Genomic DNA, 61,210 nt, shown 5'->3' with positions numbered 1-61,210 from the left:
CAATTGTAGTTTGTACTCCACTACAAACAATTATCTGAAAACTTCAGTTAGTTACTTTGTAGATTTAGATTATTATTACAAAACATATAGGCTATTACCCACTTCAGCCCTATACATTTCGGCCATTTGAAAATAGCCGATCTACAATCTCGCTAGGCATTGTGAGCTTGTAGATCTGCTATTTTCAAAAGATTTGTATACATTTTGAACTTGTGAAATGGGACATTCTGCATAACAAGTACTTTCTACTTTTGGTATACCAATACTTTTGTACTTTAGTTACTCAAGTACATTTTTAATTCCGGACTTTTGCTTGTAACAGAGTATTTCTACATTGCAATATTGATACTTTTGTGAACCAAGTAGTATACTTGGAGATGTAATTCACAAACTGGATTGACATTTTGATTCAGTATATTGACCAGTATATTCAGCATGTGGATGCTGAATGAAAGAAAAGCAATCTATTCTGTGCGGGCAGCACTGTGACATTTTTAGAGTGCATGCCATCACACAGATCTGCACAGTGGACATTTTGTAAAGTTCAAGCTCTCATATATAGCCAAGTGAACTACACACAAGTGGGTGTTCTCAGGTTTTATTCATATTCACTATGTTTGACAGGTCTAGCACTTTCCATAGAGTGTTGATAGGGAACATGAGTTAACCTTTCACTTCCCCAACACTGACAAGTCAAAAGACAATAAGTAGAAAAGCTGTACCTGTGTGATTTTTCTTTGACAAACACCATATAAAAGTAACAGATTTATTTTAAAATATTTTTGTAACATGATTCTTTAAAAATAAAAATAAAACCCTCACAAAGTGCAATTCTATAGAGAAAAAATATGAGGCTTAGTATATAAATTGCACAGAATTACACCAGTCAAAGAATAAAAAAGAGAAATGTTTGTGAAATGCAAACAGATCTCTGTGAGAGCAGCATTTAGCCCTTGCTTCATTAATAAGTGTATGAACAACTCCATGTAAAATGATCAAAGATCATTCATTATTGCTTTGAGAGTTAAGGTTTCAAATTAAACAGCACACATTCAAACACATTGGGATCTGTAGGACTTAATATGTCATGCTATAGTAAGTATAACGTTTGAAGGACATTAAAGGGTTAAAACGTAATATTGCTGCATAGTATAAAGGGGATCACACCTCTGGCAGGTACAGCTAACTGGCACTTGGAATAATTGTTAATTGACAGCCAGTTATGTAGTTTCTGCATGTTATCATAGTGTTTGACACTCAGCGTATTTATGAAAATTCAAAGTCTGTTTGTGCGGTGTCCACTTAGGATGGAAAAAAAATTAGGTGTCAGTAAAGATAGCAGTTTTTTCGTTTTAAGCAAAAACAACCGTTAAAAAATACAGATGTGGTCTTAAGTGCCAACTGAGTGCTGTGAGAAACAATGCAAAGCCTCTCCATCCTGAGAATACTGCATCAGGTGCAAAGAACGTGCATCAATCTTGCCGTTCGGTTCTACCCTGAAGCTTGAACTAGCTTTAATTATCTGTGCCTAGCTATTATTTTGTTGAATTGTCTCCCTGTTGAGGAAGTAAGAATAATTGGAATTTTGGCATTTGATTTCCTTTTCCTTGATCGACTTGAAAAGAACACAATTAGTCATTTATGTTTCTTCCCTGGGTCCTTGCACGCTGTTGAAGGTCCAGCATCCTGTGTGTCCGTTCTTCAAAAATACTTGACGGCTGATGAGAAAATAGGTTTTTTTCTCTTCCACTCCCTATAGAAAAGATGTACTTTTTGTTTGTTTGCAATTGTTTTTCTGACACAGATTTATACAGTAGCATTACAACATGTAATGCTGTTGCTTGCTGTGATCCCCTGCTGTATTCTCTAAAAGTTTCAAAGTCAAAGTGAGCAGGTAATACACGATCAGAAACTAAATGTCCCATGATTAAACAAATGCCAAGCAAAGGGTGATTAAATGATTAGGGTACATTACTTGGTGAGTAGCTGAACTTGAAGGTGCCCCTATAGTAGTTCTCATTTTAAAATGTCCATTGAAGTCCATTCATTTCCATTAACATTTCGCTGATGCAACAGTAAAAGAACATACCGTGAAACATAAAATCTTAGTATTAAATAATGTAGTAGGGAACCTTCACAATTGAGGTTTTGAAAGAATCAACTTAAGTAAAGATAAACTACGGCTAGAAATGGGGATTTAGAAACAAAAGAGCAAATGAAATAACTGAAAATGACAAAAGATAATATGGACATTGTCCTTTAACCCCATATGGAACTTCTATCCCCATAACCTCTGCCATGTGTGCTTCTCTTGCACTCCAGCATCAAGGAAAGTCACTTCCATCGTAGATGACAGGCTTCTCGATTGTCAAGTGGTATAGGACCTTCTTAGAGATGAACCTGTAATGATAAGGTTGCAGATGAGAGAGCTGCAGTTGTGTAAATGAGAAGGGATGCCGACACACACACACACACACACACACACACACACACACACACACACACACACACACACACACACACACACACACACACACACACACACACACACACACACACACACACACACACACAACATTAAGTGTGTTCGATATTAATCAATATCCAATTTCATGATGCATGAAATTGTTCTCTCTCTGTGAGTTGCAAGTGATATCTTTCAGTATAGTCAACTCGTGGGTAACTGATGAAGTCAAAATTGGAATGGACAAGTGTGTTTAATTGATTAACCCCTAGCAATCCAAGAGGTGCACGGACATACAAGCAGGCTATTTCCGCGGGTGCTGGATCAAATAGGTAACACTATAGAAAAGGAGAAGGTCCGCACACGGTAGAGAGTACACTTGACGAAGGCCGCAGAGGTCGAAACGTTGTGTTTTTACCGCTTAATAAATACAACATTTTGGGAGCATTAAGACAGTGTGCAGACCTTCTCCTTTTTTCTAATTGATTAACCCCCCCTTCCCCGCACATACACCCTACCACTGCAGCACTCCGCGCGCACACACACACACACACACGTTTATATAACTATTTTTGGAGGGATATCAATAGCAGTTTAACTCTGAAGACACTAATAATGGTGTGCCTTCCCCACAAGTATCAACGACCATGGATTTACGGTTTTACTATCCTTGCAGAGACTTTTGGTCTCTCACACATACACAGCTAACCACTGAAAACAGGTAGAATTGATGAGGGCCATAGAAGCTTTAGGCCATAGGCTCTTTGACTCTTTTGGAGTGAAAACGAGCCTCTCAGCAGAAGGGGAGACGTCAAGAGTCTCCTACCGTGAGAAGGAGTTGTCAAAGATAAGCGTGTAGAGCCCAGGTTTTCTGACTTTCAGCTGTCCCTGAATGGTCTCTTTATGGGAGTTACATCGGGTCAGGGAGATCAAAACCTGAGAAGAGAAGATGAACTTGGTCTGTTTAATCTATTAATTGATCAACTGAAATTTTTTAGAATACATTGTAATTGAATAATCCGTTTAATGATGTGCTGTATCATGTAACAAGACTAAAACCTCCAGATGGAGGGCGGTAGACTGATGCAATCAGGCCAGTCCAAATACCAAGACAAATACCCAGCGAAGTGTTTTGTCAAAGTGTTTTTTGGCCGTGAAGATTTTCATGGGGGCGGGTGCCAAACAAAACACCAAATAAAACAGAACACTCCAGCTGGTCAAGTGCATTACATACATATAATAATAATCATAGAAGAAGTGGCACATTTAGAAACCAGAAAAGCTAAATCAATTTATGAAAGAAATATGGAGATTTCTGCCCAACATGAACAACATATGGAATATGGAGAGAGAATGGAAGACATGTAATGAAGGTCAGGAGGTGGAATCAAACCTGAATCGTCCCAGGGACATTATATGTGCTTTAGCGCATTGTTTCCCAAACACTGGGTCGGTACCCATTTGTGGGTCGTGGACACATTTTTATGGGTCACGACTCACAAGTAAATATCCCTTTGTTTTTTGTTTCCAACATTTTGTGAAAAATTCCTGGGGAGACGTAAAACTTCTCTTTTGGGTCTCGAGCTAAAACGTTTGGGAACCACTGCTTTAGCGCACATGGCCACTTCATGGATTGTCACCGACTGCTAATTAGATCTGTGCTCCATAGGGGGCGCTCCTGTTCCATACACACATGAATACATGCACTGCACGTGGACTGCTTGCCTGTGGGGGGCCATATACTGTATGCATGAAAAATGCTTCCTTGTCACATTTATCATTGTTTAGTTTAGAGTCTAAACTTTAGACATGATTCAAACGTCTTTAAATCTGGGACCAGTGTTAATTTTGACAACAAATTCTTATTTAGTTTTAGCCATAGTCTTTTGAATAAAATTCTATTTAGTTTTAGTCATATTTTAGTCATCTGAAATGTTTTACTTTTAGTCTAGTTTTAGTTGACTAAAATAATAAATAAATATCATAAGATTTTCATAAGAAATCTACAGTTGATTTTGTCGACAAAAATGTATTTTTTGGCAGCTCACATAGTTATGAGCTTGTAGATCGGCTATTTCCGCGCGCAGCCAAGCATAAAATGACTTGTCTTAGTCCTACTGGATCTCCACTAGTCCCTCCCAAACCTTTTAGTCTAGTTTCTATTTGTTGACAAAATTGTCAATATATTTAGTCATAGTTTGTCGTCGTCATTTTTTTTATTTAGTTTTCGTCAGTGAAAAAAGGTAATCGATGAATAGTTTTCGTCATAGTTTTAGTCAACGAAATTAACACAGTCTGGGACCCATCATGCTCCAGTGCAGTCTGGGCATATGCAAACTGAATTTACTCTAGAAGGAGCCACATTAACAATGTTGCCAAAGAATCAATCAATTCAATCCCGGAATCCATCTGCGTAATGTTCATGTATTCATTTATTTTGGTTCCTGTTTATCGCTAGGGCCACATCCTCTTCCCTGAAATCACCGGTTCCTCATCTGTTATTCTGGTAAACTACAGGTGTGGCTAAATCATGTGAAATATGTTCACCTGAATTATACTTGCAGATTTGAATATAGCAGGGGGTCCATGCTTCACATGGAAAACAGCGGGTGTCTATCCTTCTTCTTAACCGTAACCTCTCCGGTGAAATGGTCTATTTCTCCAAATTAAATGAACACTCAGGATGTAACTGTGCCTATTTCTGGTTGGTAGCGATATTTAATGGCAAAAGGCATGCACAATGAGTGCTAGTTATCTTGGATTAAACTGTGATTGTCTCTGATGTAAAAGATTAGCTCTGATTGAGAAAACCAACCACAGACATGACTCAGCTGTTACAGCACTTCTAATTGGTGGACCTAACTACTGTACTGGCTCTAGGGGACTTTTATTACCCAATACTACACAGATGTACAAAGCACTACATAGCCAGGACTCAAGTAGAGATGAAAATATATATAGTAGTAACTGTAGCACAGTACAGTACAATAACTATAGAACTATAATTACAATTACAAATAACTACAATTGTGGACATGAAATGTGCTATACAAATAAACTTGCCTAAAAGTGATCATTAGAGGCCTTGAGCCTAATTTATTTCTTCTCACATTTGCGTCAAAGTTACAGTAAACTATGGCCAGTAGCTATCACAAAACATACAGTATACACACCTGTATCCCTTCTTTTCACCTATTTTGATAGATGCTAAAGTAGTTGTATACTATGCAGATAGGTCCACATTTGTTTGTTTGTTATTTAGAACGTTTTTGCTTGACCACAAATGCTAAGAATGCCATTTAGATAAGCACGTTATTTAGACAGATGCTAGGTTTGATGTTTACCCTTTATCCTATTTTCTTTGAGGCACTAAATTGTTTTCTTTGCACTCTACTTAAGTGACCATTTACCCTGTCGTTTGTTGACTAGGGTTCATGCCATTACTCTGATCTCACTCTGGAATACCGTAGGTAAATTGACAATTTGACATACCTTGGACTGCTCCACTGGGGAGTCAGAGGTTTCCCGGTAAACTACACTAAAGGAGATGCTCTTGGGTTCTGAGGAGAACATCCAGCTAATGGTTGGCCCACTGTCACTCACAACAATGGCTATGACACTGTAGCAGCTGGACTTGACGAAGAGCTCCCTGGAGCCATCGCCAAACTGAGAAATGTCATCAATGCTGAGAGGCACAGCCAGCCTTTAAGGAGGAGATATCAGTTAAAGATGGCTTTGGTGCATCCAGCATAAATCACTTTAAATATGAACCACTTGTGCCCTATATAATTCGTTGTACGACAGATACAAAAAATTGCAAAGCACCGTGAGCGTGTAGATTTCTATTTTCGATGTTTTAAATAAATACTTTTTTTAAATGTATGCAATTTGCCCAATATAGGGATGCCAGTGTTAATGTAGTTAGACACTTAGGTGACACTCACTGAGAGGGAATTACAAAAAGTGCCATGGAGGAATGTGCTTCATTCAGTACAGCACACCAGCATGACAAGCGACCATTATTAGTAAGGAGCACGGAGTGCTTAAACAATATCCCTGAGACCCTAGAAGTTAACGCTAGGGCAAAATAAGGACAAAATGGCAGACAATATGGAGGTGACTCAAGATAGAATCAGTTACATACTACTAATGAATCCCTTTGTCCCTAGGACATACCGTACAGTTAACAGACTTACGTGACTTCTCCGGACTTGAGAAGGTTGATCTCCGAATCTTGCGAGGTCACCACATGCTCGTCCGGGTCATCTGGGGTCAAATCTCCTGTGCCTCTGATGATTGATGGGTCAAAAAAGACATGTTGCGATATATTAAGGAGGACTGTCGTTTACGTCTGTGGTCTTTCTATGTTCATCTCTATGCTATACCCCTAAACGGCAAAAAAAGCAGACGGTGTCCCTTCTCGCACATGTTGGTAGTATCCTCAGGGATCATGGCAACACAACTTACGGTAAATGGATTAATACTTTGTCGTAATCGTAAAAATTGCCGATACAGTAGTACAGTAGATCTGTTATTTTCATGTGGGTCCTCATTGTCACTCTTACTGTTTGCATATGCCCAAACTGCACTGGAGCATGATGGGTCCCAGATTTAAAGACGTTTGAATCAGTCCAGACTCTAAACTAAACAATGATAAATGTGACAAGGAAGCAATTTTCATGCATACAGTATATGTAAACAACGTTGATACTGCATGATGTCATCTCAGGGCCGGCGCGCCCTTTAGGCAGAGTAGGCAGTTGCCTAGGGCGCCACTGGGGGGGAGCGCCCAATTATTTTTTATTTATTTATTTTTTTTAAATTTTTGCAGGCTCTAGGTGGCGCTGTGGCAGAAAACGGTGGCGCGGCGGCAATAAAAATATTGCCTAAGGCGCCAAATTGCCTAACACCGGCCCATTCCTCAAAACAGTTTTGTTTATTTTTCCTTGCAGGAGCAGAAAATGCAGAGCGAAGTGCCACATTATCAGCTTGCCAGATGTTGCCTGGGTGATTGCGCTGAAAAGTGGACGAATTGTTCTGTTCATTCAGGTTCCCCAGTACCCAACATTGGTCAGGTTATTGTGTGGGGGAAATAGGCCTCTTTCCCACTCTGCCTCCTCCCTCGGTCCATATATTGGACGTCGGAGATCTCCATATGGAGACATCAGACACACCCTTGCTATGGTATTAGTCAGCAATTATGTCAGTATTGTGAGATCAGGCATGGCCATATTTGGGCATAATCCGGGCACTTAGTACTGTGACATATCGTCACAGTACTAAGTGCTAACTAAAATGTTGATTTGCACTGACATCGGGGACTTCCATATGGGCATAAAACTGTTGCCTAACAATGATGATTTGATGGCAGCGATCTCCTTATATGGGCATGTAATCTCTCAAGACATAAGAAACATTTCTTTTTTCTTTTTTTGCTGATGGGTTCCCAGATTGATGTGACGTGCCAACTTGTGGTGAATGTCCAGTCCATATATGGGCATATCTCCATGCTAGCCACAGACACCATCCGCCTGCCAACCTGATATAGTATCGGACTATAAATGACTGTTTATTTTTTTCTGATACCACTCAAAACATATCTTAAACACCTCAAAATCACACTTACCACACTTCATGAACATGCTTTTCTGATATTGGTGTTCTCACTTTGATTTTACTTTGATAACCCCCCCGAAGCAAATATTGGAGTTAAAAATGCTCGCTTAAAAGAAATATATATATTCAAATTGCAGAAATGGTCAAGTAGCCAAAGACATCTAAAAATGACACCGTTCTTAATGGATTAATTATGCATTTGGACTCATCACCACCAGCGCAACACAACAAGGACACGTGGTAACATCATAAAGTATGTCAAATTTGGCAAAATGCATACTGCCTAACAAGCTAAAATGATGACGCTGTTTTCCAATGAAGATCCTTATAAATGTCACCATTGATTTGCTGAGCGTCACGCTGTGCCTCTCACTCATTTAATCATGACTACATTTGCAGTCAAACATGCAGCAGCGTAGGGCAAACAAATTAAACATCAGAGAGTGAGAGACAGTGTGTGTGTGTGAGTGCGTGAGTGCGTAGTGCGTACATGAGTGCATGAAGTCATCACGAACTTCATAAGTTCGTAAGTTGGTGATTGAAGTGTGTGTGTGTGTGTGTGTGTGTGTGTGTGTGTGTGTGTGTGTGTGTGTGGGGGGGTAGTCACGATAATCAAAACGTGTTTTTGTTGATGTTGTGTGAAGAAATAACAGGAGGATGCTATACAAGAGTATTTCAATTGTACATCTTTCAAACTTCAGGTGGTTCCTCACAGGTACACAATTATGTATGGTTGCGACAGTGAGCATCTACAATGTCACACACTCACATATCTAACGCTCCTGGAGGCCTCCTGTCCATCTCTCCTTCCAGGGAACCCCCTGTGGTTTGGGACATGGTGTCGCTGTCATAGACGCCATTCACTTCCTCCTCTGTGATTATGTCAAAGACTCCATCATCAGATCTGCTGCTGGGGTCCGACACTATGTGGGGAGTACCGGTATGCATGTTAACTGACCAACGCAATAAGAACAAAACATTTGACTGTAATTAGTGTTCGAATACAAATGAAAGCTTTAACCTTAAGAGGAGCTCAGGTTGTTTGTCTTAAAAAAAGCCTCAAGCTCAACAGCTTCCTAAAGTTGCCATTATCAAAATACTGCCATTGGGGGGAAAAGCCCCCCCCCCCCCCCCCCCCCCCAGGATTCGCTTCTTCTAACTGAACGGTATCAGTAAAGCGACAGGTGGCATGCAGAAACAAAAAATGTCACCAGCTTCCACTTCTGTCTATTGAGTGAGCTTCTGCAGCAGCAACAGCAGCATTTCCTCTCCTTGTTCCGTAACATATTGAGGCTAGTCTTTTCAGTTCTGCTGATAAGTTACCAGTTAACACAAAAGACCTCTTTACTGTAACTGCCTTTGAAAGAACGTCAGAGCCTCCGTGAGAAAATGCCTGCTATTACTTTGTGCTTACCGGGTAATTTGCAGTGATTTTCTCCCCCCTTCAATTTATTGCTGCACATGTATGGGTGTTTGTGCATATCGCAATCGTACCAATGTGAGCGTGTGTGGCAGCCATGTTGGAAAGCACAAAAGCGATTGTAGAGCATGTTTATAAATGTGTTTTTCACTCCACCATGTGTCTTCTGACCTGTTACCCTTGGAGTAGGTTTATACGGCGCTGGTTCAGGAGGTGAGCGTGGCTCAGCTCCGGGTGGAGGTGGCTGGGTGTCTCCAGGACTCAGTTCGGCCGCTGTGAACCTCTCCACCACGGCACTGTGCTGGGTGTAACACTCCCTACAGCAGCGCTCCTTCTTCCCACTGTGCTTGGTCATCGCAAAGTTGTTACTGCAGTAGTAACAGAAAATACGTCCACATAGCCTGGAACAGGAAAACACATTGAACATTCACGTGTATTAGAATCAGGGGTGTAGTGCTGCGGGTAGTGCAACAGAATGATGCTCCTACCCTTTTTGAGTGAGGAAATAGAATATTTGCAGCAAAATCCGTTTTAAATTCTTGTTTAAACTTTTTTACGCTCTTGAAGATCCAATCATCACTAATGCATATGCCATGAAAAAGACAACAAAAACAAATGAAATGGTCAAAGTTGTCATACGTTATTGACATTTAATGTGTAGTCTGATTCACGGTGCCTGGAACAGTGAATTTTCCTCCAGTATAGCTACTGTAACATTAACCAGTAAAGATGAAAAGGCAGCAAACTACTCTTTCATTATTTTTGGAACAGCTAGAAACGTTTATGATGATGTAATGTAACCATGAAATGTTTTCATATTTGTTAAGCTGTACGATCACAATAATGCTTTCACATGCATGAAGGTGCGCTGTCAGAATAATGTTTTCCTATTCATATCATTTTGAGAGACTCATGAAACTATACATAAAGTCATTCTAACATCGTGTGGTCAGTCATACTGTAGTTGACTAATGTATGTAGGGACAGTGGTTCCATAACATTCAAAAGTAGTCACAACTGAGCGCTTGCATGTTGTTTCTCTGCTTACTATTTCACTATTTCACTATTTGTTTGCTCAAATCAGGCTTTATTTTATACAATCATGGTATTAATCATGGTATTTACTTCTCAGTGGACAAATCAGGTCCTTTGCAGATTCTAGTGGAAACTGGAAAGGCAATGGCATGAGCTCCCGTCTAGTATAAATTCAAACATTTTTCAAAAGAATTTCAAAAATAAAAAAATTGAACTTTTAAGAAATAGAGAAAATAGCCGATCTTCAAGCTCACAACGCGTTGCGATTGTAGATCTGCTATTTTCACTAGTTTGGGTCCCGGGGAGACATTTCAAATTCCTCTTTTGGGTCTTGAGCTAAAAGGTTTGGGAACCACTGCTCCACTGCAATGGTTCTAAGGACCCCCAGGGGTCCTTGAGGGGGTTCCAGGGGGTCCCCAGTAAAATGTGTTAATATAGCATCAAAAGCATTTTTACCACTTTAACCCAACAGCATACTGTGCATCGGCTATTAGAAAATAGCCGCTATTTAAAAGAAAACCTTGAAAAGGATTTGGAAAATTTGGGGGAAATATTTGAACCATTTTAACAACTGAAATCTTGTATAGGCCTCCCTGTCACAAAATATTTTCAGATGGGGGTCCGTGGCCAAACATTAATTTGGGGGTCCTTGACATGAAAATGTTTGAAAACCAATGCTGTAGTGACCATGGGGCCACCGTGGACCCACCTGCAGTGGTGTCTGCGGAGCCACCAGGTGAACTGGCCCTGGCAGCCCAGGCAGTGGGTGGCCTCCTTGTCCACCAACCACCAGCGCTCCTCATTACGCAGCTTCTGCTCAAACTCCAGCGCATCTGACTTCTGCCACAGAGCGTCCTTGTCCCTGCCATCGAGGACACAAGCAGAAAGCACACACACACACACGCACACACACGCACACGCACACGCAGTCACGCACACGCACGCACGCACACACACACACACACACACACACACACACACACACACACACACACACACACACACACACACACACACACACACACACACACACACACACACACACACACACACACACACACACACACACACACACACACACACACACACACTTATAAGAATTCTAACATTGTCTTGGGAGGATGGTTATGTCTGGAAAATGTAAGTTCTTCATGTCAACACATCATTTAAAAAAACATATTTTTTAAATAGCTGAAGTTAGATTTTTTTTATTAGATAGATTTTTGTTAAATACCCAAGTGGAAGAGCAGAACTTTTGCACAACTACAAATTGACAGGTGCGTCAGAGAGGACTGTGCGCCGACTATTGTAGAAAAAGGACTCCTGTACACAATTTTCTTCACTTGCAAAAAAAAAAGAATATTGAGTACACAGACCTTCATCAGTTTATCTTGATGAAGATCCTAGTAATGAAACGCTGTCCCTTGCCCCAGTAAATATATTTTTTATTTGCAGTTGAAGAAGATAGTGTGCGCGATTCCTTTCTTCCGTGAATATTTTTTTTAAAGCAAATTATCCACACCGAGATAATTCTGCAGCATCTGATGTTTAAAACTCAAAGCAATGTGAAGGCAGATGGAGGCAGTTTTCAAATTAAATTTAGCATCATTTGAGAATTATATTAAATGGTATGTCTCACACTTGCAGATTCTTCAGGAACAAACAAATGTTAATGCATTTCTTCATAAAGATCCCCCACCACAACCCATTGTTCTTCTCATTGTTTTGCTTTCATTAAGACAGAAAAGAGAAGCAAGGCATGAAGCTGAACAGATCGTGGCGGTTTATGTGTTCACACCTTATTCAGTTGAGCTAACCTGGACACAACACAAACACAACCGCATAGTCTATCTATATTCTAATTCTACACTCTACTTGTTCTGAAGTGCCTTCAGGTTGTCAACGGGAAGCGACTGCACAAAAGATAATGAAGGAGGAGAAAATAATGAGAGTAAACAAGCGAGGGAGAAATTAGATTGCTACACCCCATGGGGAGCTGACACAGTCAACATGCTGGTGTTTTATCCCCTGCTGAGGACAAGGGGACTGACACAGGGGTGATGTTGGTTTTCTGATAAAAAACTAGTTAAGACTGTGTAAAGCATGTCTTTCTCTGCCTTTAGGATTTCTCAACCACACCCATGCGCCTCATGCATTCTCCTTACTTTTCACATGCTTTCTCCTCCATCAAAGTATTTATTTGATCGTGTCCTATATTACTTATATTACCCCCCTACACTGAGAATATCTTTCTTCACCCACCTCCATTTTTTTTAATACTCCTCAGCAGTGTGGTACTACTGTAGTACTACATATCGTTGCTGTTGGGCAGCAACCTTGTATCTCCATTAATTTTTTTGTAAATGAATGCCCTGGTTTGTTGTCACACAAAAGTAGCGAAAATAGGTGAGATCTACAATTTTGGAAACAGTTTAAAAAGGAAAGTGGTTAAGTATTGAATGTCAATGGGTTTTATAAATATGAAACCAATGAATAGTATTAACAAGAGCTTGTATCTAAATAATAACTACATTGGATCCATTGGATATGTTTATTTTTTCCATTTCTTGAAAAGTAACTGTTATGGAAGGTTTCCACCCGACTGCAACGACATCCAGACTAGAGTAATGTTTCTGGGAAGACTCATTCATAAAACACACACCCCACCGCCTGTCAAACACATGGCAAATAACATAGCACAGAAACCTACACACAAATTAATTAATAGCAATATGTTTCTCATCCATCCATCGAATCTGTGATTTACTTTCCCTGTGTTCAGGTGAGAGGGGACACATTTCATACTTTATGAGCTCAATGAGTCGCTCTTCCAGGTTGCTCTTGGTTCTGCAGAGGTCATCGATCTCAGCGGACGTTTTGAGATGGTCGTTCTGTTTGTCTGCCTCTGCTTTCTCAGCCTTCTGTTTCAGTTCCTCTCTGACCTTTTGCACGGCCGCAAGCGCGTCTTCAGCACTGACGGAAGGAGGTGAAGGGAACATGTAAGTAAGTAAAGCTATGCAAGTTCAAAAGAATGGGATTGAACAAAAGAGTGATCATTTAAGAAGAAAAATATAATGACAAAATATAATCAAGACATTACTAATACCCTTATCCAAGAATAGAGTACAACCCCACTGTAATTTTAATTAGAATACTTATCGGCCATCTTGCACTTTGAACTGCCATTTTATTTATTTTGTCTTTACTTCTCCTTAATTCACCTTTTCATGACTTATGTATAGCACCTCAGCATGTTCTTATCTACAGTATGTGCGTCATATTTCAGTCTGAGGAAAGGAAACACACAGGAGGTGAATGGCGGAGCGCACCTGCTGACGGAGCCTTTCAGTTGCTGGATCTCTAGCTCATTCTCACGAGCTGAAGCCTCTGTCTTGGTGATGTGAGCATCTTTCTCAACAATCAACTGTGAGTACCGCTCATTGGAAACCTTAATCAGAAATGATCAGAACACACAGAAGATTCAATACACTGAGCTTTATCACAGAATAAACAAAAATCAAGCAAAACATTCATTATTATTTATTAACCATGAAATATTGAACTCATTGAACTTTCAACACCTCCCTCAGTCCTTGTACTGTTTATAGAAGACAATTATGAGTTATACGAGTATTTAAAGTGAATTAAGACTAGAGCAGAAGGCCACAAAAGTACCGTAATTTTGTTCCCACATATGTTTTATACTTTCTGAAATATATAACTTTAATTATAATGGAAGTCAAAGGGGCTGTGTTCACGCTAGAACCTTGCAATACATCTTAGATACGTCATAGATGACTGACAACATAGATGACTGATGTCATAAGCTAGTCACATTAAGTCTGAGATCCACATTGGAGCCAAGATTCACAAAATGGCCTATTTTTTTGGGGCGGTGCAACCGCCCCTATATGTGAGGTTTGGACATCGACATTCGCTGCACTGTGATTGGCCACCATTGTACCCCCCTACACCCCTAACCCCTACTCATTCAATGCAAATCACTGGCCACCATTGTACCCCCCTAACCCTGCACCGTGATTGGCCACCATTGTACACCCCTAACCCCTACACATTCAATGCTAGCTGTAATATGATTGGCTGACTTTATTGGCTGACTCTATTCAGGACTGTGATTGGCTAGTGAAACACATGACACATGTGCATAGCCCTATAAATAGGACCATGCACTTAAAAAAAACAGATTTATGTTTTTTTTTAAGTGAATCACCCATTGTGGACCAACCATTGTTTATTTATTGTTTATTGTTAATAAATAGCACCACCCACTTCAGAAATATTACTTTTCTTTAAGTGAACTTCCATCACTGTGATGACCACTGTGACCACACCGCCCACTTCACACTGGGTGTGATTTTTTGGGCGGTGAAACCGCCCCTATATGTGAGGTTTGGACATCGACACCCATTGCACCCCCCCAACCCTGCGCTGTGATTGGCCACCAGTGTACCCCCCTAACCCTGCACCGTGATTGGCCAATCACAGTCTATTCAGGACTGTGATTGGCTAGTGAAACATGACACATGTGCATAGCCCTATAAATAGGACTATGCACTTAAAAAAAAACACATTTATGGTTTTTTTTAAGTTAGGGGTGTACAATGGTTGGTCCACAATATTACTTTTCTTTAAGTGAACTTCCATCACTGTGACCACACCGCCCACTTCACACTGGGTGTGATTTTTTAATTATTATTTAATAAATAATGTAATATCATCATCAGTACTGGGCTATTCATTATTTGTCCAGGTTAGTAGATATGTCACCCTACTAGCTCAATGGGTTATTGCCTAACATCCGTGCTGTGTGTCTTCGACACTTGCCCTGTGTGCACAAACACTCTGCTACAGTGTGTCCCGGGTTGAACTAGGCTTGCTTACGAATGTCATTAGAATTACTCTGGCATTTCTCTCATCTCCAACATCTGAGGAGTACTGAGCACTGAGCAGTAATTGGAATGCTAGAGTGATATCACTTTTGTTTGTGTCTGTTTCTACCATACCCTTATCTCATCATTACGTTGCCCTCTTTCATGCAGTGATAATACAACACTGATATGTATGTATACACATTGTACACATACATAAAAGGAACCCAACCTTTCCTTTTGATTATATACCATTTCCTTCAGACTTAAAAGGTGACAAAAACCTCACAGGAAGGTATGTTATTATTCTCAGAGCATAATGTATATTTTTAGAGCAGTGTATCTGCTCTTCTAAAGGCAAAGGTGTTCTTTCACAAGGAATCTAATTAGTTCATAGGATCTGTGGCCAGCACTGTGCAGCTATGAAAATACAGACCTCCAGCTCTGACACTTTGGCCTCCAGGCTAGATACACTCTCCTGATCGATCTGCAGCTTGGATTTCACCTGCTCCAGCTTATCATTCATGTTCTGTTTGGAGACAGAAATACAGAAATAATAAGACAGAAAGAACAACTGACATGCAGTAAGGAGCCAATGAATAATACTGTAGTAGGACAAAATATAATGGCAATTGAAAATCAAACTGTACACAGCACAGCAAAATCCTGAGATAATAAGAGATAATTTTTGCCACCCTAATTTTTTTAAATCGGCCTCATGGTGGAGCTATAAAAGGCTGATTCACGTTTTACCTAAAACTGGACTGATCAGCGTGAATCTTTGCACGGACACTCCCTGGAGGCCAATGAAAAACTTCTGTACTGCATTTTTCACAGCAGCCTTTTACAGCTCCACCAGGAGTCTGATTTTTTAGATTCCACCCTGATTGAATAAGATTGGCATCTACAATTATCTCTTCATGTGATCAAGACGGATCTGTCCGATTTTTCATATTCCATCCTGATTGACTAAAATTGGCGTCTAAACTTTGCAGGAGTGGTCCGTTTTGAACAAAATGCCCCAAATCATGAACGCAGCATCCGATTGCTGTGAAACTTCACATTGGCCTAATTTTAGCGATTTTTTTTGTTGCTATTACTACCAACCAGAGTTTGTCCAAACGTCACACAAATCGGTACAGAGTATCTCTATAGTCAGTCAGATTTTTCATATTTCATCCTGATTGGCTAAGAATAAGATTGACTTCTACTACCTGGCCTGGCGGAGACCTGTGCGCTGAGGAGCATGTTTTTCTAGTTTTGCTGTGTATTAATGGGGTCCAGTAAAACCCACCTTGATCTGGTTCTGATGACTCATGCTCTCGGAGCTCATCTGGAACTTGACAGCCTCTGTCTCCTCTCGGCTGGAGTCCTGGATGCTCTTCATTTGGCTCTCGACCTTCTCCAGCTTTTCTTGGACCTCCATTAGAGTACCTGGAAGGTTGTCCATCTGGGTCAGCTCCTCTCTCAGGCTGGCATTCTCCTGGCGCAGGGCTGCCAGGCAAGCCTCCAATCGCTCCACCTCCTTGGTGGCGCCCTCCTCCAGCTCCTCGATCCTGGTGGCCTCCACGGCCCAGCGTTCCCTGGCCTCCTCCTTGTCTGCGGTCAGCTTACATATGGTCATCCCCAGCTCTGCCATCTCCGTGTTAGCCCGGTGGAGGCTTTCGCGTGTCTCGCCATTCTCCAGGCCAAGCTTCTCATGTTCAGCCTTGAGGGTGGCCAGCTCCTTTAGGGCGGAAGCTTCAGAGGTAGCCAACCCAGCACAAGCAGCTGCCACTTTGTCACGCTCTTCAGCCAGTGCCTCTTCTTTCTTCTTACACTGAAGCAGCTCAGATATGTGCTTCTGGTTGAGTGCCTCAATCTGTACTTTAAGCTCTTCTGTCAGAGTCCTAAGCTCATCTCTCTGGGCTAATGTCACTTCCAGCTGGGCTTGGGTTTTTACGCTTTCCTCCCGAGACCTCTGCAGGTGCACCCTGAGGTCCAGGACCTCTGCTTGAAACCTGGATGCTTCTTTCACGTTCACCTCCAGCTGGCTCTCCAACACAGCCAGTTTTGATGTCACTTCCTGGCTCTCCTTTGCTTGCGTGGTGCTCCGCACCAGCTGAGAGTTTTCCACTGCCTGCTTTTCAGAGGTCAATTTCTCAATCAGTTCTGTTTGTTTAGCACAGGCTGCCTCCGCCTGAGTCTTGCCCATCTGCAGCTCCTTCTCCCTGGTCTCCAGAGCTTTCACCCTAGCCTGGAGCTCAGCCAAGCTTTTCTCTCTGCTCCCCAGCAGGGCCTCCTTGGCCCGGAGCTGGTCTTGAAGGCTGGCTTCACTCTTGCGCGAGGCTCCCAAGCTCTTCTCCAACTCCCCAATCTGCCCGTGGATGGACTTGAGCTCTGCTTGCATGGTGGTAAGAGCTGCTTTCACAGTGGACTGCTCTTCCCTCAGACCCTGGTTCTCCTGCTCCAGCCGCTTCGATTCTGCCCCTGAGGCTTCGGCGGCCATGGCTGCCCTCTGCAGACTCTCGTCAAGGGTGCAGTTCTCCTCACGCAGCCTCTTCTCTTTCTCGCCCACGGACACCTTGGCGTCGTCCAGCTGGCTTCTCAGCTGTTTCTCAGATGCCCTCAGGGCTGCCAATTCAGCCTCAAGTGCCGCTCGGCTTTCTGCCAGCTCTTTCTTCAACTCCTCATTTTTCTTGATGGTAGTCAGCAGCTTACCATTGAGCTCCATTAGATTAGTGCACTGTGTCTTGTAGTCATCTGTCTTCTTGGCCTGTTCCTTGATGCTAGCCTCCAGCTCAGAGACTCGAGTGGACAGGCTGTCCCTCTCTGCACTGGAGCTCTGCCTCTCTGCTTCAAGCTGCTGGACTTTCTGGCTGCTGGACGCAATCTTTGTCTCTCTACTTTTCAGTTGCTCTTTCAGGGCAGTGACCTCCTCTTCCAAAGACTCCTGTAAGCCACCCATATTCTTTAGAATCTCCTCTTTATCATCATGCGCTCTTCGTTTCACCTCCTCTACCTGTTTCTCCTTCTCTTCTAGGGTTTGTTGCATGTCCTGCAGTTGCCTTTGAAGGTTGCTCGCCTCTTTCTCTGTTACAGTCAGGGCGCCCTGTAGCTTATCAATGGCACTACATTGTTCGTCCACTCTTGCCTCCAACCTGACCTTTTCTGTTGATACAGAGGTTACTAACGCTGCATGTCTGGCCTCCTTGACTCTCAGATCCTCAGCTAGCCTTTCTACCTGCCTTTTCCTCTCCTCCCCCTCGGCAATGGCCTCCATCTTCCCCCTCTCTGCCTCTTTCAACCTGTCCAGCAGTTCGTGTATTTTCTGTGCCGAATCATAGTAGCTGGCCGCCTGTTGGCCCTTCTCATTTAGCACGCCATCCAATTTTGCCAGTAGCTCTACGTTCTTCCCCTCGGCCACTGCCAGTTTATCCTGGAGCAGACGTTGCTCAGCCTCTCTGGCTCTCTCTGCAGCCCTAAGTGAGTCTAGTTCTCTGGAGAGAGCCTCCTCCCTCCCTTCCAGAGCTCTTAGTGCAGTCTGCAAGCCCTGTTGCTCCTCATGGGCGGCCAGAGACACATCCAGCTGTCTCTGGAGCGCTACCACCACTCCTCTGAGTTCAGCCGCCTCCTCGCCCAGCTGCTGCACCTTATCCAGGAGCTCTCTCTGCTTCAGCTCAGACTGGTCCAGCTCCAAGCGGAGGTCCTCCAGGGTGCTGACGTCTTCGCCGCAGGCTGGTAGGGAGTCGTTGAGCTCGCTCAGAAGGCCATGGCCATAGTCAGGGCTAGAGAGGAACTCAGGTGCCTGCTGGAGGGTTGCAAAGGAAGGGAGAGAAGAATGAGATTGACCAGTAACATAGACTTAACATTAGGTATATAATCATCTCATAATGCAAGGCTCAAGGTTCAAGTTTCTTTATTGTTTCATTTTGTGTATGGATACGTAAGATTATCATTAATTTGTTCTGGGTCTATCAGACGTTGTAGCAGCAATAATAGTAATAATAACAGTAAAAATATAGAATAACAGGAAGAGTCCTAATTACTTGTAACCTCATCACTATCCCATAAGCTTGCTTTCGCAGAACATGAGTTCATGAGAAGCATGTGATCTAAGCGCAGAAGCCTCTCAGGTACAAATATGAGCTCTTAAATGAATGTGAAACAGGTGTTGATGACAAGTGAAACGTATCAGTTACCTGGGAGTAGTTGCTGGCCAGGCTGTTAATGCTGGAACTACGACTGGGTGGTCTCCACATGTGAGCAGGTGAGTTTGGCATGCCCAATGCCCTCCTGTTGATCAGGCAAAACAACAAAACAATTATTACTATTTTTGACAAATGTTCATCCATTTCTGCCAAATGTTTGACTATTTTGAAATTCCCAGAATAGGGATGATGTAGCATTAGTATTTATGTAAATATATGTGGGTTTGTTGGGTTTGTTGGGTATTTTTTCCTCAACTTACCTTGCAAAGGTGGGCCAGGATGCGTCAAGGTCATGACCCCTCGAAGCCACATCAAACTGGACCTCGTTGAGCTCATACAGGTGACTGATGATGTCAACACTGAGGTGGGGTTTCAAGAAAGGGCTACGTGCATAATACCAGTCACTGTGTTGGGAAGACAAAGAGGTGTGACAGTACTCAAAAGGAAGACATAATGTAGCAGAACAGCTAGACGCAATGATATTCAGAGAAAATGTACAATTATCTTTCATATTTTACATGATCATAGGAGTATGATAAACAAACAGAAGAATGTTCTGTGAGTGAGACATTCACTTTGTGGCAAACTAAGACTGGCAGAAACAGGATGAACTCATGCTCAAGTAGAAAACAGGAAGACAACCTTAAAGTACAGCAGGTATGGGCATTTTCAGATCCACTTTTTAATCAGGCTCTTAATCCCTTTGTTAGCTAGATTCAGATAACAGGATTTGTAGGAAACCACGATAGTGGAAGAGAAAGTTGTTTAAAATAAGAGAAACATCACACCTGACCTGACCGTTACTTGTAAAAGAACAGTGTGGTGGTTTGTGCTTGCCTTGACTGTAATAATAAAAGGCCTAACACAAATCCCCCTGTGAAGCCACCTTACAAGCAATCTTGTATTATTATTTTATTTGATATTTGATATTATATTTGATAGTGCTACTTTTTTTAACCTGTTGTATCCCTGTTGATATCTCCTTTTTGCGTGTTGTTTTTAGCATTTCTTTGTGATACACTGTGATATTTTCTATTGTTGTTAATGTATATTAATGTCTTGGACCCCAGGAACACTAGCTGACGTTAAGGCGTCAGCTAATGGGGATCCGTATAAATAAACAAATAAACAAAAAATAATCTGATCAAACTCTTTTTATTGCGCACTGTCCCTGTAATAATACATACATTTAAAAAATAAATAGATAACATAGGCACTAAATATAACCCAAGTGGCGTTGTCTGGTGGCTGACACCAGAACTCAGCCGGGGCAGTGAAAATATTTGTTTTCTTTGGAGATCACTTCACTACCATTTACTACTACTACTACTAATAATAATAATAATAATAGAGCACTGAAGTCCTGACGTCACTGCCGCTAGAGGGCGCTGTTCTGCTGGTTCGTGGCTTTATGTTTGTGTTGAAATCCCCATTGGGGGAATCTTATAATAGATATAGATAACCTCATATAAGAACTGTGTTCGAAAAATAAACACACCACCCCCGCGATTTTACTCATATGGATATGAAGCATCGACTGAAGGTGGAAATGTACACATTTACCCAAAGAGTAACACAATAAACGCTAGAAACGAGTCAAATGACCCAAGGACTACATTTCCCATGAACGCCGGCTACTGTAGGGATGGTGATTTCAAACCCGGAAGTGTAGTTCTTAAGACTTTTAAGGCAGAATTAATTCAATTTTCGCCAGAAACGAAATGTTTCTGTATCAAATATGAATGAATATCTTAAACGATGCAGAGTCACCCCCCTGACAGAAACGCCGGGGTGGTGTGTTTATTTTTGGAACATTCTTATATGACGTGATCTAAGATTCTCCAATAGGGATTTCAACACAAAAAATAAAGCCACAAACCAGTGGAACAGCAGTGACGTCATAATAATGATAATAATAACAGTAATATTACCTGGTGACTCTCTGGTTCATTAGACACTGCTGCAGTGTATCGGCCAGTCGCTGATGCACCAGGGAGTAGCGGATGAAAGCTCGTCCCTTCCCCAGAGATGTCTTCAGCTAGGGAATAGTTCCACAATGCTTTCAGTCCAGGTAACATATAATCATGACCAAGGCATATAATTACTTCTAAAACAGTAGGTGTCTTGAAATAGCATTTTATGATACAGATGGTTCTGAAACACAGTAATTTCAGCGTTATCCTACTTGAACTTCATTGAAGAATAAGCCAGTCCAACCCAAATTATTGAGGAGCATGAGTTAATTAACTAAGATAAAACTTGTTACATATAATTTAGCAGACAATACATTTCCAGGTTGACAAAGCAGCCACTACGTCATTCTTATGAGATATCACGAGGGACAGGTGAGTCAGAAAAAGAACACACCGAATTCATCTATGCCAATGAGGCTTGTCGTGAGAGCTTCAGTGTCTGTGGTATTAGTGATCAATTAATTTAAATAATGAAAAAGAGCAGGGGGGTCACTGATGAGCGATATGAGCCAGAATATTAGACACAGTGCTGGCTGGGGTGTTGTATAACTTCTCACTGTCAAAACAAAACTATTTTTGGTCATCATGAGGTGAAAGTGAGTCCATTGTTCTTCTCACTACTCCCTAATAGTCTAATTTTCTAACAGTTTGCCAATTGTTCAACATTATTGAAGGTTTGTGTTTAGGGTTAGGGTTATTGTTATTGTTGCACAATTACACAGCAGTGCTTGTATCGAAACGGGGAGAGCAATATTATACTGAATGTCATACTTGTATCAAAACAGACCTTTATATGATCGCTGTGCTTACCTCTGAGATGGACTTGACAAAGCGGATACCGTCATTGGCTCCTTTGATCTTGGCAAGACAATCACAGAAGTAATCCCAGTAGTCTTTCCTGGTACCCAGAAATGTGGCCTTTTCCTTCTGATCAAACTGAAAAGCAGAAATACTGTAGTGAGAAAATGCTGAACACGGCATAATATTAAAATCTTCATCAATAAAACAAAGACCTTTCTAAAATGCTGCTGGATGTCCACTTTGGAAAAATAAATCGTAAGAGGAGTTCATCATTAAATATTTGTCAAAAGTCGAGTCCAACATGTGCTCTCAGTTTGGCAAACAAGTAATTAAGTTACCTACAGTAATTTCAAAAAGTATTTTGACAACACAAATACTTGAAGCGGTTTATTTGATTTTAGAATGACACTTAATTTAAATCACATCATATATTGTTTCATAACCAGGGGTCATCAACATGCCGGCTTGTGATGGACATTTTCCTCAAACAATTATTTTGCCATGGACATACAAAATGAGTGGTCAATAATATTACCATAAATACTAATATACTAGTCCAGAAGACACGATGGAAAACACAGGCTGTGTTTTTAAAGACGGAGAGTGGTTAGTCATCATCACGTTGTACTTTATTTTATTTTATTAAGATAGTAAGTAGGAAAGCTGAGAGGGAAGGCGTAGATGGAGCAATTACATTTGTACCATGTTTAAAGAATAGCTTTTAAAGTCATGTGTATTATTGTTGATTTTTCCATGGTCACCTCTGTACTTTTGCCTACTTTCTACTTCACTTGCTTCACTTAAAATAGTGATTCACTGATTGCTTTAAACTTTTCAAAGCATCAATCAGACAATCAGAGACAGCGAAAATAATCGTCATATTGACATCATCCACCGGTCATAATAAAATCTAAGCTTTTAAAAACAGACAGGGCTCAGACAGATTTTTCAAGGCCCAGTCATTAAGCATGCATGTTCTGTATCCGCCACTCTTTGGTACCACCTGGTTTAATAAGGTTTGAATACCTGTCTGGTAGAGTCTTTATTAGAGTGTTAATGTCAATTGGTATTTGGGAAACCCAGCTCTTATCCTGTTAAGTCAAAATCAGGTCATTCATTGGCATGCAAGAATTTTTTTTTAATGGTTCTCGGCAGTGGCGTTTCTGGGTGTTTTGGCACCCTACGCCAGTGGTTCTCAAAGTAGGGTCTGGGGACCCCCAGGGGTTTCCCCGCAGCAAAATTGCTTAATAGCATCAAGAGTTTAACCACTGTAAACATATTTTATACATCAGCATACAACAATGGAAAGCAGACTGTCTTGATGAGAGTGCCTGTTGTGAATATGAACAGTGTGGATAATCCAATATCACGATGATGAGTGATTTAAAGAATCGTAAAAGTGGAAATTGTAATGAGTAGGCTATAAACTCAAGTAAAGTATCCTGCCCTACAACGCCAAAGTGCAGAAACTGTGTTTTTGTAGGGCAGTATAGAAAGAAGTATTACACCACTGGTATTTCTGCAAGAATCAAATCAGTGTCCTACCTATTCTGAAGAAAACCTGGAGACTGGCAAGTCAGCCACTGTATAATGGCTCAAGTGTTTTTAGTTTTTTAAATGAAAGATTTGCCACGGACATGGACATGTCTTGCCACGGACACGTTTGTCAGTGTACGGACACATTGATGATACCATAATACCATATGATATCATATCACACCTATCATATCATATCGTATATGGCTCAGGAGGTAGAGCAGCTGTTTGGGAACCAGAAAGTCCCTGGTTCGATCCCCGGCTCCTCCTGGCAAAGATGTAGAATTGTCCTTGAGCAAGACACTGAACCACTAAATGCCACGAATGAGTAGGTTGGTGCCTTGCATGGTTGCCTCTGCGATTGGTGTGTGAATGGGTGAATGTAACGCACATTGTAAAGTGCTTTGGATAAAGGCACTATAGAAATGCAGTTAACAGAATCTCACCTGTAGCAGATATTCAAGCTTGTAGGAGAATTTGTGCAGGTTCGTGCTGTCATCTGAAATTGGCTCCCCATGTTCCCTGTACTCCTTCGCGAGCTCTGCAACTGCCTCTGGGATTCAGAAGGAAAAATGTACGGAGATAAGTAACACAACAAGTCAAATACGAGATGTTTGATAACAGGACAAACTCTCTAAACAATAATTTGACCTGAGCAATGTACTAAAAAGAGCTATCTACAAATTATAGTATTATGCCCAATTCAGTACGTGACCAATCAATAAGGGAATGGCAAAGAGAAATGGTCTCCCCCCAAAAATACATGGGAGTTCTACAGTATGTCTAAAAAATGAAACAGTGGGACAAACACAGGAAATAATACATCTGATTATTCTCAATTTCAGGCACATTTTCAGCCAATGAGTGACAAAGAACTTGTGGAAGTAGCTGGCAGCCATTGTGAAAAATGTGCCTCTTACCAACACACATACATACACACAGATACCCCAGGACTGACCATGTTGTCACTTATATCCTCCATCTCCTGCCCTTGCCTATTGACTGCTCTGTACATGAGCCACTTGCCTCGAATCCATCGTAAAAACTGGAAGGACACCCGCGAAGGGTGTACCCTCAGCATGAACTCCCTGTCTCGCTGCATGCTGTCAAGCACTCCCTCTCTTCCCACCACACCCTTACTGTGCCCAGGACTCCAGAACTCCAGGGACAGAGATTTATAGATCCACAAGTTCGTTCCACAGCGGGTTTTAAGAAGAGTTCAGGTCGTTTGGAGGACAGGATATTACTCTCAGGATAGACTCTTGGACTAAGCTTCTTGCACACATTTCTGATGTTTCTCTCCCCAGTCTTCTGTCACAGCATGTCAGCCAACAATTGTCCACTGGCAGCCCATTCACGCACGCACATTGTTGTACGTCCACTGGCAGCCCATTCACGCACGCACATTGTTGCGCGTACGCAGGCGCAACACATAAAGTTAGCGTACCGTGCAGATCTCTGATAATCCTCTGGAGCTGGTTCTCCCCGACCGCAGCCCCGGTAGCCATGGCCCCACCACCCTCTCTCCGTGGCAACGGGGGAGGTCACGGGGTCACACCCAATCTGCTGAATCAGAGAATCAGAAACAGTCGGGAACAAAAGACTAGCGTGAATGTTCATTCACACTCGATCACAGACACACACACACACACACACACACACACACACACACACACACACACACACACACACACACACACACACACACACACACACACACACACACACACACACACACATACACACACACACACACACACACACAGAAACAAAAATATAAACTTTGTATCAAAGTTATTCCAAGTCTAATGATGATAATTTCATGATAATGAAATGTTAATTTGTGTGTGTGTGTGTGTGTGTGTGTGTGTGTGTGTGTGTGTGTGTGTGTGTGTGTGTGTATGTATATATATATATATATATATATATATATATATATATATATATATATATATATATACATGATATACGTTTAAATGATTGTGTTTTGCAGTTTTCATCATGTATATATATATATATATATATATATATATATATATATATATATATATATATATATACATGATATACGTTTAAATGATTGTGTTTTGCAGTTTTCATCATGTATATATATATATATATATATATATATATATATATATATATATATATATATATATATACATGATATACGTTTCAATGATTGTGTTTTGCAGTTTGGCTCAGCAACATGGAAGAGGGGATGTGTGTCAAATGTATTACAAAGGTTCGTTAACCACTTGAACCCTGTCTGAATCCCTATTCTGGGCATGTCATAATAGGCAAATATTTGGCAAAAATAGGCAACCATTCAATGAAAATAGACAATATATAAATGGTGCATCTATATAGCGCCTTTATCCAACATAGCGCTTTACAATGTGCATTACATTCACCCATTCACACACACATTCAACGACGGCGGAGGAAACCATGCAAGGCACCAACCTGCTCATCAGGAGCAACTAGGGGGTTCAGTGTCTTGCTCAAGGACACTTCGACACCAACTCTGGGGGAGCCCGGGATCTAAGCTGCCGCTCTGCCTCCTGAGCCACTGCCACTATGTCTGAATGCGCAGACAGAAGTAGCCGTTTCCTAGAAGAAAGAAACTAGAAGGCATTTGCAGAATCGGCCTCAGGTCTTAATGGGTTAAAACAAGACCTAAACTAGGAAAAACATCGCCAGCTATCACCTAAGCTGATTACATTATTCTAGTATAGGACTAAGGACACTGGGATGTATGTTCAGCTTAAAGCAAGGATATATTCAGATATAAATAAGCACGCAGTGGTCTCTGGAAACAATAGATAACACAAATAAGTCCGCTGGACTTATTTGTGTTATCCTTTTAGCCTTAATGTCTGAATGTACCTCATGCTGTTTACATTTCTGTCTAATAAAGTATTCAATCTTACCGTCACGGTGTCACCCACATTATGCCCAGATCCTTCTAGATAAAGTAGCTACAGACACTGTCTGACTCTGTGAAGGAAAGAAGAATGAGCCGTCCCGTGTTTCTTATGGGTCAGAGTTTGCCAGCCACACAACAACAGTGATCACAATGTGAGGGGGAAATTGCAAAGTTAGGAACAGTGGTGGAAAGTAACTAAGTACATTTTTTGGGTATCTTTTTTACTTTACTTGAGTATTTCTTACTACATCTCAGAGACAAATATTGTACTTTTACTCCACTACAATTATTTGAAAAATGTAGTTACTTACCTTGTAGATTTTGATTACAAAACATACATTACAAAACATACATTAACCACTTCAGCCCTATATACTGTACATTTCGGCCATTTGAAATACATTTTATACATTTGTAAACGTGTTAAATGGGACATTCTGCAAAATGAGTACTTTCTTCTTTTGTACTTTAAGTACATGTTGATACCAATACTTTTGTACCTTTACTCAAGTAAATTTTGAATTACAGACTTTTACTTGTAACAGAGTATTTCAACATTGCAGTATTGATACTTTTACTTGAGTAAAACATGTGAGTACTTTTCCCCCAACTGGTTAGGATCGTGGACTGGACAGCTGATTGCAGCTTGCTTGGTTGGTTTACATTCCATTTCGCAATGGCCCATTCCCATTACAAACAACAAAACAATACGAGTAAATATAACATTGGACATGTGTTATGTGCGATCACAACAATGTTGATTGTTGCTAAATATGAAGGAGTTAATATCGATGCTGGCTATAACTGCAAATATCATTAAAGTACTATTTGTTACAATGTTACACGCTATTATAATTTGACAGACACATTAGTTCATGTCATTGAGGTGTTATGGAAAATTAGCTACGGCGCAGCAACATAATACATTTTCTTTGTACACATAATTATGTTCATTATTTAGAAAAGAAAAGAAAACAACTTTGACATACTTTTTATAGACAACAGGCTGGCCCATCGATGTAGATAGTTTACATTGTGCATACAATCTTGCTGGCTGCGGAACCAGCCAATCACGTAGCGACATGTAAGGCTACGGCCAATGGCGAGAGGCGAATTGTTGGGGAGGCGGGGCAAAGAATCAACATAGTTTGGTAGTTGTTGCAGTGTTGTAAACAGTTGCGTCATGTGACCAATGGCAAAAGTATACTTCAAAGCATTGTTTGTCTCGTTTGATTATTGATAATTCATTTCTATAGACGTATAGGAATATCAATCTAAAGGGTTATGCAGTTCTTGCTACACCATGTAATTTATGATCAAACACCCCACCCCAAGCAGTGTGTGTGTGTGTGTGTGTGTGTGTGTGTGTGTGTGTGTGTGTCAGAGAGAGAGTGAGTGAGTGGGAGGTGTCACCCTTTATTTTCAACAATGTTTGTCTTTATTTATTGAAATAATAAAATAGAAAACGTGGACATTTGAGCTACAAAGTCAGAATTAGCCCACTATACTTAGACTAAGCCTATTTTTTAAATTATTATTATCTCTCTGTTGTTGCTATGACACCTAGTGACAAGTAGTAATTAACTATTAACAATGCAATAACTCTCACAGTTACTGATCCGAACAATCACAATGGAATTTTATATGTTGTGATGTTTTTTACTTGACTTTTATTTGAAAATATCTTTTGTTACACGTTTCTGTTGTGTGTGGCCTACAGGAATAGTGCTACCTTGGTAGAAGCAATTGGGGATCCAAATCAGTGGTGGAAAGTACATGTACTCAACCACTGTACTTAATGTGAAGACTGAACCAGACCAACACTCAGAGACAGTATGTTGAAAGCCTTAACTGGGCATTTATTTAGAATAATGGCACAGAGGTAATGGAGGAGGGTCAAAGGTCAAATAAACATAGGTTCTTCCCAATCAGGGTTTGTAGCCATGCACATTTCCATGTGTTTCAGACAGTCCATGCACATTGTCATGCGTTTCAGTCCATGTACTTTTCCCTCAGACTACAGAAGGGTCCTATGTTGCCTATAAAAGAAAAGGCTACATTAGCACTGTACGTCATTTTAAACAGCAAGAATATGGATGGAGAATAAGTGGAGGTTATCACTTACCGACTGGGGTGTGGTCCTCTTAGCTGTGCTCTGGCTCTGTCCCACTGTCTCTCCCCGTTGAGGTGCTTACTTGACAGGCGGTTGCGTGGCGACACTACATTACATACAAATTTGAGGAATTGTTTACTAGAGTATTTTCAATTTTCAGTACTTTTACTTCTACTCCACTCAGAGGCAAATATTGTACTTTTTACTCCACTACAATTATTTGAAAACATTAGTTACTAGTTACTTTGTAGATTTGAATTATTATATATAATAAATATATATTATATATAATATATTATAAAACATATATTAACCGCTTCAGCCCTATATTTAAACTTTAGCTATTTGAAAATAGCCGATGTACAAGCTCACAATGCAATGTGACTTGTTGTGAGCTTGTAGATCTGCTATTTTCAAAAGATTTTAATACATTTACACATATGATACCTTGTGAAATGGGATATTCTGGCATAATGAGTACTTTTACTTTTGGTACTTTAAGTATATTTTGATGCTTTTGTACCTTTACTCTAGTAAATTTTGATTATCAGACTTTTACTTGTAGCAGAGTGTTTCTACATTGCAGTATTGATACTTTTACTTAAAGGGATAGTTCACCCAAAAAAATACCTTTTTTTTATCGATTAGTCACCCCATGGAGGCTTGATTTCATGGATATTTTTTAGTTTTTGTCGCATTCGGCATTCCTAAGCCAATAATTTGATGACCGGCAGCGGTTCCGGTAGGAGACACAAAGAATGTCCTTTGTGTGTCTTACCGGAACCGCTGCCTACCAGTCCGCTGGTCATCAAATTATTGGCTTAGGAATGCAACAAAAACTTTTTTTTCCCCATGAATTCAAGTCTCAAGTCTAATCGATAGGAAAAAAAAGTCATTTTGGGGGTGAACTATCCCTTTAAAGCAGGGGTCTTCAACGTTTTCCCGCCAAGGACCCTCTAGCTGAGAAATAGATGAAGCAGGGACCCCCTACTCTATATTGTATAAAATGTAACATTTTTTTTTTACTTAGTCTGCTCTTTTTTCCCCTCTACACCTATAGCCTCTTTGCCAAAAATAGCCGATCTACAAGCTCTCAGCGCGAGGCGTTGAGAGCTTGTAGATCTGCTATTTTCGGCTAATGTTCTCCTCAGAAAAGGAATTCTAGGGTTCAAGTGGTTAATGTAAAAACTAAATCCTATCACACAAAGATTTGGCGGACCCCCTATAGTAGCTCTGGGGACCCCCTAGGGGTCCCGGACCCCCTGTTGAAGACCCCTGCTTTAAAGAAATGTTTCTTTTCCCACCACTGATCCAAATAAAGAGGAACAGATACCATTGTAACAGGTGAGCCAGCACAAGTCAAGGGAAGCGATCACATCCAACAGAAGGCCCCATCAGTCAACAGGGTAAGCTTCTTTTCAACATGACTGAGTTTAAATAAAATCCAGTAAAAATGTGTTCCTTACATGGAATGACTAAGAATCAAAACTGAAATGAAGTTTACTGCTTTATATTTTATATTATATATATATATATATTTTATGTTTTTATTGTTGCTGATTTTATTTAACATGTTCTTCAGTTTTATGTAAAGCACTTTGTAAATGTTGTTTGATAAATGCCTTATAACGTTTGTTATAATTATAATTATAATTATTATTATTATTATTATTATTATTATTATTATTATTATTATTATTATTATCTTCACACAAAAGCCTGTATTGATTAATTGATGAAAGCTAGAGGATATTCAGCCACCAGACTCCACATTCCATGGTTTATTGGTCGGTTTATAGCTGATGAAGTGTGAATCGGTTTGGTATGGTTTCATTAATCAATCTTAGTTATGGTTTAAGTCAGTGTCTATCAACCTTTTTTGTGCCAAGGCACACCTGGCATAGCCAAAAAATCCCAGGGCACACCTAGATATACGGTATATATAATTATATATATATATACGGTATATCTATATACACACACTAGGGGTGTGCCGATTTTCACATTTCACGAAACGATACGATACGATATTGGGCACACAACTTCGATACGATTTCGATACGATACGCACTTTTTTATCATGAAAATATATGGGGGAGAAAAAAAGCAAATGCAAACAAATATTTCTGTTTTTGCATTATTCAGACATGCAAACTTGTAGCTTTTCAGCTTCCACTAGCCGTTTTGAATCCAAATAGGGCAATAGTGTGACACCTGACCCGAAAAAAACCAGCATGTTGTCACCCTTTTCACCTCGGGGCTGTTTGCATGCCTGATTATTATTATTGTTAAAAAGAATAAAAAAAATTTTTTTTTTTTTTTTTTTTTTTCAAATTTTTTTTTTTTCAAACCTCCTTCAAACGGCGCGGCACACCTCAGCAGTAGCCCCGGCCCAAAATTGGGACGTTTGCCAGGGTTGATATACACTGGTTTAAGTTATGGTTTGGTGTGGCTTAATTACTTCATTTTAATTAAAGTTGGTGTAAGTAAAATAAAATACATATTTTGTTAAAAAGTCAAACCTGTATAATCATTGCTTTAGAAGGTTTGTTCAGTAACAGGGGTCTGCTCGTCTCTTCAGCTCTTTATTAAACAGAAAATTCAAGTTGGGTAAAAAAAGGTATCCAATCAGGAGAACTCTACAAAGGTCATTTATCAGCTTCATATTGACGGTGTTCCAGTTCCATTTCCCAGTCAACTAAGTATATACTGTAGGGTTTAAGTGGGACAATTATTTGAAGCCGCCCTTTTTTGAATTTGGTAAAGAAATGCAGATTTCATATTTTAGATGGGAATTCCCATTTTCAATGGGAAAATAGCTACTGCAATTGAGCAATTGAGATAATAAATATGTATTTATCACTGAATTAACAACAACACATTTGGTTGTCCAGGTTTCATTTCCAGATTCCAGGTAGCCATGAATGCGTCTTTGAATGAAAGTGAGGAACAAATATACGACGATGACTATGCAGACGAGGTCTGTGATAAAGGTGGAGTGGTCAAATTTGGTTCCATTGTCATCCCAGTCTTCTTCTCCGTTGTGATTGCCCTGAGCCTCCTGGGCAACTCTCTAGTCCTTGTAATCCTGGCATTGTATGAAAACCTCAAGTCCCTCACCAACATCTTTATCCTCAACCTGGCGATCTCTGACCTTGTGTTTACCGCCGGCCTCCCCTTCTGGGCCATTTACCACATCTGGGGCTGGGTCCTTGCAGAGAAACTCTGTAATATCGTGACCTTCATCTTCTTCACCGGGTTTTACAGCAGTGTATTGTTCCTGACCGTCATGACCATCCAACGCTATCTGGCCGTGGTCCATCCCCTGTCTGACCGTGGCGCGCAGAGGGTCAGCTATGGCGCCACTGTGTCTGTAGTGCTGTGGGTGGTCAGCATTGGAGCAGCTATGCCTTCCCTGCTCTTTACTTCTGTCATCACAGTCCACCACAATAAGGAAGTCTCCTTGGGATGTGAATTTGGGGACTCCCTGTGGAAAAGGGTAGGCACTTACCAGCAGAATATTTTTTTCCTTGCCGCGTTCGTAGTGATGGCATTCTGCTATACTCAAATACTGGGAAGACTTTCAAGGACAAAGTCCCACATGAAGAACAAAACTGTGAAGCTGATCTTTTGCATTGTGGCTGTGTTTTTCTTTGGCTGGATACCGTACAATGTGGTCATATTTCTTAAGATGCTGGCTGACGACTACCCACTGACACCTTTCATGGATTGTGAAGTAAGCATTCGGCTTGATTATGCCTTCTATGTGTGCAGACTCATTGCATTCTCCCACTGCTGTCTCAACCCTGTTTTTTACGCTTTTGTGGGTGTCAAATTCAGAAGTCATTTAAAGTCAATACTGCTTCGAATGAATCAAAGGTTCCATCGTCAAAGCCCAGCAGAGCAGCCACAAGTCAGGATGGCTAACATGTATTCACATGGATCAATGTATTAGTTCCTCTTCAAGAAATCACCAGTTACTGAAGAATCTCCACAAACCATTGTTGAATTAATTCATTTTCACTAGACAATTACAAAATTGGAGAACCCATTCAACATACCATAGGAGATTAAACAAGATAATTTGCATATGGTTGATTGACCATTCTTTTTTTTATTTTATTTTTATTTTTAAACTGTACAGAGATGTCGATAAGTGAACAACAGTGCTTGGCAGCTTTGTAGCAGCTGTGTGTATATGTAGCATACATTTTACATGAACTTAAAATGCTATTTACTTTAATCAAAGCAGTAATATTCATAAATATAATCGTCATTTTATTGTTTTGTAGCAGTAGATGTATAGCTTACTGTAGCTACTCAAATTGTTTACAGGTAGACATGAATTTGCCAAGTGACAATTTGAGGGCAAATTTGTCACGAAAAAAAGAAATACCGAGCAAATATCTTACAGCCACGCATTTATAAATGTATAGGCCTAGTCAAAATTTGGACTATGTCTTTAATGTTGTTGTTTTTTTTCTTCCTTTTCAGTATTTAAATAATTGAAGTATGCAATTTAGACAGATTCTTGAAGTTTAAATAATTGTTTTTCACAGGTTGCATTGAACATTCAAATTGTGTTTCTTTTAGATTTTGAAAATGCATAGTGATGTAGATAAGCGACAGTGCCTGTCAGCTTTATAGTAGTCCAACTACTGTACATGTAGCATAAACTTGGCATGAACTTTACCTGCTTTTTTACCATTAATTATTTGTGTTACAGTAGATGTATAGCTTACTTTTATCAACTCTAATCTTTTACAGGTAAACATAAACTTTCCATGTGACAATTTGAGACTATTTTTGCTTTTGTCAGAAAATAAATCTCACAGAATATAATTCATTGAAGTTTACAGTTTAGACAGATTCTTGAAGTGTATATCACTTAACTAACCCAACTAACCCATTTAAACCAACCCTAACAAACTGTATCCTTAATAGTCAAATTTAAAATGAAAGAAAGAATGTGTTGTGAAACAAACATGAACAAAGCCAGGCATTAAAGCTCCTTTGAAGCCATCCACATCCCGAATTAATCAATGAATTGTTATGTCCTTGCACGTGCTTTATGAGTTGTATACATGCAGTGGACAATAGAAGCCCTGCTACTGTATAACAGCCCGAGCAGACTGGCAAGCGCTTGAAGGGTTTCACTGCCCAGGTAGGGCTCAAGGCCTAGGAAGAGCTTTTTCCCAGTGGCTGTCAGAGCCCTAATCATGGATTTGTAATTAAAAAAAAAGAAGGAAAAAAAAGAAACTGCATTTATCTTTAAATAACCATGCTTGTTTTGCTCACACAGTTAATATGCACTATAATGTATACTATTTGAGCCTATACTCCACCCAATTCTGTACATTCCCCATTGCTGCTATAAGAGTTTTTTTCAAGAGGGTTAGTGTGGGTCTTACCTGCTCATTTCAAATATATTTTTATCATATCTTTTATTACAGTCCAGTCCAGTATTATCTTTAGGCCTATTATTATCGTGTTGCATAATGTATTACTGCTAATAGCACAGTCTTGCAGAACATGCAACACCAACATTACGCTGCTTGAACTGTACTTGTATTAGTGACAAAAATAAATCCCTCTTGAAACTTGATTCTTGAGATGTCTGCAGCTGTCAAGTGCAAAGTTGACATTTTGGCCTGAGGGCGGGTGGCACTATAGAGAAAAGGTCATGGGTCAACGAAATGGTTAGGGTTCATCGTCCGGGGGACCATGGCCAAATCCCATTACTCATTTTTATGCCACCCTGCATTCGATCAAGTCGATTGAGTTCCGCCATCTTGAAGGACTTTCCATTCATTCATTCAGGGTCTGCATAACAGTGGTACTCCATTCCAGAAAGACAAACAGCCTTGTGAGTGAGTGAGTGTGCAAAATCTTAAGTTTGGGTGAAAGGTTGGTAAAGTGTGGGCTCGTGCTCACACGGACTCCTGCATCATAAGACTGTCTCCTGTCCAAGGTAGATGTTTGGTTTCCCACACGGAATCTTGGTGCCGTGACGCAGATCAGGTTTCACAGTGAGTGGAGTAGCCACCTGAGGCCAAAGGGTTTGATTGATTGATTGATTGAATACTTTGATGTTTTTTACTGACTAGTTACGAACACGCCGAATGGATGACACAACTAGAAAAAGTGCCCCTCAGAGCACAGGTCTCCGCCAGGTCAGGTAGGTTAGTGTGGGCCAGCAATGGATCGGACGGATCAGTCTTGATCACTTGACTAAAGAGATAATATGTACCGATTTGCGTGATGTTTGGACAACATTTGTAGGAGTAATATTTAAAAAAAAGTTCTGCAAAAATTGGCCTCCTGGCGGCGATATAATAAGGGCAATGTTGAAAGGATGGCATTTGTTTCTGAATTGGCATCCAGGGAGTGTGTGTGCACAGTTTTTCTGCGATCAAGCCAACGGTGCCGGAGATTAGCTGTTCACAGACGGAGGGGGCGACGGACGGACACACACACGGACGGATGGACGGACGGACGGACGGACGGACAAGGTGCAAAACATAGTCTTGGCCATGCCTTTCGGCCTGGCGGAGACAAAAAGCCAGAGGCTTGTTTCCATTGTGGTCCATTCAACATTCAACACAAAACAATTGGACAAAAACAACAGTGCAACAAAAAAACAACTACACAACTATAGAAAAGCAATAGGCCTATATACAGATTAATTCATGATAAGGGGAAGTAGTACCAGCTCATAAGTCTAATATCTCCCCTGGCCAAGGGCGAGTGTGTGTTACACTCAAAGCACCACAGAAACAGGATCTTTGACTATACTGGATCTATTGTGGTAGTAGTGACACACACACACAAAAAGAAAAAAAAGCACAGAAACTTTGACATCTTGTTATAGAAAAAAAGAGGTGCAGAAATGTTAATGATGTTGAATCGTAAATAAAGGAAAAAGAAAGAAAGATATAATAATACATACATACTGTAGGTAGGATACAGTATTACTTGGACCACTGACATTCTGTTATTATTAGTTTTTTAAATAAATATAATATAATAGTGGGCTCTAGGAGAGTGCCCACTCATGTTATTTCCACTATTGAGTATATATTTATTCTTTGGGAATGACAGGGATTTTTTGAATCTCTTTAAAATGTTTTATACTTTTTCAATATTGAATTTTAAGTTTAAAATTGTATACAGGAGGTCAATGGAGAGGTAAATAATATCTGGACGTATATGACGTTACAGCATGCCCACAGGAACAGTACCAGACTAGTCATGGTGTTGTGTTGTTGTTAAGGTTACAACCATTGTCCTGAATGTCGGTAGCACAACCAAGGAGATGATCGTGGACTTCTGTACACAAAGGCAGGGGGTATTACACGTCTCTCTCTGATCAAAAGGGCACCAGTGGAGAAAGTGAGCATGCATATCACAGAAGACCCAACTTGGAGAATGCGCGCAGAGACCGAGGCAAAGAAGGTGAGACAGCATCTCCACCACTTCAGGCTGCTGAGGAAATTCTTCAATCCTTCAACTCTGCTACAACCCAGCTCATCCTGACGGGGGCCACCACCGTATGGTATGGAAATAGCCACTCCCAGGATCTGTGAGTGGTGTGGTTGGCCAGCTCCCTCCCATCCCTGCTGCACACTTACAACGGTGGGTGCTTGGGTAGGGCTAAAAGGATTATGACGGAACACCCCAGTAACGGACCATTTGTGACAATGCGGATTGGCAAGGGCTTGATGTGTCTCACAGCCTGGGACATAAAAAAAACTGCACTCGTCTATAAATAACCATGTACGCTTTGCTCACACTGTTACTTGCATTAATGTACATATAAGCGTACTCGATGCATATATGCATATATCTTACCTCGTGGCGCATCCTAAAATTGCCTAGATATATTATAATCCCCCTAATTCTGCAAATTCCACAATGCACATCCTCATTGCAGCTAAGAGGGTTTTTAAAGAGGGTTAGCCTGTATTACGTTATTTTTAACCTTTTTTGTTTTACATTTTTAAATTTTAATTTCTTATTTTTATTTTATTTTTCATTTTATTTCAATACAGTCCAGTATTATCTTATTATTATTATGTTGTTTTATATTGTATTGCTGTTGTTAGCACCGTTTGCAGAACATGCCACACAAACATTTCACTAGCCTACTTGCACCTGTATGAGTAGTTAGTGACTAAACCCCTCTTGATCCTTGACTTTTTCAGATCCAATATGACAATATGTTACATTTGGTTGGAATATAATGTGCATTATGCAATTTTGTTCCTGTGCACAATTAGTACTGTATTATTTTAGGTTAGATCCGGCTGCTCTAGTTGAGTGAGTTTTCGTGGCTGTGTTCTCCATCCCAAACAGTTTTTATTGGTCGAGATCTGCATGCTGCTTTGTGCACGTTCCTGGAATACAGATATTATGATACAACATGGATGATGGGAAATTTATACAACATCTTTATTAAGAGTGGGGACAACACAGTAGCCTTTTTACCTGTGACCTCGCTTAGCTTCTGATGCACTTCATATTTCAGGATTGTTTAAATAATCAAACTGTATAGTGACACCCTAATCTAGTGGCTGTTCTTACAGAAGGAAGGGACTGGGTCTCACATATTTAAGGGAGACCTATGAGGCAATATCTAAAGGAGACAGCTGTGTATGTATGTGTGTGTGTGTGTGTGTGTGTGTGTGTGTGTGTGTGTGTGTGTGTGTGTGTGTGTGTGTGTGTGTGTGTGTGTGCGCGCGCTCACGCACGGTCGCGCTGTTGCTTGATGAAGCAGAGATATTCCTCTAATCTCATTATTACATTTATTAATTAGTTGTTTACACTCGCTAGTTAATTTGATTGGTTGGACTAGTGTCATATATGCTAGGGGACAGTTGTATGTCAGGACAGTTTCGGGGACAATTTTGTTGCCAGTTTGCTTACTCGCTAGCTGTCAGGAACCAGTGTAACATCTAGGGTCTATCAATAGGAAGTAATTTTTTATTTTCCAGCTAAATGGCTTAATCCTCTTCTCCTTCATCCTCTCCCTCACCCTCAATGGAGTCCATTCCAACTTCCTCATAATCCTTCTCTAAGGCTGCCATGTCCTCTCTGGCCTCAGAGAACTCTCCCTCCTCCATACCCTCACCTACGTACCAATGAACAAAGGCACGCTTGGCGTACATCAGATCAAACTTGTGGTCAAGCCGAGCCCAGGCCTCAGCAATAGCAGTGGTGTTGCTCAACATGCACACAGCCCTCTGGACCTTGGCCAGATCTCCACCAGGTACTACGGTGGGGGGCTGGTAGTTGATGCCAACTTTGAAACCAGTTGGGCACCAGTCCACAAATTGGATTTTACGGTTTGCCTTGATGGTGCTGATGGCAGCATTGACATCTTTGGGCACAACATCACCACGGTATAGAAGGCAGCAGGCCATGTACTTTCCGTGGCGAGGGTCACATTTCACCATCTGATTGATAGGCTCAAAGCAGGCATTCGTGATTTCTGCAACTGTGAGCTGCTCGTGATAAGCCTTCTCAGCAGAGATGACAGGGGCATAGGAAACCATAGGGAAATGGATACGGGGATATGGCACCAAGTTGGTCTGGAACTCTGTCAGATCAACATTAAGAGCTCCATCAAAACGAAGGGAGGCTGTAATGGAGGACACAACCTGACTAACAAGCCTGTTGAGGTTGGTGTAGGTAGGACGCTCAATATCAAGGTTCCTACGGCAGATATCATAGATGGCCTCATTATCCACCATGAAGGAACAGTCAGAGTGCTCTAGGGTGGTGTGGGTGGTCAGAATAGAGTTGTAAGGCTCCACCACTGCAGTGGACACCTGAGGAGCTGGGTAGATGGAGAACTCCAGCTTGGACTTCTTGCCGTAGTCAACAGATAGGCGTTCCATCAGCAAGGAGGTAAAACCAGCACCAGTTCCACCTCCAAAGCTGCGGAAGATCAGGAAACCCTGAAGACCAGTGCACTGATCAGACAGTTTGCTGATCCTGTCCGACACCAGTTCAATGATCTCCTTGCCAGTGGTGTAGTGTCCACGGGCATAGTTGTTGGCAGCATCCTCTTTGCCACTGATCAACTGCTCAGGATGGAACAATTGTTTGTAGGTCCCACAGCGCACCTCATCAATGACAGTAGGCTCCAGATCTACAAAAACTAATCTGGGGACATACTTTCCAGCCCCAGTTTCAACGAAGAAAGTGTTGAAAGAATCGTCTCCTCCTCCGATGGTCTTATCACTGGGCATTTGTCCATTGGGCTGGATCCCATGCTCCAGACAATAGAGCTCCCAGCAGGCATTGCCAACTTGGACACCAGCCTGGCCGATGTGGATGGAGATGCACTCACGCATCTTTGTATGATTTAGTCACGCTTGACGGACACAGATTCTCTTTCAACTGGGTTCCCTCTGTCCGTCTGTTTGTTTCTTCTCTCTCACCTTATAACCCTCTGTGTCCTCGTCCCCTGACTTTATATCTAATTATTCCTCTACACTTAGTCCTCAATTTTGATTTGTAAATGACATGTTGATGTTTAAATGCTTTGTAACACATTATGTAGAGCTGTTGTCCGACGTCATACACAACACAAACCATTGCCTAACAATACTGATTTGCAGGGGAGTGTCCTGAATTTGTCATTGTACGCCCATGGAGTACTGGCCAGCACCGTGACTTACCGTGACACTTAGTCACCTGTGTGAACCCATAGTCATATTGTACAGGCTATTTGTATTGCTACGATATTTGGCAGTACATAAGTCCCCTAAAACTTAACGCCCAATAATAGGATAAGAAAGAATTATACGAAAAATAAGAAATTAGGCCATGTCATCAAACTCCTTCAGTTTTGCTACATTGCTCTCTCGTTGTTCACATATGGGAAACAGCGCCCTCTGGCGATGATACAGAAGCTTCACATTAACTCCCTCGGACTAATCCCATTGGTCCGGTGGGCCATCTGACGCATTTCCGGAGTCCCTCCCCCAGAGGTAACAAAAGGACCCGGAAAGCGGATGTTCGTTCTCTTGGCTTCCTTCTGCCTACGGTGAAGGAGCTACACGCAATCTACAAATCAAGAAAGAGATCTGCGGGTCATCAAACTCTAAAGCGACGGGTAAGATTCTCGGTCCACTGAGTTCCCCAGACCTCCTTCTCTCCCTCCTATCCCTGCTGTGTTTTTTCTGGACGAGGAAAGCACAGCCCTTCTCAAAAACGCTAACCTAGCCAACTAGCCTTGTTAGCACCGCTAGCAGGTAGCGGCCTAGTTCGTTTTCTTCAACTCGTGGCGGCTATTAGCCTAGCTCGCCACCTCCTCTCCATGGCTCGACGCCGTCCCGCCGTCTCTGACCGCCAGGATTTCCCCCTGCGGCGGTGCGGCTCCCGTTCCTGCCCCCAGCTCCTGGACGAGTGGGACACACACAGCCACTGCGTCTCCTGCCTGGGTCTCGCCCACGCTGAGGACGCCGACTACGAGCTACATCCAAGATGCCTCGAGTGTGCCTTTTTCAGCTCCTCCGAGTGCAGGAACCGTTTCCACGAGGCCCGAAGCCTTTTCCAGCCTCCACGGGGCCTGTACGAGGACCGCGAGGAGCAGCGCGGCGGGGACCGCCACTACTACTCCTCCCGGCGATCTGCGGACCGCGCACCCAGCCTAGCTGCCGGCCGGGAGGACACCTCTCGTCGGCATCGCACTTCAGCAGCAGCCGGCTGCGCAAGGGCTCTGGAACCACCAGAGCGGCACCGTTCCTACACAGAGAGCGGGTCGAGGCCTACCCAAGCTCCCCGCTCTCGTTCTCCTACAAGGGGTGACAACGTGAGTACCGAGCCCCGCGTGGTTCCCGCGTGGAACCCCCCCCACCCCACCCGGTGGCCACACCGAGCAGCGTGCGGCCTCCCACTACTCTTCCACGCCGGGGAGCGTCGTCTCGGCCGGCGACTACGAGGCTGATGACGACGTCCTCACCTCCTACCAGACCCAACAGCACGACGACGAACGGGACTACCTGGTCGTCAACGAAGTCGAAGGGGACGGGGAGGTCGTCCTACATGACGCCCACGCCGCGGACCGCGGCCCCCCGACCCAACCCCAGCGGGGACCACCCACACTGCCCTTGTTCACGCCGAGGCGCTTACAGCCTACAACAGTGCCCCCCCACCGGCCGAAAGAGGTGAGCTCTCCCTTCTGGAGCTTTATAAAACAGCCACCGTCAGGTGTGGCCTCAAGTGGCCGGGCGACGAGATTAACGAGACCCCCGCTAACACCTCAGAGTTTCAGGGACTCGACTCAGTGGAGGAAAAAGTCGCCAAGAAAAGAAAACTTCCCCAGGCGAAGGGTTTCGGTGCGGCCCTCTCCTCGTCATGGGACGCTCCTACGGCCCCCGACGCTGATCCCAGACGGCTACGGTTCGACATCGACTGTGCAGGTGTGGGCGAACTGGGCCTCGGCCCCCCCCCCACCCATGGATCGCACCTTGGCCCTCTCCCTTCTCCACAGCCAGCCCCGTGGCCAGAAGACACCCTTCTCCACGGTGAAAGACCCGCCTGTCTTCACCAACGAGAAGGACATTGCTGGCTCCACGGCCACTAAAGCCGTCTACAAGGCATCGACGTCGGGCGCCAGGGCACTCAACGCCGCCACTCTTCTGCAGGGCTCCTTGAAGGTGCTTCTGGGCGAGGCGGGATACTCCGCCACATCCGAGCAGCTGGCCGAGATGCGGCGCCTGACTCAAGAAATGATCAACCTGAATAAACACTCGACAGAGTGGACTGGCAGAGTGCTGGGACTCAGCAAAGCTGAAAGCGCGGAAAGCTCAGGATGAGGCTGCCTTGTCCTGCATCCAAGCTCCTTCCAGGGCGCCTCCCCCCAGACCCCAGTCCCGTCCAGTCTTCCTCCGCTCCACCTGCTGCCAGAGAACAGCGGGACCGGAGGGAGGACGACCGCCCACGCCCCCCGCAGAACCGGCCCAGCCAGAGAGGCTCCAACAAGGGTCGCGGTGCCAGGCGGGGTAAATTACATTGTCACTCCCTGCATGGAAAGCAGGGAAGTTTTCTCCCCCGGTTCCCTCTCCCCCCAGACGGGGGATCCGCACCTGAATCTAGTGGCCACGGGCCTCATTTACGGGTCACAGAGGAAGAGGAGGAGATCTTCACCGGAGCTGGCGGAGGCGACGGAGGATCGCTCGCCGAGCACAGAAAAGAAGATGCGACACGCACACACACATGTCAGAGTAGAATACCTGAATGTGCATGCTATTGTGTCTCCTGCTGTTATTGTTGCCAATGTTGTGCATTTACCAAATGTTTGTGTATTAAAGAACAACAAAAAATTGCAACAAAAAACTGCCGAAATGAAAATGAGCCGGAGATCACGACGGACCCCCTTCGGGGGGGCAATGGTGGTCTCCGGACGGAACAAAGGCTTTGTGGCGGGCCAAAACCGTCACATGCTACATGGGTCACGCCAAAATGTTCCTTGGTCCACCAGAAGGCGCCACAAGGTAAAACAAAGCCAAACTATTGTCGCAATGACAGCGGGGGCAGCCAAAACAGCCCGCCTCCGCTGTACAACACGTGTCGCTAACCAAGATGGCGGCCCCCCCTTACAGACACGTGTCCTTGATACGCCTGGGCAGGCTGCACATGCACCCTTTTCAGAGATAGGTGGGCTCCATCGGGATCCCGGTCACTCAGGGTTTTCGCCGGGTAACGGTGTCCGCAGCGTGCATACAGTCCCTTCAACAATGGAAAGTAATCTCTTTCCTGTCAGAGGGCGTTCCAATGGGGAGGATCATCTCCAGGAAGATGATAACCACCGACGCCAGTCTGACAGGATGGGGCACCACCTTCGAAGGCAGAATGGCCAGGGGTGTGTGGGACCGCAGTATGAGGGCGGCCCACATCAACTACTTGGAGTTGATGGCAGTATTTTTGGCGTTAAAGCACTTCAGACCCCACATCAGTGGATGCCACGTTCTGGTCAAGACGGACAATACCACGACCATGGCCTACATCAACAAGCAAGGAGGCCTGCGGTCTCCTACCTTGGACGACCTGGCACGGAGGTTGATACTATGGTGCAACACGCACCTGGAGTCAATCAACGCCTCTCATGTACCTGGACTTCTGAACAGGGGAGCCGATCTTCTGTCCAGAGGCAAGACTCATTTTTCAGAATGGTCTCTGCACCCCGCGGTCGCGAACCAGATCTGGGTCAGGTTCGGGCGGCCCCGGGTGGACCTGTTTGCATCAGAGGAGAACGTGAAATGCTCGCTGTTTTTCTCAATGAAAGGCCAGGCTCCGCTGGGTTTGGACGCCCTGGCGCACGAGTGGCCGGGGGGGCTACTTTATGCGTTCCCTCCACTGGAGCTGATCCACCCCACTCTGGAACGGATCAGGCTCCGGGGCCTGACGGTGCTGCTGGTGGCTCCAACATGGGGCACTTGGAGGTCGGAGATAGCTCCCCTCCTATACGAGCGACCTTGGCCCCTCCCACTGAGAGAGGACCTGCTGCAGCAGGCGGGGGGCGAACTTCATCATCCCAGACCCGCAGACCTAGATCTGTGGGTCTGGCCCGTGAGAGGGAAAACTTGACTGCGACTGGACTTCCACCTAGAGTGGTAGCTACTATTCAGGCCGCTAGAGCACACTCCACTAGGTCTGTCTATGGAGCTAAGTGGGGTGTGTTCGAGGAGTGGTGTTTGGAACGGTCCCCGGTTGTGGTCCCGTTCCAGGCTTCGGTCGCAGACATCCTGACAGGATAGGTTGGATCTGGGAAACGCTTTCTCCACAATCAAAGTGTACTTGGCGGCCATCTCGGCCAACCATGTTGGTTTCGATGGGAAAACCGCAGGGAAACAACCACTGGTGTGCCAGTTCATGAAGGGCGCGTTGCGTGAACATCCTGTCTCCAGGTCTTTGTTTCCCACGTGGGACTTGGTCCTGGTGCTCGACTCACTCTCTCGTCCTCCTTTTGAACCATTGGAGACGGTGGAACCAAAGTTCCTCACGCTCAAGACAGTACTCTTGATTGCGCTGACAACAGCTAAACGGGTGAGCGATATACATGCCCTATCGGTAGTTCCGGAGTGCATGAGGTTTGCTGGTGATAACAGTAGGGTTGTTCTTAAATCCAACCCGGCGTTCATCCCCAAGAACCACCTGGCGGTGGTAACGCCGACCGAGCTGGTGGCTTTTCATCCGCCTCAGTTTGCCTCAGAGGAGGATCGGAGGCTGCACTGTCTCTGTCCAGTGACCGACCCAGCCAGCTGTTCGTTTCACTGGGCCCCGGGCCTGGGGGAAAGGCGGTGATTAAGTCTACGCTTTCCCGCTAGATTGTGGAGGCTATTCGCCTGGCGTACACTAGTAGGGGAGCCCCAGTGCCTGACGGCCTGAGAGCGCACTCTACTAGGGGTGTATCGACGTCCTGGGCCCTCTTCAGAGGGGTGTCCATTCAGGACGTCTGCACGGCAGCGAGTTGGGCGTCGCCTTCGACTTTCGCTGCTTTCTACAGCCTGGACGTGGCGGCGTCTTCCATGGCGCACGCAGTCCTGGGTGTGGCTTCCACCTGAAGGTGGGTAGGTGCATAGAACGGCCGTAGGATCTGTTCATGCCCCTGTACTTTAGTGTATGATAGGCCGACGTCTGGGCCTTAGATTAATAAGGCGGACTTCGGTCTCTCAGGGCCCTCCCCCCACTAGAATAGACAGGCTATGCCTGCTTTTTAGTTTATAAGGCAGACTTCGGTCTGTCAGGGCCCCACTTATTTTCCTGTTCCTTACCCCAGACCCGGTGGGTCTGGGGGCGCTTGGATGCCAGGGGGCCACGTCCCGGGGGGGGGGGGGGGGGGGGCGTGGCCCTGGCGCCTAGGCGCTGGGGCAGGTATTGTGGTATCTCGATTTGTAGATACATTCCGGGGGTTTATATCTCCCATATGTGAACAACGAGAGAGCAATGTAGCAAAACTAAGGGTTACTTCCGTAACCCCGGTTTTGTAAATTTCGAACGAGTTGTTCACAGAAACACCCTTCTTTTTGCTAGGCAGAAGGAAGCTGGTGTGAACGAGAACGAACATCCGCTTTCCGGGTCCTTTTGTTACCTCTGGGGGAGGGACTCCGGAAATGCGTCAGATGGCCCACCGGACCAATGGGATTAGTCCGAGGGAGTTAATATGAAGCTTCTGTATCATCGCCAGAGGGCGCTGTTTCCCATATGTGAACAACTCGTTCGCAATTTACAAAACCGGGGTTACGGAAGTAACCCTTAGTTTTGGAGGGGTTTCCTGTTGATCTTTGGGGTTTTGCGGGTTTGATTCAAAGAGTTGAAGCATTTGGGGATAGAAACAAGCAGATGTATATAAGATTTTGGTAACATAGACCCGACCAATAGGAGATTCCCAGTAAATAAATTAAGACTATCAGCCAAGGCAACAATGTTCACTTTAAAAAAGGGTAGAAAATGCAACTCCAAGACATGTGAATTCATAATGGACAACCCTGAGCTGGAACAAATGGCTTGGTTGACCCGAAATGTCCAAGTCCAGTGAGACCACCACCTCGGATTCCTCAGAAGGCGGTGAGTATAAAATGTTAAGCAGACGCCTAATATTGAAGTAAAAGTGCCACTCCTCATAAAGTCTGTTTGTTTGATCCAAATGATCAGAGCCAAGATTTGACTTTTTAATCAGAATTTAGGAGGGATATCCATGGGTTTTATTACAGATGAGGATCGCTGCTGGAAAGCTGTTACAACAGGATAAAAGAACGAGACAGGCCACGTGCTTCTTTCTCCATTCAGCCACACTCATATTTTCTTTGTTTCTGTATCTTGTCAAAAGACATTTACAAAGTTACAATCTCATGCTTTCCAGTAAAATACCTTTTCAGTTGCTTTCATCTCCAAAACAAAACAATAACAAAAAAAAAACTGCATGGAATGCACATTTGCTAGGTTCTTCAAAATTCCCATAATGTCACTCATAGTGCACATAAAGAAACTAACCAATGCTAATATTACTTGTTAAATAATAATACATAAGTTGACAGCTTGGAAAATCTCTTAAAGTGCTTGACATGACCAACAAAATAAACATTTACTCACAATACAAGGTTCTCTAAGAACACAGATCTATGAATCAAACAAACACAAAATATAATGTTCTGGAGCCAAAACAAAATCTTTATCACAGACAAAAACACACTGCAGTACAAAGGGAATTAATACTGTTTGGTCACAAAAGCACCTAAATATACAACTACCCATACACAAATTGATCTCACTTCAAGTTAAAGGCATACTAGTAACTTTGCCCTGTGTTTACAAAACAAAATACTATATAAAACATTTTACCCATCATTTCCCTCTATACCAGCATCTACTTTCACTGTTGTTTTGGTAGGGATGTATTTGGGCGATACCTTTTGAGAGCTTCCAGCCAATAACAGCGCAAGGGTGTGTCCAAAGGATTCCATTTCAAGCATCCGGGTTTGTTAATGGAAATGCAAGCGAGGGAGCGAGCGCCCGCCCCGCCCCCTCTCTCTCTCGGACAGAGAGGGGGGGGGAGGGGGGGTGCAAGTTTGAATCCTTGTTTACATACATACTACATTTAACAAAAAAAACTGGATAACTCAGCGGAATGAGTAAGTGAAATCAGTCCGTACAGAATCCTTGGGAGAGAAGTAAATCGCTACACTGCCAACTCTGGCAACAATGAGAATACCCCTGTGTGTAGTTTTATAAAGAAACCTTGTAGAGACTACCTGACCAGTATGGCTCCAATCTGGGAACCCATCGCCAAATAAAAAGGAAAAACAGCGCCCTCTGCTGTTTTTTACTCTTTCACTTGGCTCTGGGGGTGCTATACGGTGTCTGCCTTCAGCGCTCCACTTCCGGTGGTGCGACTATGTTTTCATTCACACTAACAATATTTCTCCACGGAACACTAACACCAATTCTCCCAAAGAACATGGATAGTTTTGGTTATAAGCCCACTTGTTTCTATGAGATCCCCTATACCATCAATTTTAAATTATGAATAATGAATATGGCAACAATATTAACATTTGTTGATCCCACAAAAAGTTAGGTAGAATAAACAGATAATGGACAAAGAATGCTATCAAATAAAACAGGCCACTGATGAAACCCCAGACTAAATCACTGTAATGACAGGCAGCAAAATAACAAAATAGTGATACAAATGACAAAGCCTGGCCATTGAGATAAAAGTGCCTACTCAGGGCCCATTAAACTAAAGATGTGACAATCTAGTCCATAAAGAATATAAATGACATGGCAGGATAAAGTGAGGTTTAGAAATAATAAATATTGGCCTATATACCACCTCCCACTACAAGGGGAAGCATGACATCCATAAGGCGTGCCTGTACTCCAGAAACAATCAATTTAAAAGCAAATATAATAATAATAATAATAATAATAATAATAATAATAATATTAATAATAATAATAATAATGATGATAATGATAATAAAGGGCCAGCTCTGTAGGTAAGCCAAATATATCATTAAAAGGGGTTATCAACAAAGACTAAAAAGAACGAACAAAAAACTAAAACTGAGTTATATGCTGGTATATATAGTTGTTTGTTGTAGACTAAATTTACCTTTTGAGGCCCTCTTTAGAGAGGCCCTCAGGCCTCTCTAAAAGAGGGTACATAAACATTATCTTGCGTTGTGTATATTGTTATTAAAAACAAAATAAAATAAAAAGCAAATTTTGTTGTGGATATTGTTATCAAATATAATATATAATATAAAGGTTAGTTACTGTAGGTTAGATATTACTTTGACCACTAACATTCTGTTTTCATTATTTTTTTGTAATATTTTAGTGGGCTGACTCTAGGAGAGCGACCACTCATATGTTGTTTCCACTATTTATTATAATATAATTATTATTTAAGTTTATTAATTTATTCTCCCCAAAACGTTAGATCAGTACAGCTCCTTCATACTTTCACCTAGCGGTTGCTATCTAACTTTGAGAAGGTTACACATTTTGAAATATTAACTTTTTCTAACTTTAATATTGTACTGGAAAGTCAATGGAGAGGCAAATAACACCATAAATGGAGTTATATATGCACACACACAGCGCACTTACAGTATGCAAGGGATCCTGGGCAGGGCAATGAGAGAGAAATAAACAGGTCTTTGCCTGCTTAACTGGTGGTCAGTCACCTCTCATAATGTAATGATGATCTACGGTCAATCAATAGGAAGTCATTTAAACATTTTTCGACTAAATGACTTAAACCTCGTCTCCTTCTCCTTCTTCATCCTCTCCAGCATCAAGGGACTCAAGTCCAACTTCCTCAAAATCCTTCTCTAGGGCTGCCATGTCCTCTCTGGCCTCAGAAAACTCTCCCTCCTCCATGCCCTCACCTACGTACCAATGAACAAAAGCACGCTTGGCGTACATCAGATCAAACTTGTGGTCAAGCCGAGCCCAGGCCTCAGCAATAGCAGTGGTGTTGCTCAACATGCACACAGATCTCTGGACCTTGGCCAGATCTCCACCAGGTACTACGGTGGGGGGCTGGTAGTTGATGCCAACTTTGAAACCAGTAGGGCACCAGTCAACAAACAGAATTTTACGGTTGCCCTTGATGTTGGCAATGGCAGCATTGACATCTTTGGGGACCACATCACCACGGTATAGCATGCAGCAGGCCATGTACTTGCCGTGGCGAGGGTCACATTTCACCATCTGATTGATCGGCTCAAAGCATGCATTGGTGATTTCAGCGACTGTGAGCTGCTCGTGATAAGCCTTCTCAGCATTGATGACAGGGGCATAGGAAACCATAGGGAAATGGATACGGGGATATGGCACCAAGTTGGTCTGGAACTCTGTCAGATCAACATTAAGAGATCCATCAAAACGAAGGGCAGCTGTGATGGAAGACACAACCTGACCAATGAGCCTGTTGAGGTTGGTGTACGTAGGGTTCTCAATATCAAGGTTCCTACGGCAGATATCATAGATCGCCTCATTATCCAGCATGACAGAACAGTCAGAGTGCTCTAGGGTGGTGTGGGTGGTGAGAATGGAGTTGTAGGGCTCCACCACTGCAGTGCACAACTGAGGAGCTGGGTAGATGGAGAACTCCAGCTTGGACTTCTTGCCGTAGTCAACAGACATACGCTCCATCAGCAAGGAGGTGAAACCAGAGCCAGTTCCACCTCCAAAGCTGCGGAAGATCAGGAAACCCTGAAGACCAGTGCACCCATCAGCAATTAGGCGGATCCTGTCCGACACCTGTTCAATGACCTCCTTGCCAACGGTGTAGTGTCCACGGGCATAGTTGTTGGCAGCATCCTCTTTGCCAGTTATCAGCTGCTCAGGATGGAACAACTCTCTGTAGGTTCCATAGCGGATCTCATCAATGACAGTGGGCTCCAGATCTAAGAAAACAGCCCTGGGGACGTACTTCCCAGCCCCAGTCTCATAAAAGAAGGTGTTGAAAGAATCGTCTCCTCCTCCAATGGTATTGTCACTGGGCATTTGGCCATTGGGCTGGATCCCATGCTCCAGACAATGGAGCTCCCAACAGGCATTGCCAACTTGGACACCAGCCTGGCCGATGTGGATGGAGATGCACTCACGCATCTTTGTATGAAAGAGTCAGGGTTGACCGATACAGGTTCTTGCTTGTCTGTCTCCTTCTCTATTTTTATCCTCACCCTAGCTCTCTATCAGTATACTGTAGCTCACTAAATGTATTTTCATGCTACAACACACCTTATGTAGGCTGATGGAGCTGTGGTTTCTGACGACACACAACACAAACCGTTGGTTAATGACACCAACCTGCATAGGTGTGTCCTGACTTTGCCATTATGACCAGGGATTGCTGGCAAGGCAAAAATGAATAGAATGAATTTCATGTAATCTTCCCCCCAGTCTGTGATTTAACTTCGACATTCTTATGTAATTTCTCCCTTATATGGCACTTGTCACCAATAGCACCCAGCTTCTTGTCACAGCTCCTGTAGTTTGGCCTACTAGGGCCTGTGTGTGTATTCTCCTGTCTGTCTTTGTCCTGCTGAGTAATTTGGGGTGCCAATCAGGTGCATTGGGAGCACCTGGCCGGTGTTCCCAGTGAGCACTATAAAATGCTGGGTGAGAACAGCAGCATTTGGTCTTTAGTTTAGTCTTTGGTTTGCATTATCCAACACTACATTTTCCACACATCCATACATTGCTGACACTACTGATTCCATTGAACACCATCCATGCCATTCTTTGTTATGTTTGAGTTAAGTTATGTTGTAAATAAATGTATAATCTTATACACTTTTAAACTTAAGCTGTGTGTCTTCCTCCTCTTTGTTATGGCCTACGAGCCAGGTCGTAACAATCCAGTGAATTTTAATGCCTCTTTCCAGCCGAAACAGTTCTATTATTGGCAAGCTAACACCTATGATTCCTCAATGGGTTGGCCAATCGATCTGAAACTGCACAGGGGCAAAACAGTTTTGAGATTTTCCACCTTTCCCAAATTTAAGCTGCACGTTGGTTAGCATTTCTGGCAACGTAGATGGGCACAGGGATCTTATATTATAGTCCCATTGTCATGGTTTTATTGTTTTTTGGTTGGTTGACAGGGTGACACCATGACCATTCGACGGACAAGCTCTGGCCAAATCTGCTGCACATAGACTTTGTCACTAGGTAATAGGTATTGTCAGGTCAATGTGTCATACATACTGATTTAATTGACTAAAACCAAAATTCTATTCTTAGAAATGCGCACGTAGCTGCCCACCACCGTGGAGTCTGGGGATTCAAATCCAGAGCCAGTGTAGCAGATGTGAGCCATCCTGCCTTTAAAAGTAAAGTGGGAAAGGGTTCATTTACTTACATAGGAGCCACACAGTGGAACGATCTCCAAACCAGTGTCAAACTGACAACCAATCTGAGGTCTTTTAAGCAGCAGACAAAAGCATGCCTATTAGAAAAGGTTCCCCTATAGAGGGTCATTAGTCTAGGGAAAGATAGGGGAGCACTTGTTTGTGTGTATGTACTGTATAGCCTATGTTATTGTCATGTGCTTTGTATTGTAATGTATTTTTAACTTATTGACTGTTAAATGTGAGAGAACCTCATTGGAAATAAGTCTCAGGACTTTCTTGTGTAATCCTCGAACTGTAACCACATGGTTTTGCTTTTCAAAATAAATCAAATACTCCTACGGGCTGGGCCGGCACCTGTCAGCAGGGAGTGTTGGGGCAGGAGGAGAAGGACGGAGGCTCTGTCCTCCCGGTGGGGGCTCTGGTAGATGAGCCAGTAGGATACAATAGCAGCGACAACACAGTGTGCAGGAATAAGGAATCAATTAATTGGCATAACGACTAAATTGGGGAGAAAAAGGGGTAAAAAAAAAATCTGCGTTTGTATAATATTATTAATATTAATAATATTAATATATATTAATATTTAATTAATTGAAGTAAATAGGAGGAAAATCTTAACAAGAGCAATACTATATTTAAAATGATCACAAGTACCACAGTATGCATCCCAGTGATTATAGTGGAAGGAAGGTGTTTTGGAGTTTATACATGATGTTTTGTATAGTTTTGCCTTGCCCTCCTATTTACTTAAATTAATTAAATGTTAGAATTGGATCAGGAATGTGACAAAAAAAAAATCTTCATGAATTCAAGGCTTCATTGGATGAGTAAGTGATAGGAACATAATTTTTTTTTAGACCCCAGACATTGTCACTGAATTTTTAAGATAGCTCGGCCTGGTTTTGGAGAATTAAAAACTCCAGAATATTCGTAAGTAACTCAAACACGCATGTCAACACTATTCCGCATGAAAGCCACCAAACCTAAGAATGGCGAAGTAGAGCAGTGTGTTCTTCTCCCACAGCAGCACAGAGAATAGAAGAGATGTGTTTGTAAAGCACTCTTCTTATCTTGGCAAAATTAGCAGCTGAGTTTTTATGAATGAGTCCTTAACTTCTGACAATTCAGCAAAAACCTTTTTGGGGCAATGAGTGAGTCTGTCATTTTATTTATTCTTTTTTTTTTACAATTCATATTTGGTAATAATATTGGATTCATGTTTATATATGTTTGGGGGAAAACACACACACACACACACACACACACACACACACACACACACACACACACACACACACACACACACACACACACATATATATATATATATACGTATAGAATCAGAATTGATTGTCACATATACATATTTATATATGTTCCCAATAATTGGCAGCCACCATGCAGTGACTCTGAGGACCTCTTGGGGGCATGGACCCCCTATTGAATACCCATGGGTTAGATGAGTTATTACTTAGAACACTGACATTCTGTTATCATTTGGTTTTTGTAAATATTTAGTGGGCTGGCTCCTGTAGAGCAACTCCAGTAGTTTTTCCACTGTTTATTTATTTTGATGTTTGTTTGTTTATTTATTTGTATATTCATTCATTATCCCTAAAACATTGGATCAGTCCAGATGTTTTCATGCTTAAACCTTTGTTGCATTCAAACTTTAAGGTTCATGGGGAATGAAACTTTATATGTTTTGAAATATTTTTTTTTACTTTATACTGGATATGCACATTATAAAGCGCTTTTGATACATGCGCTATAGTAATGCACAATTTTCCATTCATAATAATGGGGTCTATCAATAGGAAGTCCTTTTAAATGGCTAATCATCTTCTCCGTCATCCTCTCCCTCACCCTCAACGGAGTCCATTCCAACTTCCTCATAATCCTTCTCCAGGGCTGCCATGTCCTCTCTGGCCTCAGAGAACTCTCCCTCCTCCATACCCTCACCCACATACCAGTGAACAAAAGCACGCTTGGCGTACATCAGATCGAACTTGTGGTCAAGCCGAGCCCAGGCCTCAGCAATAGCAGTGGTGTTGCTCAACATGCACACAGCCCTCTGGACCTTGGCCAGATCTCCACCAGGTACTACAGTGGGGGGCTGGTAGTTGATGCCAACTTTGAAACCAGTTGGGCACCAGTCAACAAACAGAATTTTACGGTTGGACTTTATGGTGCTGATGGCAGCATTGACATCTTTGGGCACCACATCACCACGGTATAGAAGGCAGCAGGCCATGTACTTTCCGTGGCGAGGGTCACATTTCACCATCTGATTGACCGGTTCAAAGCAGGCATTGGTGATTTCTGCAACTGTGAGCTGCTCATGATAAGCCTTCTCAGCAGAGATGACAGGGGCATAGGAAACCATAGGGAAATGGATACGGGGATATGGCACCAAGTTGGTCTGGAACTCTGTCAGATCAACATTAAGAGCTCCATCAAAACGAAGGGAGGCTGTAATGGAGGACACAACCTGACCAATGAGCCTGTTGAGGTTGGTGTAGGTAGGACGCTCAATATCGAGGTTCCTACGGCAGATATCATAGATGGCCTCATTATCCACCATGAAGGAACAGTCAGAGTGCTCTAGGGTGGTGTGGGTGGTGAGAATGGAGTTGTAAGGCTCCACCACTGCAGTGGACACCTGAGGAGCTGGGTAGATGGAGAACTCCAGCTTGGACTTGTTGCCGTAGTCAACAGACAGGCGTTCCATCAGCAAGGAGGTGAAACCAGAGCCAGTTCCACCTCCAAAGCTGCGGAAGATCAGGAAACCCTGAAGACCAGTACACTGATCAGACAGTTTGCGGACCCTGTCCATCACCAGGTCAATGACCTCCTTGCCAATGGTGTAGTGTCCACGGGCATAGTTGTTGGCAGCATCCTCTTTGCCACTGATCAACTGCTCAGGATGGAACAATTGTTTGTAGGTCCCACTGCGCACCTCATCAATGACAGTAGGCTCCAGATCTACAAAAACTAATCTGGGGACATACTTTCCAGCCCCAGTTTCAACGAAGAAAGTGTTGAAAGAATCGTCTCCTCCTCCGATGGTCTTGTCACTGGGCATTTGTCCATTGGGCTGGATCCCATGCTCCAGACAATAGAGCTCCCAGCAGGCATTGCCAACTTGGACACCAGCCTGGCCGATGTGGATGGAGATGCACTCACGCATTTTTGTATTATTTAAATCTTAGACACACTTGACAACTACAGATTCTCTTTCAATGGGTCTCGGTAACTCACACTCTTATCTCTATCTCTCCAAGTTCTCTCGTTACTTCACACTACACCTATCTGTCCCAAAGGTCTGGTCAAAATCAATGTCTGAAAGCATTTCCTCTACACACCACTTTATATAGGCTAACATATTTCTGCTCTGACGTCACACACAACACAAACCATTGCCTAACAAGGCCAGATCGCACACATGTCCTGAATTTGAGAAAATCAAATTAACCATGACTTGAGAAAAATGGATGGCATGTTTTAGAATGCCTTTTAGTGAAGCACTGTGGATCTCACACGCAATAAATACATGTCTGTGATTTGGATTCTACATTTTATGTCTTCCAAATCAATCATACCAGAGATGTATTCTCAAAATGAATCTTTGTGAAAACTGTAGAATTATCTTAAAATAGATTTGAAATAATGAAAACAGAAAAATGTGTTGTACGTAAGAGTTTATTAAACACAAAATAAGACAATAAAGCATTCACATTTCATTCAAGTAACTGTAATGCTACAGTAACCAGTAAAAAAAACTATTATTCACATTTGAAAAAAAATCTAGCTGCTAAAATAATCTAGCTGCTAAAATAACATCACTACTGCATCTTAACAAAACCAAATGTATGGCACTGATTTGGTTTTTGCCCTGCTAGCGGCACTAAAAACAGTCAGCCATGTTGGTCCATCCATCCGTCCGCCCGCCTGCCTGCCTGCCATTTTGTTCCAAACAACATATTGCAGAAACCTTGTATCTCCATATTTCCACTTTTTATGTTTTTTTCACAAATTCATTCCATACTGTTGTAGTACCACACAAACGTATCATGAAAAAGTAGCAAAAATAGCAGATCTACAAGCTCACAACACGTGAGTTTGTACTGTAGATCTGTTATTTTTTTGCGAACGCAGCGTAAGTACGCAAGTGGAGCTTACTATGAAACCGTGCTCGGGTTGTGTCTCTGTGTCTCTGTGTGCACTGCCTGTGTGCACTGCCTGTGTGCAGCTCCTCTGAGATAAGTAAATGTCCAATTTAGACGTACCATACATCAAATGAAAGGTCTTTGAAAACTGAACACACCTGTCAAGGTTGCGTTTAAGCCCGCCCCTTCCCCCGGAAGCCACGCCCCGGAGAAGGCTCCTAAAAACTCCCCATTGAAACCCCATGTTAAATTAAAAGTGCCCGAATCGCTCCCAAACTTTTTTCTACCCCCCCTAAGTGGGGGTCTACGAACAAATACTTCGGGCTCGGATTTTGGCTCCGCCCCCCGGAAGTGGGTGAAACAGGCACTTCAAACACTTTGTTGAATTGTTCAAAAACATTCAAAGTTTTTTTTTGGTGAATTTGTATTTTTCTAAGATGCTCCTTTTAACGCAGACTTTTTTTGTATTTAAAAAAAAATTAATTATTGCTTACTTTCTTTTAAAATATTATATATTTTTTTTTTTTTTTGCGTTCGCTTCCCGCGTTCGCGCGTCTTACTTGTATTAAAAGTATTAACATGATCTTGTGATTAAACAATAACTACATTGGATCCACTGGAAGACTGTAGCCGTTTTGGACATACAAGGTTTCTGGTGAGGCACATTTCAATGTATAAGGCTTAACATACAAGACTTAACGTACAAGACTATAAAATAAGTCCTGAGTGCAGGGTCCAGTACGAAGATGATGGGCTACAGCACAAAACCTTGCAGCCCTTGATGGTTTAAGATGGACCATTGCATGTGTTCAGTGTTTGCAATGATGCTTTGTGAAGTCTCGTCGCATGAATTCAGTGTCAGTACCCAGCTGCTTGGCCATACTTCCTGGAATCTGATATGGCTTTGATGCAGCCACCTTTCCTTGCCACTGCATTGACCACATTGAAGAAGTATGGTGAATCCTCCACCACTTTGTGTCCAAGAGCTCTAAGGCCCTTTATCACTGCCTAAGGGGCACAGGTGAAAGAACACACACACACACACACACACACACACACACACACACACACACACACACACACACACACACACACACACACACACACACACACACACACACACACACACACACACACACACTTAATTGGAGAACAAGAAACTACTGCAGACGTTGTAGGAGTGTGCAATAGTCTATCAGACTGATTCTAAAAACAAGCATATTGGTCAATGTGTTAATCATTACCAACAAGCTCCTGGGATTACATTATGAACAATAAATTGGACTCCATTGACAACTCGAAGGCTCTCTACAGGAAGGGACAGAGCAGGCTGTTCTTCCTGAGGAGGCTCAGGTCATTCAATGTGTACGAAAGGCTGCTGCAGATACCAGAATAACCAGTCTGTAGCAGCCAGTGGCCTCTTCTTTGCAGTGGTTTGTTGGGGGTTAACATCAATGGGGTGTCAGCTAACTGAACAAGATGACGAGGAAGGCTAGCTCCATAGTTGGAGTTGAACTGGATGATCTGTTCTGGGTTTATTAAACAACCAGTTATAGTACAATGTCTTTGTCAGTCATTTACCATTGCTAGACCGTTATAATAAAAACTGATGGATTACCTTATCAAAGCCACCCTCAAACTTCACGTTGTTTTTGGCATCAACATATACAATTTTGTCAGCAATGGCATCTTTAAGATCCATCCCCAACCACAGGTGATTCATTATAGACTGAAAAAAAGATTCAGTAAGTTTCCATTAATACATCTCACAGATATTGTGATAAAGACTGGATATGAGACGATCAAATAATCTATATCTCAAATAATTCTGTATCTATTTATTTTTTACACTGTGGCTCTGCAGGAGACAGCTGTCTATAAGAGGGTCGACCAGTCTGTGTGTACGCCTTTGTTTCCGGAGCTAATCTTGCAAAGAGCTTGACTGAATAAGCACTACCTCCACTAATATTTATTTTATAATGGAAAATATTAGGAACAACTACATTTGGGAGACTTACCAATGCCATTGCTGTAGTTATCATGCTTCCCCCGGACCCTCCAATTACAAGAGTTTCTCCAGTCCTCGAGTCAAATATCACTGGAGCCATTGAGGAAGGTGGCTGTTCGCCTGATGCCAAAAAAAGAAGGAAAAAAAAAACATTCGCCTACATAAAAAAACATCAAATAATTCCAATATAGAATCAGTAGAATATAGTTAATATGGAGAAAACAATAAAAAGACCATTTTAAATCAAAGGCTTTGGCATTACCTGCCCTTATGATATCTGCTCTTCCACAGAAGTCAACCAGTTCATTGTTGAGAATGATGCCAGTTCTGGGAGAATAAATGGCGGCGCCAAAACTATAAAATAACATGTAACAATGTAATATTAGAAAGCATCAGAATTGATAATTGTGTAACTGAATACATTAAAGATTATATTGTCATGTGAATAATTTGTTGCAAAATCTATAAATACTTAATCTATAAATATAACATTTTTATGACATCTTTGACATTTTTATAGAATAATACCTCCACAGAGCTTTTAAAAAGGTGCAGAATAAAAGTATTGCTTTTGCCCCCAAAACTGTGAATTAATGTTTTGTTTAGCTGTATAAGCTGACGGCCACGCTATCTATATGTGCATGTGGGTAAGGTACTTTTTAGCCTAAATATATTGTCGTTAGGCAGCCATCGAATTACAATGTTGCAAAATGCAAGATTGCTACAGAGGTGCTGTAAAAGAGCAACATCTAGTGGTTGAATGTTAGATATTGCTCCTTTAAATAGATTCACTGCAGGTACTATTGGCCATGTGTTGTGTCCTATTGTTTTCAGATGTTCAGCCATGAACTTGAACTGCATTCCATGATAATGTCAGTTTCCGTATGCTAAACTTGCCCATCTGACCTCAGTGCTTTGCTTAGTATCTTTTTTTTTTTAATGCATTCCATTTCATGCATACAACAATATCAAACAATATCTGTGGGTTAATAATACGTGTTTAATCGGTCGTTTCAATTGAAAGAGTCCTCAGTGCAAAAAAAGGTTGTGGACCGTTGCTTTAGCTGATGCTTTCAGCTCACATTTGATTAATAGTACTTGTGACAGACACAGCAGAACCATCTTCAGCCAGGACAGACACGTGTGTGGTTCCCGTACGGTCAGAGGAAGGCTGGATATTGTAGTACGAGTCACTGTGTGTACGGTCTGTGGTTATCATTGCCCTGATGTGGTCAGCGAAGTCTGGATCAATCAAATGAGTTGCATTCTGTGAATACATAATGCCCAGGATGAGAGCTGTCATCTTACTAGTTCTAATAGAGATGTAGTCCCGCATAGTCAGACGAGCGGAGACCTCTGTCTACTGATACATCTTGGGACATTCATACATAAAGACAATGAATGGGATTAAACTGGGGGGAAAATAAAAATAATAACTAAACCTGAATGAAAACTGCATTGCAAAATCAATGCAAAGACTTTAGGGCGGTTCTTCATATTGGGACACTATTGGTATTTAAAGTAGTGCATGGGCCTGGGCTTGTAAGTACTGTTTTTCCCTCTATTTCTAGCCCATATACTGTATTGAATTTAGATTTCCCCAGATGTATGAATAGGTGGAGATCTCTGATCGTCTGTGAGACTAATAGAGATGTAATGTGAAATAAGTTAAGTGTAAATAAATCATTTCTGTTCCGCACCTTTCCAGAATTGAAGATAGGATCACAAATACTCTCCCTTTGCCCATTAGCAAATTTAGCTGCCTCAATGTAACGCTGGTATGTTTGGATCTTCTCATCACCAATTAAAGACTTTGGTGATAGGTGGAACCCTAAGGGAAATGATTTCAGACAACTGTCAATACTGTACTGAAATGATGGAATCTAATGACTGATTACAAATAAAACATTGAATAATAACATTGTATGCTTTGGAAAACGGACGGCAGAAAAGTCGAATATACCAGAAGTGGCAGTTGGTGGGTTAAACATGCCAGACCACCAGTAAGGTCCTTTAAGCTTGCATGGTACCAAATAGCAAAACTAGTGAGTTGTGTGTTGACTTTACTGTACAGTATGTATGTATTAATGTGTTAATATTCTATGCTCTGTTGATTAATTGAATACATAAGACCACAATGGAAACATGTCCCCAGGACTTTTTTTGTGTAATGCTTTTAGTCTATTGAAGAGCCATTGTACAAAAGAGACCTTCCATGAGCTTGAGAATGAAGGCAAGCAAGGCTCCCCCAGCAGGAGGTGGAGGGATGTGCATCAGGCCATTTTCCAAAGGAATTGTCCATGCCTCCTCTATTCGTACTCGGAAAGACCTAAGATCCTCCATTGTCATACTCCCACCTAGCAGAAATCATGAGGAATATAGGTAAGATGCAAACTGTTGATCTGTTCTCTCATATAGGAGAATACTATGATCAGTGATCTCCTCTACCGATACATCTAAATTCCATGTAGTATAAAAGAGTACAAATTCAGAGATTTAAAGTAACCGCATTGCAGAACCAATGCAAAGACTTTAGACTTTTAGTCATTCATATTGGGATGGAATCTGGATTGGTTTCCTAAGCAGTAGGTGTAGATTTGTTCGTGAATTGAATTTAGACTTCACCAGATGTATCCAATGTGAGGAGATGACAAGTTCGACATTCCTAGAAATAACTGTCCCCATTCTGTCCGTTTTACAATTTTTTTCAATCCGTCAACCGATGCATTGATCCCCCCCAAAACATCAGTAGTAGCACCCTGTTGACATCTCACCCACCTGCCTCTTTAATGTCTTGGATCAAGTCGAGTCCTATCTTCCCAGTGTAGAAGACATCTGCCCCTTGCTCTGCTATGCGTTCCATGGTTTCTGCCAGCTTAGGGAACTTTAAAGTGTCCCCTTCATTCATAACCGTCTTGTTCTTGTTACAGAACAACTCACTGGAAAAGAACATCCACAGAGAGCAAAACACTTATTATAGAAAAGAAACCATAAACAGAATCCACATGCAATAACAATACAATGCACATGACTAAGAAATGTTCATTGGGTATATTGTGACCTGTCTAGTTACAGTAAAGGTACTGTATGGGCAGCAGTGGCTCAGGAGTTAGAGCAGCCGTAGCCGTTTGGGACCAGAAGGTCCCTGGTTCGATCCCCACCTCCTCCTAACTTCCCCTGTGTCAAAGTGTCCTTAAGCAAGACACCGAACCCCCTAGCCACTCCTGATGAGGAGGTGCCGTGCATGGATGCCTCTGCTCTGCTGTCGGTGTGTGAATGTAAAGCACTGTGGCTAAAGCTGCTATAGAAATGCAGACCATTTACTGTAACTAAAATGTGCAAGACATTCAAATAACATTGTGTCTCTTTAGAAAGGCAGTGATATAGGTACCTGTTAATAATCTATTTTAAAATGCATTACATCCATGTTTTCTAGGCAGCTCATTTGAAACACATTTGATTTGAATCTAAAAAGATCCTCAGGTCTGTGGGAAATTAATGTAAATATCCCTCTCCATCCGGGGGGGGGGGGGGGTATGTGTGCTGTATAGACACCTGAATGACATTAGTCAGAGCTGCCTTTCTTTCTTTGTCAACCTCTTTGTGGGTTTTTAAAGGTTTTTTTTGCTATTTTGCTATTACATTATGAAAATGCAAGATCATCACACATGGAGAAATGCAGTACCACAGAGAGGAGTTCTTCACAACAGGTCCTATAAGCCGATGTTGCAGGAGGCGGGCCAAAAAGAGTGGCAGAGGGAACCCCTCCCTGGCCAGCTTAATGGTGGGTTCAAACAACTGGGACCAGCGCAGCTTCCCATAGCGTTTATGAACTTCCTCATAACCCCGGAGCTCTCCAGGAACACCAATCCACTGGCTGCCTATAGTGCGTGCCATAATAGAAAATAAATCATATAATAGAATTAGAACAAGATAAATGAAGTGTTTCCATTCATGTTCAAGGTGTCAGTCAGTCAGTCAGTCAGTCAGTCTCTCTCTCTAGTCCAGTGCTGATCAATGTTATTACAGATGTGTACTTTGAGTTTTAATTTAGTTTTTACGTTTCTTTTTAATTCAGTTTAGTTTCAGTATGATTTCCCAAGTGGGTTTACTAGTTTCAGTATGTTTTTTATTGTTTAAGAATGTTCCGCTTTATTTTAGTTTTTATTCGTTTCAGTAATAG

At 42.4% G+C, this 61,210-nt stretch overlaps 6 protein-coding genes across 9 annotated transcripts in view; 1 reads left to right on the top strand and 5 right to left on the bottom strand.

The window, feature by feature from the left end:
- Positions 1-582: 582 nt before the first annotated feature.
- fyco1a (FYVE and coiled-coil domain autophagy adaptor 1a) lies at positions 583-27,899 on the bottom strand. 4 transcript variants are annotated; one of them, XM_080430764.1, is made up of 20 exons: positions 27,843-27,882; positions 26,858-26,924; positions 26,391-26,551; positions 25,372-25,490; positions 24,371-24,477; positions 22,398-22,523; positions 21,546-21,652; positions 19,875-20,018; positions 19,606-19,699; positions 16,719-19,214; positions 15,861-15,953; positions 13,865-13,983; positions 13,341-13,508; positions 11,245-11,397; positions 9,672-9,901; positions 8,850-9,003; positions 6,661-6,753; positions 5,957-6,167; positions 3,291-3,400; positions 583-2,400 (listed from the first exon to the last, which is right to left on the bottom strand). In XM_080430764.1, the coding sequence occupies exons 4-20, from the start codon at positions 25,430-25,432 to the stop codon at positions 2,325-2,327; spliced, it is 4,542 nt and encodes a 1,513-aa protein (XP_080286890.1). In that variant the 5' UTR covers positions 25,433-25,490; positions 26,391-26,551; positions 26,858-26,924; positions 27,843-27,882; the 3' UTR covers positions 583-2,324. The 4 variants fall into 4 exon arrangements, with proteins under 4 accessions (XP_080286890.1, XP_080286893.1, XP_080286891.1 ...); XM_080430767.1 differs by having other exon boundaries at positions 25,372-25,487; XM_080430765.1 differs by having other exon boundaries at positions 26,391-26,537; positions 27,843-27,869.
- A 2,455-nt stretch (positions 27,900-30,354) lies between these two features.
- LOC308086458 (chemokine XC receptor 1-like) lies at positions 30,355-33,050 on the top strand. The gene is made up of 2 exons (XM_080429985.1): positions 30,355-30,372; positions 31,861-33,050. The coding sequence occupies exon 2, from the start codon at positions 31,887-31,889 to the stop codon at positions 32,919-32,921; it is 1,035 nt and encodes a 344-aa protein (XP_080286111.1). The 5' UTR covers positions 30,355-30,372; positions 31,861-31,886; the 3' UTR covers positions 32,922-33,050.
- A 4,918-nt stretch (positions 33,051-37,968) lies between these two features.
- On the bottom strand, positions 37,969-39,324 carry LOC308086914 (tubulin alpha-1B chain-like; the record flags this gene model as incomplete). Its single annotated transcript, XM_080430557.1, has 1 exon — positions 37,969-39,324. One exon carries the CDS (start codon positions 39,322-39,324, stop codon positions 37,969-37,971), a length of 1,356 nt encoding a protein of 451 aa, XP_080286683.1.
- An 8,917-nt stretch (positions 39,325-48,241) lies between these two features.
- LOC308086913 (tubulin alpha-1D chain-like) lies at positions 48,242-49,603 on the bottom strand (the record flags this gene model as incomplete). The annotated part of the gene is made up of 1 exon (XM_080430556.1): positions 48,242-49,603. The coding sequence occupies one exon, from the start codon at positions 49,601-49,603 to the stop codon at positions 48,242-48,244; it is 1,362 nt and encodes a 453-aa protein (XP_080286682.1).
- Positions 49,604-52,684: 3,081 nt separating this feature from the next.
- On the bottom strand, positions 52,685-54,040 carry LOC308086912 (tubulin alpha-1A chain-like; the record flags this gene model as incomplete). Its single annotated transcript, XM_080430555.1, has 1 exon — positions 52,685-54,040. The coding sequence occupies one exon, from the start codon at positions 54,038-54,040 to the stop codon at positions 52,685-52,687; it is 1,356 nt and encodes a 451-aa protein (XP_080286681.1).
- A 506-nt stretch (positions 54,041-54,546) lies between these two features.
- Positions 54,547-61,210, bottom strand: part of ggt5b (gamma-glutamyltransferase 5b) — a 14,547-nt gene continuing 7,883 nt past the window's right edge. The window contains exons 4-12 of the mRNA XM_080430924.1: positions 60,713-60,908; positions 59,806-59,966; positions 59,238-59,384; positions 58,728-58,858; positions 58,110-58,294; positions 57,290-57,381; positions 57,038-57,147; positions 56,638-56,748; positions 54,547-56,027 (exon numbers count right to left, since the gene is read on the bottom strand). Of these exons, the coding sequence (XP_080287050.1) occupies positions 55,878-56,027; positions 56,638-56,748; positions 57,038-57,147; positions 57,290-57,381; positions 58,110-58,294; positions 58,728-58,858; positions 59,238-59,384; positions 59,806-59,966; positions 60,713-60,908 (1,283 nt within the window). The 3' untranslated portion in view covers positions 54,547-55,877. The remainder of the gene's footprint in view (positions 56,028-56,637; positions 56,749-57,037; positions 57,148-57,289; positions 57,382-58,109; positions 58,295-58,727; positions 58,859-59,237; positions 59,385-59,805; positions 59,967-60,712; positions 60,909-61,210) is intronic.

The sequence above is a fragment of the Gymnoscopelus braueri genome (assembly GCF_963280865.1).
Source record: "Gymnoscopelus braueri genome assembly, chromosome: 6".
In the NCBI taxonomy this organism is placed as follows: domain Eukaryota; kingdom Metazoa; phylum Chordata; class Actinopteri; order Myctophiformes; family Myctophidae; genus Gymnoscopelus; species Gymnoscopelus braueri.
Note: the sequence above shows the minus strand (reverse complement) of the source record. Positions and strands in the feature narration are given on the sequence as shown.

Coding starts and splice junctions, on each gene's coding strand:
- LOC308086458 (XM_080429985.1), top strand. CDS start 31,887: ATGAATGCGTCTTTGAATGAAAGTGAGGAACAAATATACGACGATGAC.
- fyco1a (XM_080430766.1), bottom strand. CDS start 25,432: ATGGCTACCGGGGCTGCGGTCGGGGAGAACCAGCTCCAGAGGATTATC. Junction 24,478..25,371: donor GATTATCAGAGATCTGCACG/GTACGCTAACTT, acceptor TCTGAATCCCAG/AGGCAGTTGCAGAGCTCGCG. Junction 2,401..3,290: donor TTTGACAACTCCTTCTCACG/GTAGGAGACTCT, acceptor TTATCATTACAG/GTTCATCTCTAAGAAGGTCC.